The following is a 72,089-nucleotide window of genomic DNA, read 5'->3' on the forward strand; positions in this document are numbered from 1 at the left end:
TCCATTCAGAAAGGGATATGCCTCCATGGACTTGAACAAAAAAATGCAGTGTTTTACGTCAATGATATTACTTCTGGTTACAAACATTTAACTATTTAATTAAATTTAATTTAATTAAAATCTAAGGGTCTTTCTTTGAATGTGCAGCCCTGGCTAGCCTGGATCTCACTATGTAAACCAGCTTGGCCTTGAATTTGCTGCTATCTTCCTTCCTCTCCCCCGAACTATGCTGCTGTCTCGGGTGTACACCACCATCCCACCCCTGCTTTTTTGAAAAATGTTCCTTACTACAAGTAGAACTTGTTTGGAAGCTAATGGCTCCCAAGGAAAAGAAAGGCAGGTTAAAACACAGGGGGAATGTTTAAATTCAGAGAGCATGCATCTATAAAGATTATTTTTAAAAATCTGCCTGCATGTTCTGGTCTTGTTTGTACAGACAGTTCTAGGAGATACTGTTTACAAAGTGAGCATCCCTGAAACCATATACACATAAACAACAAAAACAAACTCAGTGGGTTATAATTATGTACTTGTGCATCCTTATAAATTCATATATATGTAACACTAAAAATCAAAAAAAAAGAGACTGTCATCAATTTGAGAGGGGAGGGACATGGCAGGAGTTGGAGGGAGGGGACTTGGGCAGCGCTATAGGTAGGAAAGGGAATGGATAATGTGATGTAATTATACTTTAATTACAATGTATAAAAGTAAAATAAAAATAAATCTATCCAGGCAACAAACTCTACTAAACCAGTGATGGCTCTTGCCCACACAATCCCTACTATCTAACTCAGACAAAACGCATAAGGAAGATTATTCCCCAACATGGGTATTCCACTGCTGTAAAGAAGAGAGAATCATGATATATGTTTTGTTCCTCTCCATTTTGACTGAGCTGGTTCCTTCCTTAAAGCAGGCTTAAGAGTCTGGCCTTCCTAAGAAAGGAAGAGCATCATGGCCACCATTACTAGGTTGCCGTCTCATTTCCTTCAAGCCTCTTAGGTGGAGGTTTGTCAGCTGAGGATTTTTTTTTTGCAGTGCTTTACATGGACCCCAGGGTGTCACACTTGCCAGGGAAGTACCTTGCAGCTGAGCCACCCTGACCCGCTTCATAAGTGAATATAGTAGAAGGATGTTTGCTCCGGGAGGGCACAAATGCATGGTGCACATAATTTCTGGTTAGTTCCTAAACCCACGAACATCACTCTTGCTCATAACAAAGGTCTCTTGTTGCGGGTTGTGTGCAGACACACGAGTTTGTCCGACATGGCGTCAGCATTACGCTGGGTTTTTATAATGCGAGAGCTCCAGTCAACACGTTGCTGTGCCCTTCACGATATTAAAGAGCAGGGACATGAGGAAATACCCTTCCTCCTTCCCTTTCTCATTTCCACAGCAGTATTTTTTTCGATGAATGTGTTTCTGTTAAGCAAAATATTCTACCAATTCAATTGAATTTCTTATATCCTCATTTCTTACAGCACAGTTAGAGGTGGACTTGAGCGGGAAGGCTCTAGGGCCAATAATCACCCTAGTGATGCTCCAGCTCCATTTCCTCCTGCTTAGAGTCAAGCCACCTAAAGAGTTGTAAAAAAGCTTTGATACTGCTTCTCATTTAAGGCTCTCTCTCCAGTCCCTCTTAGCTGTGATCAATTTTGAAAATGTCAGTCTCTTGCAACTTTTACAGGGCAAGTTGGAAGTAGAAGCTCAGATTGCTTTCACCGACCAGGCTTATATGTCATCTATCAAAGGCTATGGCAGACTTCCAGAGAGCATGCTGTCACTAAGATAGCTCGCTGCGTGCTCAGCTTGAGAACTACGTTTACGGTAATAGCAAAAAAAAAAAAAGTTGGCAAAACTCCCTTCACTACTCACCTTCTCAACCTGAGTTGGCGCAGAGCTATAAGTACTAAACAACAGCAATAACACGGTAGAGGCTCTTTATTATTCAAAAATAAATAATGACATAATCATTAGGTTCACTACAGAAACAATGGAGACTGCAGGGAGCTACAACAGATTCCTTTAAATACAGTCGTCCCACGAGGAGGAATAGCCAGGCCAGGAGCTGCTGTCTACACTGCCCTGACGGTGCTGGAGACAGGGACAGGGTAGAGAATAAGAGAACCAGTCAGTAAGAGCATGGCTCTATGTGGGGTGTGTGTGTGTGTGTGTGCATGTGTGAGTGTGGAGAGAGAGAGGGAGAGAGAGAGAGACAGAGAGAGAGACAGAGAGAGAGAGAGAGACAGAGAGAGAAAGATTGGAGAGATGTAAAGACTGAGTGTTGGGTATTGGGGGGGGGGAGGTAGAGGCAGACTTTCTCAGTTCTCCCTGGGAGACCTTAGAAACTGGCCTCTTGGGGCCACAGGGAACCCCAAGCCAACCATAACAGATGGTGAGCTAAGGCTCAGAGCGGCCCTTGTGCATCTTTCCTGGTAAGCCAAGTGCACTGTCCACTGAAAGACACGCTCCTGAAGCAACACAGCCGAGCTCGCTCCGCTATCTGCTCTTTCATCTGCGCTCTGCCCTCTGTGCTTCATGCCTTTGCCTTTCCTTAGGGCTCTCTGGCTGCAGGCATCAGTAGAGGTTCAGCTTCAGGTTACAAGCTCTTAGGGAGCAGGGTCCATTAGGATTTGTGCCTGCCCTGTAATTCTCTTATCTCAGCTCTATGTGCCTTGGGGTACATAATAAATAGTTCTCTGTGAGGAGGGTCCAAGGGTTATAAATAGGCAGTCAACAGGGGGCGAGTCCTAACTGATTTGCTGTGTGGGGAAGACTGCCAGCATCAGCCCTGCTGCAGCCTGGGACAGCACACTGTTCAGATTTTGAGCAAGCCGAAAGATGTGAAGCCGACTCCATGCATCACTTGGCTTGCATCAGTCACGTTGACGAACAAAGAAGAGTCTTCTTGCAACTCAAACACTCCTCCCAAGTGAACAGACTGTTGGCCGCAGGGCTTGGAGGAACTGTGCGTGTTTGCCGCCCTGAGTAGGATTCTCTCAGATCCGCTGGTGGACTTCAGACAGAGGCTGACTAAAAATGGGTCTTTACTCAAAGGCTGCTGATTAGAACAGAAGGTGACTTGGGTGTACACATAGTAGAGTCCTTGTCTTTTAACGGTCAGCTGTTTCCCACTTTCGAGTGTTACCAAGTTGTTTTTCATGGTATAATATCCTTTCTTGGCCCACTGTAGAACTGTAACAAAGAGAAGGAAATCCCTGGTGAGCAGAAGCCTAGCATGGCATATATTCTAACAGGAAATACAGTGGGAGGTTGGAGGCCCACTTTATGTGAGAACTAATTCTCAAGGCCTCTTGTGGCCATCAGAGGCACGGTGAACATAGATACCAATTCTCCATGGGCTTCAGAGGCATTGTCAGCTTTCAGCCTGGCTTTTCTTCAAACTTGGGCGAGTCACTTGATCAACCCAAGCCTAAGTCCCTTGGCAACAGAACAGGGACAGTATGAAAGTATATTTCAGAGACTTGGAAAAGTTAAAGTAGCAGATGACAGCAAGGTTTCTCGCTTTAGAGTTCTTTGAACCAGTGTATCCTTGAATTTAAGATAGCCAGGCAAGGGATGTGCACCTAGAATTCTCACACGGAGGCAGGGAATGTCAAGCTCAAGGTCAGTGTTATCTTTGGCCACTTTTAGACTCACCTGAGTTAAGTGAGACCTTGTCTCAAAACGACAACACAAAGGGGACTGAAGAGGTGGACTCTAAAGAAGATCCCTGGGACATGCTGGCATTCACCCTACAGAAAACATGAGTCCCAGGCTCAAGGAACACCCCTGCTTCAGGGGAACAGATGAAGGGTGATGAGAGAGGGTAGCTTCTTCTGGTCTTTGTATACCCCCATTGCCCCCCACTTATGTGTACATTCATACAGGCATACATATGGAAACATAAATAAATGAATGGTTTAAAATGAAGTGCAAATGATTTCAGAATTATGCATAGCATATAAATCTTACTCATGTGAGTGTGAATACTTAGCTTATCATGAATTCTACAAAAAGTTGTCTGTCTACCGAGTTTAGCAACAACTCAGAGACAAGACCCCATTTCTTCCTCCTGCCTTACGCTCTTGCAAAACTGACTTGCCTCCCACGACCAAGTCTAAATTAGGCGAGGAAGTATGAAAATAAACCATGTGCTCACTTAACTGGGTTTTCATCTCTCATTGGAGTGGGTGCCACCAACTTGAAAGTACCCATAGTCTTGTGGCTACGGCAGAGTCCCCACCAACAGTATGCCATTTTCTCTGCTGAGATGTTGAGTGGGTTCAAAGCCGTGTGTGTACCCAATTTCAAATCTCAGCTTCCACAGAAAGCTCAGTTTGATGGGGTAAGGGGTGGGAGGTGGGGAGAAGTAAAAGTATTGGTATATTTGCTTTCTTGAGATTTTCCAAATATTTTATTTGATGGCCTTACATTAACTAGGGCATAAGATACTTCTTTTTCCAGACTTCTCTTTTTGTATAAGAAGGCATCTCACCATGCCTGATATTTCTGGGTACTCCAAATTCTCCATAAAGGGCGTTTGTTTATGATGTTTTCACATTTGGGCAATTTGATTCTGTTTAATGAATTAGGTCTCCCCTTTACATTTTTTTTTCTTTTTTGAGACAGGGTCTCAGTACAAATCCTTTGCGGGCCTGCAACTTGTTTTGTAGGCCAGGCAAGCCTAGAACTCAGGGAGATCTACTTGCCTCTGTCTCCTGAGGTTCCTACCCTTTGGGGGGCACAGGATTTCATGTATGCCCGGTTAGCTTAGAATTTGCTTTGTAGACTAGGATGATCTTAACCATCTAATCTTTGTGCTTCCATCCCTAGCGCTGAGATTACAGATGTGTGCCACTAGGCTCTGTTTGTTCACTTAATTTCTTCATTGTAGTTCTTGCTAGGGCATGTTGGTCAAGTTTGTAGCGTCACGTCTAGAAAAGACAAAAATGCGCAGCTGCGGTGTACTGGACTATATCTTTCCTACTCTGTCCTGTGTAGATCTACTGTGATATAGACTTGTGAGATATTTCACAAGCAGTAGCCATTCTAGGCCTTTCAAAGAAGTCAGAATTCCATAGGTACCACTTGACCAAGACCAGTAGGAAGTGATTCTAAAGGGTTTCTCTGTTGTAATTTAATGCAAAAGTGAATAGATCGTGTGAATGGCTTCCCTGCCACAGAAATAATTGTGATGTTATCCCATAAGCATGTTTTAAGAGAATAATCTATGAGAAAATTTAATAAATGTTATAGGAACAACTGGTCTCTATGAAGAACTTTATGTCTCTCTGGATAGCTCAGTGAAGTAAGCTAAGTACTGGCATCTTATTCTGGAATAGCGTAGCTTGACAGTGTGTAACTCGTCTCCCACATTAGCTGATTGATATTCAAAGCTACCCTGTGGAGTATGTGAGAAACAAAACCACCTCAGACTGAATGGCATGTGTCTAAAGTCAGTTTTAAGTGGCTTGTGGCTCTCGAACCTAGTGTTCCCAAATTCCCTAACCAGAATGCTTACGTCTGTACCATGAACCACAATACAATGCATGTGCTTCTGTGGTATAGCCACTGAGGGGCTCAAGTCACCTCAGAGACATGATTGTGTCTTCCTTTGTGTTTCTGTCTTCGTCTCTTACACACACACACACACACACACACACACACACGTACAAATGCACACACATAATTTAGAATGCAGTCGTCCATGCCTTTATATACATGGGGAATTTTATGCTAGCATACATGTTTACATTCATCTACAGATGTGATCCACTCTACAGCATCGGCTATCACAAGCTAGAGATTTGAGGAAGAATAGGACCTGGAATGATGTTAGCAGATATATGGAAATAAAATAGGGGCTAGGATGAGAATAGGATATGTATGGAAATAAAGGCATTCCTTGCTGAAAAGATCACTGTATGCCATCTGTTGTTACTTCATTGAAAAATCTAACATCTTGGCGCCTATTGATCGTTACAAAATGATTTTGCCTTTAATTTCCCTAAGGTCAGCCCCACTGAGGCTGGGGTTAATCATACAGGGACTGACAGATGACACAAAAAGACCTCCTGGGACCCATTTATACACAGTGAGGAGGGCTTAGGAGGAGAGATGTCCCCAGTAAGGAGGTCACTACCTGCCATCTCTTTTTATGCTTGCGAAATAATGGTTCCCCCACCCAGTCATTCGTCATTTAGAATCAGCTACTGAGCAAAAACATAATGAGAACATCGGGACTCTTTCCCACCTCCTTTTGTCGCTCTAAGTCCCATCTGTGCATTTGAGCTGACTTTGATGACAAAGGACAGCGTGTGAGAGTTATATGGGTAGGTTTGTAAATTGGTCCCTGGAGGAAGAGAAGTGCCTAATGATTAGGCCGCATAGCTTCGGGGTACCCACACACACACATGCCCACATACTCACACACCTAGGTGGCTTTCACTCAGATGCTATGGGACTTACCAGATGTTGTTTTACTGTTGGCCTCACTGACAACATGTACTGCAATTTGAGGGTCCTCATCACCTGAAATGAAACCAAAAACATACTGTCAGGCCAAGGAAACCTACAACTGCGTGTGGAACTAATGGGTCCAGTTTTACAACAGCGGAATAGTGACTGAGTTTACCTTAAAGGATGGAAAACTGGTCCAGCAATCCTTCCCATTGAAGGGAAGGGTGGCTTCTAATACCTTAAAAACTGTATTGGCTGTTTCCATCGATCCCTTTTCCTGATATTCAATGCTCAATTCTGCTTACCTCAGATGGACAGAGGCTACAATATTTGCTTTCATTAAATCTGCCTTGAATTGTGCTTTTAAGAACACCTGCCATACACTGAAGTGGTAGTGGGCACCACTGCTGTGCCTGGGCACTGAGTTAGTAATATGATTATCATGTCTGATTTGGTCAAATGACTTTCACACTACGACACTGAGCTCTCTTTGTCTTGCAAGAGCCTTGCTTCCCAAATAAAAGTACTCATTTCCTAAGTATAGAAACTGTGGGTGCTTTCTTTCCAGTTATGAGCCTGATTCTGAGAATGTTGTAGGTATATTATGGAGGATGTTTTGATGACAAAACCATGCATAATCTGAAAGACCAATTTGGTCAAATTTATGATTTGTCTAAAGACAAGCATCCACAGGGGCTTTTCCTTAAAATCTCACTGTAATTAGCAGATAATACAGCATCATGGAACATGTCTTGCAGTCACTGTGAGGAGGAAAGCTTCAAGGAAATCAGATGAGCCTTTGGCAACAGACCAGTGCTTAAAACAGGTTCTGAGCACTCTCTTCACCTAAGAAAATTGTGTATATACCATTATATGTATGCATGTCTTCATGTGCATTAGATTTGTGTAGCTACAACATTGTGTTCAATAACTTTGTAATGTCATAGTTTCTGCAGCAGCACCCCCTTTCCCTTTTGCTGCTACTCAAGTCACTCCACACATCACTGGTTTGGGGGTATGATATTCTAAAGGGACCTGGAGAGAGCTGTGTTCAGAAAAGAACATGACTGGGAGAGGAAAGAACCTGGGAAGGATCATGGAGGGAACAGTGGAAAGTACTGGGCATATTCAGCATAGATAGAAAAGTTCACTGGGAACGCAGGGTCGTGGTTGCTGTCTTCATCATATAGGGAAGTAATTATTCTTTGCATAATATAGACTCAAAGAACAGAAAGGTATCCAGTAAGTAGACAATCAAGGAACAAAATTTGGGGCAAGATGTTTTTGGGTAGATGTTGACTTCAATATAATTCTTAGAGCTGTTCAAAGATAGAGCAGGTTGTCTCACTAAGTATAAGGTATTCTATCTCTAGCTATGTCTGAGAAGGGGTCATCTGTTTAGTTCTGCTTCAAAGGGGATTCATATTCTCAGAGGTGTACTGGATTTGAGGGCCATTAAGGTCCCTTCATGACCCCTAGCTATCTAGGACACACTCACTTCAAGAACAGGCAAAGATGAGAATGGAGCATCGCATTCATTGATCCAGGAGACCCTCTGGGTACTGTCCTCCCACAAAATAGTTGTCATTGAATGATGAATGCCATTTTTTGCCAAATGATTACTTTCTTGTAATCTGGTGCTCTGAAGGTGGAGCCAGATTGTGTGATTGTTTGGATTAGGGTATTGGAGGTGGGGTTCCTTCATATTATATTATCAATATTACAGGAAAATATCCTCATCAAGGTGGACATGAAAGCCTTTCTGTGTCACTAAGGCCTGAGAAGGTACCAATTCGACCAATATCTTTTATTTTATTTCCAGGGCTAAGTATTCCCTAGTTCATGTGGTCAACCTAAAGCTTCTGTGTGCCCTTTAAGCATTTATAGAAATTGGTAAATAGCAACATACCTTTTTGCATTTCATAGCTGGTTTCTTTTTTCTCTTCTGTGTTTAAACTTACATCCTAAAAGGAGAAGCATTGCAAAAGATTAGTTGACAGAAGCTCTGCTTTAGGGGTTTTCAAGGGCTCATTCATTTGGCAACTGTCAGTACCATGTTGTCTGCGCTTGGTGAGGATTATAATATAGACGAAGATGCTGTCGTTAATTCCATCATAGCAATTGAGAGTCCCTGTCTCTGACAGATGAGCTGACAGCCCAGAAAACTCAGGGGAGACCCTGGAAGCAAAATCCAGGCCTTATTATCTCCATTACAGTGCTTTCCCCAGACCAGAGGTTGTGATTTTGACCCTTGCTATGACCCTGGCCTCCCTGCCTTTTGACGGATATTGATAAATAATGCTGAATGGGGCAATAGCTCAACACTGGGAGCTGGCACACAGAATATTATCAGACATGATGCAGGGTATGGGTCTGTTCCAATGAGATTGCTTGGAAACCTCGCAGGGATAGATTTGAATATGATCACGGGAGAGAAATCCAGATTTTTACTTTGATTGTGCTTTTGTGGTAGCTGTCCTGTATGGCCTGGACTTATTTAGAGTAATCAACATTCAGAAAATATAGGCCATCTTCTTCTAATGCTGGTGATGGTCTTCAAAACACGTAGTTTCTTGTTTTTCTTTTAAGATTTTTATTTCGTTTTTGACAATCCCATGCATATGGTTTTGTGTTTTTAAGACAGGTTCTCATGCAGCCTAGGCTAATCTTGGACTTGTTTCAAAGCTGACAGTGATCTTGACTTCCTGGTCCTCATGAGCCTACCTCCCAGATGCTGATTTTAGCCATGTATCACAATGACTAGCTAGTGCAACACTTAAAGATTTCTTCTACTTAGGAGGCGACAGAATGCTAGTCACGCTTAAGGAAGCTAACACAGACTTCCTTCTATGTAGACTGAGAGATGATAAAGGCTATCGCCGCCATTTTAAGGAGGGGGAATGAAAGGTCTGGCAAGAATGAGGTTACCTAAAGGGTCTGAGAATTAAATGAAGTACAGAACACAGGACCGCATTTCCAGACCTGGCTCAGTCTGTTTCACCGCTCGATTCTGAACAAGAGGGGAAAGAAAACAGTAGTGTTTCCACACCTAATAGTCCTGTGCTCCTTAACATTCCCGGAACCTAATGTCTGCAGGGCCCTTCCCCCGCTTTCCTCACTCCAAGAAGGCATTTGTGATGTTAGTCTTGACTAACACAGCTGTGCGCTCAGCTCGGTTGCCAGATGTGAGGGCATAAGGTGCAGAGACCCAAAGGGGAATCTGAGCCTTAAAACGTTCACATGGGCTCCACAGATGTTCACATGGGCTCCACAGACCAACTTTCCATTTGAGCTGCTGTGGGGCACCACGGCAGTGCGGCAACAGGAAAATGTTTGTGAGCTAACAAGTAAACAAATGACTGTTTGGTGTCTTTCAACCACTGGTGTGTGATGATGGAAGTTAAGATACTACTTCAGGCTAGATGGTTGCAGCGATCTTGGGGCCTGGCTCAGATGAAAACGTGAAGTCAGCAAAGTTTGTCTTTTATGCACCCAGTTTTGCCTTTTTGTGAACTTTCCCCAAGCCACACTCTTCAGAGCCTTTTTTTTTCTTCACTTTTCACTTAAACTGATAGACTTTTAAAAGTCAAACTTCAGAGAAATCTTGGATTAATGATTTCTCTTTCAATGGAAACCTACGTGGCAGGTATGGATATAGCACCCTTTATGGAAATGATTTGATGCCATCAAAGGCACCTCGGGCATTGGTAGACAGATAACCTAGAAACTGACCCCTCTAGACACGGAGTGAAGTAGATTTCAATGTGTAACTATGCTGTTCAAAGTGGTGCTTCCACCTGCCCTATCATGAGCCCCGACTCCCATCTCTGTGATATTTGTCTCTGAAGTTAGTGAGCTTTTAGTCATGAGAAGTATTTAAATAAAAATTGGGTGACCACTTTTTTAGAGATAGTGGAGAGAAGATAGAAATTCTAAGAACTAAGAATTGCATCTGGTTAGTTCTAGGATCCCATCAGACCCTGTGACTTCAAGGTTACTCCGAGCCAGCCAGATCATGTTCCCAAATCCACTAATATTAGCTGAGGAAACACAGATCTAATCTGGATTTAGTCTATACTTGACGTGCTGGCCTAAGCAGTTCCAGATACTGTTTCGGAGTCCAATCTCTAGGGAAATGGTGATCTATACGGGGACCAAGATAGAAGATCTTAGCCTAGGGTAGAGAAAAGCTGTGATGCTTTGCCTGGGGCTCTATAGCTGCTGCAGTAGATGCAAGGGGCATCCCAGACAGGCATAGCACGTTACTAGGGCCTTGCCTGATGTGCCTAAAACCGTTCTACTTTCTTTTTCATATAAACAGGACTGACTCTTCCTTACTCCTATCCTGGGTAGATGATTCTGGAAACTTTCCACATCAGACCTAAATGAAGGCAAAGGGAATTGGCAGGTCACCTGTGAAACCTCGCTGTAAGAAAGAAAAATGGGGGGAAGGGGACCAAGCCACTTTCACTGCCATTCAAGGAAATTGAGGATTGTTCACATAGTAACAGAAGACCAGAGCTGGTAGTGTTCTTACAAAGTCTCATCCCCTTATGCAATACAAGAGTAACTGCGGCTCAGAGGATGAAATCATTTACCCAAGGCTGTTCAGCAAAACATAATCATTAGGCTATTTGGGATTATCAACCATCATCTTTGACACAACTTTATGCACATTAAAATTAGAGATACCTCACAATACCTTATATTACATCCACAACTCTATAAGCCCCGCAGAAACCTAAGATGTTTTCTGAATTTACCAATCTTGCGAATAAAAGTGATGGAGGTTTTATCTAAATCATAGATTCTGCAATACAGGTGTTTATACAAGGTGTATTATAACCTTGCATAATAAAAAGTTAACTTGAAAAACAATTAGGCCTTGTAGAGAGAATGGAAACAACAAAACCTGGATTAATCTGGACATGGTGGTACATGCCAAAAGTTAGAAGCAGGAGAATCAAGAGTGCAAATGTTCAGCTACATAGCAAGTTCAAGGCCAGCCTAGGCTATACAAAATTGTCTCCAAAATCTAAATAAATAAATTCTAGTTTAGTATAAAGAACTTAAAAGACAGTGGCAGATTTGAGCTGTATTCTGATCCCAGTAAGCGGCCCAGGAATAAGCTTTTAAAATCTTCTTCACTGGATTAAATTACATCTTGTTGACAGCACAGGAAAATACGTATTAAATTCACAAGTAAGATCTAAAGAGGACGATGAGGTGGCTCAGCGGGCAAAGACCAGCTGCCGAGCATGAGGAACTGAATTTGATCCGCAGGACCCATGTGGTCAAAGGAGAGAATCAAGTTTTGCAAGTTGTCCTCTGACTTCCACGTGTGTCTCAAATTTACAAATGAAGTAAGATCTTACTCTCTTTGCTCCATTATTTGATTACACATTATCTTTATATAAGAATGAATTCTGGAACTGGACAGTGGTGGCTCACACCTTTAAACCCAGCACTCGGGAGGCAGAGGTAGGCAAATCTCCATGGAGTTTGAGGCCAGCCTGGTCTACAAGAACTAGTTCCAGGACAGCTAGGGCTGTTACACAGAGAAACCCTGTCTCGAAAACTCTAAAACAACAACAAAAAGAGTGAATTTCTGTCGGTTTGTTCAGATGACCGCCCAGTGGACTCAGAGCTGCCCTCAACAGGAAGTGGGTGCTGTCTCTTAGAGCAGCTCCTAAACTACCAATGGATGACCAAAGGTCATCAGCACTCTGAAGGGAAGCAGCAGGAGAGTTTTTGATGTTCTGTTTCAGGGGGGAAAAAAGAACACCTTAAGCTCATGTTTGTAGTGAACAAATAAATGGAAAAATTCTGGAAATTCATGTATTTGATACTCAGTTAGTAGTAAGCTGGGTTGTTTAGAAAGCTTCGAACCTTTAGATTGAACCCGCTCCATAAGCGAGCAGTGTTGCACGGGCTCTACTGTGAGTGGCACGGAGAATGGGCATCCACCTCTTCCCATGCAACAGAAGGGAAGACCTCACTCTCACAGAATCACCATAAGCACTGAAGACAGGACAGAAAAGACCTTCCCTTATGGCCTGCCAAGTTATGACTTTCACTACCAGCTGGAGCTGGGAGCCTGGTCTCACGATGGGAAGATATCAATGGATGAATGATAAATGCAGAAATACAAAACTCTAACTGGATGCACTGCATAACTACTGTGTGGGAGTCACATGTGTGTGTCACTGTGCATGCAGGGATGCATTTTCTCCAGAGAACCCCTTTTCTATTGCAGTGATGTGAACAGGTCCAACTTTTAGCTTCATTTTACCCGAAGGCACTGTCTTCGTTTTGTGCTTTTCGTATGTGCGCATTTCCACACCCACCTATGTGTGTATGCATACATGGATTTATGAGCACGTGTGCTCACATAGAACCCAGTTTAAGAATGTCTCACTTTGTGGAACAAACTGGCCTAGAACGTGGGTCAGTTTGTCATCCTACTGTGTCCTCTAGGGCATTGCCCTTGAAGGTGTGACCACCACCCCTGATTACAGTTTGGAACATTTCTAGTGTCAGAATTCAGTTCGCAGAGCTGGGAAACGTGCTGAAAGTTTGCAGTGGAATGAATCCTCCAGGAGCTGAGCACCTTACCTTGACGAGGTCTTCATATCTCCTTTTTACCTCCTTGCAGTTCAGCAAGGATAAGGATCCTTCTCCTTTGATGCATTTCTGTAGCTGTTTTATGAATACAAAATCTTCATGAAAGCTTACTTCCTCTTCTACCTGTTGTGAAATAGCAGGCTTATGAGAAATGTCATCGTGAGGAAGAATACGGCTAATGATGTCTGCCTCTACATTCTCTTCACAGCCCCGAAGAGAGGACGGCTTGGAGAGCATAAATGGGGGATATTAGAAGTTATTATGTTGGATTATTGCTGTTTGATGCTTGCCATTTAGCAACCTTAAAAAGCCAGTGATTCAGATGTCATGTTATCTAACGTCTCTGGATAGAAATCATGACCACTCTAGCAACCTTTCATCATAAGGTGTCTATGTTTTTAATGTACCACAACAGCAATATCCTATAATTGTCCTATTTCCCATCAGCCATAACACAGTTTGCTGCTCAGCTAGTTTGCCTCCTTCATGGCAGTGCTCACAACATGGGGCTTTCTAAAGAAGTTCATCTCTAACGTGGATTTATAATTATATCTCTCATTTTTGTAATACTTGTAGAAAGCATTTGCATGCTTAAGAAATTCTCTCTCAGCCCCGAAGTGAATGAGATATTTACTTTTCCAATATTGGAGTAATTAAATGTATGCTATTAACTTGTGTTGTCAACTAATTCCATACCACGCTTTTGTCTTTAAGTGGAGATTATCCGCTTTCAAAACAAGAACTGATACAGTCATGAAAGAACATGCCTACAACCCCTGCACTTGCTAGGCCGAGGCGGGAGTGTTGCTGGGAGTTAAAGGTCAGTCTGGTTTATCTATGGTCAGTTCCTGACTATTCTGGGCTACATTTTGAGACTCTGTCTCAAAAATGAAAAGAAAAATCCAAAATCAACCGAACAAATAGCACATTTGAGTCTATATGGGTTATAGTTTCCCCATTATCCTCCAGGCCTATAGACAGCCATTTGACAGAGCCCACCAAATAGGTAAACAATCAGACCCAGAACCTGTCTCTTTGCCCAGCAGTGAAGTCCAGTTTGAGTAGGCAAGCAGATTGTCTCTGCTCTCAAAACCCGTCACTGCCTCTCCTTATACTGATAGGAACTTCATGACCTTCATTTAGGCCCCCATTTCAAGAAAGGCTAGCCAATGATCCCAGAAAAAAATCCAGCCATCCAGGTGATGCCTAGCCATTGTCCTTACTTCCAGACTTTAGGGACAGCTAGATACTCGAGACTTTTCTCCTAGTCTTGTGATTGTCATTTTGTGACACAACCCGCATGCTCCTCACTGGAAGTGAACCAATACATTGGATATAAGGTAAGCCCTGAAGTTATCTTTTTCTACACAGTCTATTCTCTCCCTGTCCTCTCTTTTCCCTGTATACCCAATCATTTAAGTGTGGAAGACACCTCAGAGGACAACAGAGCCGCTTACAATGGCAGTTGACATTGAAGAATTGTACATTCTGATTTTTTTAAAAATCTGTAAATGGAGGTGATGGTACATATCTGTACTAATCCAAAACACAATGGAATTTCAGACCAAATCAATGTTCTTTTTGTCTCGGTCAAATTTTTAAAGAAAAATGTTGTCTTCGTGGGGGAAAAAAAGAGTTTACTTTATGAAGCAAATTATAGAAAATCACCATAACTGCTGCTGGTCTGGCACTTACTATGTACCAGGCACTATTCCAAGTGATTTACGGGGCTAGATTCATCTGATCTCTGGCAGGAGACCCATTTTCATCTCTATTTTCTTGGTGTAGAAAGAGCAATAGAAATACAAATTGGCATGCCCAGAATCTCAGAGCAGTTAAGAGCCAAGCTAAGATTTGAAGCCAGGCTGTCTGGCTTCAGATCCCTTAGTCAGAGGCAAAACTGTGAGACCCCCACTGTCTAGGCAACAAGACTATTAATCCACTTAAAGTTTCTACTGTCCTCCACCATCTGGGTAGAACTTGAATCAACCAGTGTCCAGATTAGTTAATGCAGACTTGTAGGTCCCCTTACCTTATCCAGTCTTCGATGAAGATACACAGTATAAAGTGTCGAGCCAATCATCTGGGTGATGAGAAAGGCTGTAAGTATATACAGAAGAATTTTCATGCTGACTGGCAGTCCGGGAGCCACGGATCGGGGAGAAGGTTGACTGTATGTTTCTATCATGCTGGCTTAGAGTCGAAATGGTGTCTCCTGACCAAGAAGGTGACAGAGGCAGCATGAGAAGACTGTCAAAGTGGCTGCCTTACTCAGGATTAGTTAAGAGCGCACAGTCGTCGCAGCCCACACTTCCTGGAAAATGTGCTTCGTAGTCTTCTGTCCCAGCTACCAAAAAAAAGTTACATAAAGGTTTTTTCTTTTCTTTTCTTTCCTTTTTTTTTACAAAAAATTGCACCCATATCATTTACTTCCAGGCTTTCCCTTTTGTTAGTAAAGAAGAAACAAGTTTCGTCTTCCATACATTCATTCTTGCCTTGAAATGTCACAGACTTCTTAAGAGACAATGACAGTATTTTCCTATCAGTGTCTAAAGTTTGGGGCTCACCAGTTTCAAGGAAAGTGACAGAAGAGTCCACTAGTAATAAAATCATTTCAATTTCAATCTTACTAATATATCAGGAACATGGCATAAGGGGAAAGGAACAGATGTTAGAAAAAATATGGATTGATTTGGTGCTCTGTGTTTCAAGACTTTGTTTCTTTAATATCTAAGCTCAATGACACCTTGGTAGCTTTGCTAGTCAAAAACTGTATGTCATAAAGCAAAAGAGGGCTCCCTGTTTGTTGAATAAATTGTAACTGGAAAGAGAATTCGAGGAGAATCCCTTTTTTGAAAGGCAAGGCTAACTACAGAGTTTAAGGGACTAAGTGAGAGTGGGGAAACTGATTTGGCCACACTGCCTGTCTCCGTGGTCTCAGTTGTGCTGCTGTGTGTCTAAGGATAAGGAAAATGAACTTCAACTGAGAAACCTGGCTTCTAGTCCTTTCTGTACCAATAAATTCTTACAGAACCCCAGTCAATCACTTTGCCCCTGTAGGTCTCAGTACCCCCGACACAAAGGGCAATTACCTGCTTTCCTTAGCCCATAGGTTTGGGCAAAGATGGAAATGAAAGACTTTTGAGGCATCTTATACAATATATAGTTATCCCTACTGTTTCCGTTTGGTTGGTTTTGTTTTTTTTTTTTTTTTCAAGACAGGTTTTCTCTGTATAATAGCCCCAGCTGTCCTGGAGCTTGTAGACCAGGCTGGCCTCGAACTCACAGCGATTCACCTGCATCTGCCTCCTGAGTGCTGAAATTAAAGGTGTGCCTCACACCTTTAACCTGGCTCAGTTATCCCTATTTTTAATGATTTTGTTAGCCTAAGAAATGAGTTTTTGAAATGATTGCTATCTCTTTTTATAATGAAAAACAAAAACCAATAACCATGGCCAAGTGATCTCAGGCTGTGACCCTATTGCAGGATTACACGTGTGTGAACAGCTTGTGTGATGTCATATCAGATAGCATTCAAACCAAACTCGGCTGTGGAAACCCCTCTCTCACATCCCGACCTCATGTAGAAACTGTGATAAAATTGCTTTGGTGATTCCTACAAAATTGTTTTAGAAGACAAATAGGAAATAGTCACATTGCTCTGTGAGGCACGCTGTCTGTCTGTGTAGTTAGCACCTGCTGGCTTCCCCTCCCACGCCTCTGCATCCTGTCCTGGGCCCAGACTTGAGCAGCTTTTCACTACATCTGCTAAGGAGGTGGCTTCAAAGCAAATGATAAACTTTGATCAGTTAAGTCAGAGGCTTTGGTTCTTAGACAAGTGATCATACTTGGGCTCTCAAGACTGTGTCCCAGGCCAGCTTCACACAATTAGAGAGTGTTCAGTTCACAAAAGCCCTAGGAAGATCAGTTTGACCCAGCCACACTCAAGGGAGAGATTGCTGCAGGGACCTCGAAGAGACAGTCAGGGTTTGTTTGTGTGATCAACTTCAAGAAAGAGTTGTTCAGCCTTCCTGCTCCCCCTTTGTCATCTCCAGCACCCTGAAGGCTGACTCTTGCCCACACGTTAACACTGAAACTGCCACTTCTTCTATTAGCTCAGTCACAGTTTTGACTGGACGCTCTTCAGCGTTCATTTTAAGTACCTTCTCTGTTAGTCTCCTGACCTATTTTTCTAGCATTCTCCTTCTGAATAGTCCCCACCCTTGAATTCTATACCACCATAACCTTTAGTCCATCTTATTTCCCAGATTTACCAAGTGTAATTGGCTAATACAAACTGTATAGATTTCAGGTATACATGATGCTATATGCATTGTGAAATGATTGATCTTGTTTGTAACCAGTCATTTTACAGGCTACCAATGACATGTCCTGCTCACACTCCCAGTTTGAGGGCTTCCCCTGTGTCTACCAAATATAACTGTATTTCACTATAGGGGATTTGTATGGCTCAGCTAATACTACATAATGCTCTTGCTCAAGCCATAGGCCATTCATCTATCTAAAGGGTTGCTTCCTCTTAGAATCCTTTTCTACTCTTCATTTGATCTTCTTTTTTGTTCTCCTTACTTGCCTTTAATCCCAGCACTTGGGAGGCAGAGGCAGGTGGATCTCTGTGAGTCTGATGCCAGTCTGGTCTTCAGAGTGAGTTCCAGGACAGCCAGGGTTACACAGAAAGACCTCGTTTTGGGAAAACAAATAAACAGATAAGCAAGACCTAGATTTTTCTTTTTCTGTTGTTTGTCTTTCCTTTCCATTTGCTTTCCTCCTCTTCTTTGGAAAGGGAGTCTAACTTGGAAATGGTCCTTTTCTATCATGGTCACTGGCCTCACCTAGCTGTAGTGGTTAGTGAGCCGAGAGGCCTTCGGGAGTCCTTCTTATCTTAGTCTAGCTGGTTGTTCAGCTCCAGTGCTCTTCTTTCTCTCCAAAGCCTCTTGCCTAAGCTTTTCCTCATGCCACCTGTCAACAACTGAACCCAGGCCTCCACTTCCTCCTTTTCTTGGTTTACTAAACTGTAGCACCCCAAATTGTCCCCTGGCTCCCTCTTCTGCCCCAATCATCCACCTTCCACACTGATGGAGTAAATATGGTAACTTAAAAGTGACCATATTAGCCAATCTGATCGGACCTAAGACTCAGTTCCAGACTCGGGGAAGTATGATGCCCTGCGCTGGCATGTTTGAATTGTTCTAGCAAGCCAGACTTGTGTTTCAATTCATTCAATGAGTCTCTCTCTCTCTCTATCTCTCTATCTCTCTCTCTCTCTCTCTCTCTCTCTCTCTCTCTCTCTCTCCTTTTCTTCCCCCATTTTCCTTTCTTTTTTCTTCCCTCCTTCCTTCCCTACTCTAGCCCCAGGTCCTTTTTTTTTGTTGTGTAAATGCTTCCCACTGAGCTGCACTACCCAAACCTCCTTTTCCTGTCCTCTTCAGAATACTCATTTTGCACAATGCAGCAGTGGCTAGCTCTCCAGTTTCTAAGCTTCAGCTCTTTGATGCTGACGTCTGATTCTGAGGCAGAAGTCCTTCCTGTTGGAACTTTCTATGCTTATTTCTCTCTAATACTGCAAGGGCTAGGTTGTGGTAGGCCCCACAGAAACATCCTCAGCTAAGCCTGGGATGGTGAAGCATTGCTGCAATCCTAGCACTTGGGAGCCTGTGGCAAGAGATTAGTGAGTGTGACAGCATCCTGGTCCACATAGACCCTTTCTAAACAACAAACAAAAATGATAATACTAAAACAAAAATAAAACCTTCAACTTCCTGCATCTGGAAGTGACTCTCAAACTTTCTTCCCAGGAACTGTGTGCATTTATGGCGCATGCACATACGGCAGGAAAGAACCTGGACTGCTTTCTTTTTTTTTCCATTTTATTGATTTTTCTTGAGCTCTACATTTTTCTCTGCTCCCCTCCCTGCCTCTCCCCTCCCCTTCAGTACTCCCCCAAGGTCCTCCCCATGCTCCCAATTTACTCAGGAGATCTTGTCTTTTTCTACTTTCCATGTAGATTAGGTCCATGTATCTCTTAGGGTCCTCATTGTTGTCTAAGAACCTGAAGTTATAATTAAATGTTGATAACTGCTGTTTTAGTTTATAAAAAGAGTTAAACCAATGATGTGAGTGGTCTCATTTTTCAGTTGTTCTGATGCAGATTTTTAAGTCTCCTTCATCTTATTCTGCTACTCCTTTTCTCGCAAGGTAGTAACTGTTCTGTAATCAGCAACTATAAAGGGGAAATTTCTTTCTGTATATTCTACTTCAGCAACTTGTTTTGGGTGTGAATACACTTGTGGTTGTGATTTTATATTGATAATCTAGAATACAGTCATAATTTCTGCAAGGAAATTTATTTCCAGTATATATGAAAGCGTTTAACTATATCTGTATTTTGTTTGCTCTATGAAGGTCATCACAGAGACTGGTTTTTTCCTAAATATGTCTGGAGGGATTATCCATTAGAGGATACATTTTTGCTTTTCAGCACAAGAAATGAGCAAATCCCTGCCCATGTATCTTTGGCTGTCTTTCACAACCCATTTATGCGCATCCCTGCTTATCATGCATATTGAGCTATTTTTGTTTTCTTTAACATGCTGTGCTTATTTATACTCTTCCTGTGTGCGGGCTGCTTCCCTTGTCCCTCACCATTAATTTGAAGTGAAATCCCCTCCCACAAAGTATTCTCATCTGTCTTTAAACTATCATAATATTTGTCACCTCACATCATAATTGATTTATCTGACATCTCGGCCATTAGCTGCTAGAACAGAATGTATGCTTTTGTAATTTCAGAGTATTTGACATCTGAAAAACTGTAGGGAATTAGTAAATACAACTAAACTGTTTTTTTTAATGGGATCAAAAGGGAAAGAGTAAAACATTTTTAGCTGGAAGAATAGTGCTAAGATGGGTTCGGGCTGGAGAGATGGCTCAACAATTAAGAGCCTTGTGGACCTGGGTTTGATCCCCAGCACCATGGTGGCTAACAAGCATCTGTAACTCCAGCTTCAAGGAATCCAATTCCCTTTTCTGACCTTCTTTGACAGCAAGCACACGTGTAGTACATATACATGCAGGCAAAAACCAAAATACTCAAACACATTTTTTTTTTTAAAAAAAAAGGAAGAATAGGAGGAAAGGGCTGAGGAGGAAGAAAAGGAGGAAGAGGAGGACTGGCTAGCCCTGCTAGTGATGCAAGTCAGAATATATTTGTTTTGAAACTTATTCCACTCCTTTAATAATCTCTCTTTCCTCTGGAGTCAGTTCCACTTGCTTGTTTTGTCCCTTCTTTTTCACACTGTCTGCTTTCTTGAAATGGCTAGTGATCTTTAGCTGTCTATCTATAGCCTTTGTTTTAAAGCCAGGTTTCATTAGGGAGCCATGGCAGGCCTGAATCCATGTAGACCTGCCTCATGAGTGCTGGGACTTGTAGGTGTGTGTGTACAGCCATACCCTGTTAGTATTCTGGTCTTATTTATGAGTGAAAAACTGTGTTGGTTTTTATGGGTAGGTGGCAGGAGTTTTCTCCATAATTGTGTTTCCCCTACAAATGGCTCTCTGCAATCGGAGGGCTAGCTGAAGCATCTGTTTAAGGGTGTAGGGCCGGCCTGTCAATAAACAGGCTTCCCTTTAGTCTATGTGAGTAGAGAGACGGGAAAACCAGGAATTCTCTCCAACTGATAAAAGAAGGGGGGTTTTATTCCCCCGCCCCTGGAGGTTGAGTTTGGATACGAGTAGTTTTGACTCATTGATGCTGTTTTCTTCCCATCTTCAGAATTCCACCTAGATTCCCTCCTTTCAGACAACTATAGCCCAAGGGCAAATACTAAAAGCTGATGCTAACAAAAATATCCCTAGGGGACATACAGTCATGTTCTAGAGTGTAACCAAAAGCAGTGGCAATAGCTTGTCATACCATGGGCGGGGCAGTCTGTGGGACCTCATTGACCAACAAGTCTAAAGTGGGTAACTCATTTTTGTCATGGGGATTTTTGTTAGTTCTGTGGTTTCTAGTAGAAGGGGCATTATTGTTTCCTTATACAGCAGCCCCATTTAAAAACTCAGAAACAGCTGACCTGAGCTAGTGGGAGCTCACCACCTGACAGAGGGGGACCCTGCATGGGACTGAACTAGGCCCTCCGAATGTGGGTGACAGTTGTGTGGCTTGGGCAGTGTGTGTGGCTTTTTGGAGCCTATTTCCTATGGAGGGATACCTTGCTCAACCTAGACACAAGGAGGAGGGCCTTGGTCCTGCCTCAAGTGACAGACTTTGTTGACTCTCCATGGAAGGTTTCACCTTCTCTGAGGAATGGATGGGGGTGGGGTGGGGTGAAGGTAGGGGGAGCGGAAGGAGGGAAAAGGGAACTGGGATTGGTATGTAAAATAAAAATAAAAGATTGTTTAAAAAATACTCTGTGTGTGTGTATGTGTGTGTGTGTGTATGTATGTGTGTTTATTGTAAGTTTCTACAGTAGTGACTTTTAACAGGATTTTTCAGAAGGTCTTAGTTTTAGTGATCCCCATACTCCCTCCTCTATCCCTGCTTCCCATCCTCCATACCATCTAACCCTTCCTGTTCTAGTATTCTCCTTCCTCTCTTTATGTCTCTCTATTCTACATTTCCTCCCTCCTGCATAGCCTCTTATTCATCCCCTGACCCTTTTGAGTACTCTGAGTGAAACACACACATCTAACAATTCAAAACTCATATTCACAAATGAGAAAAAATGGGACATTTGTCTTTCTGAGTTAACATGCCTGGGATAATTGTTTCTGGTTACATCCATTAACCTGTGAATTTCAAACTTTCATTTTTATTAACAGCTTCATAACATTTAATTGCAAAATGTAACTCATTTTCTTTATCCACTCATCAGCTGATGTTTCAACTGCTTCCATTTCCAGGCTATTGTGAATAGACCAGCAATGAGCATGGGTGAGCAAGTGCTGCTATAGTAAGACATAGAAAACTTTGGGAATATCTCTGAGAGTGGTATAGCCAGATTACATGGTAGATCTATTTCTAGTTTTTTTGGCGAACCTCTACACTGATTTCCATGGTGGCTACAACACCTTGCTCTCTTACCAGCAGTGAATAGGTATTCTCCTTTTCCCACATCCACACCAACATTTGCTCAAGCCAGATCAAATCCAGGCATGTAGAGGGAGGTGGGTAGAAAGTTCCACCCCTAGCTGAAGAACTACTGGAAACTGATAGCCACTGGGAAATAAACAGTTTCTTTAATAGTGTGACTTGTGATAAGTCAACTACCCTTCCATGGAAAGTCACACATTTAAGACAATATAAACAAAACAAATTGGATTTGGTGAGTAAAAGGAGGCCACAATGCTGGTCGGGGAGTGAAGAAAGGTGGATCTAGGAGATGAGAGAGGAGGGGCGAATATGATTAAAATGAACTTTGTGGAATTCTCAAAGAACTAATTCAAAACCATAAAACAAAATTCTAGATATTATGTTTGTGGATTATGCCAATACAATATTCTGAATGCCTTTCTCATGTGAGGTCTTGTCACACGACTTAGTTACTGCAAGACTGGGTTCATAAAGTAAGACTACTCTTCACTTTATGTTCTCTCTCTCTCTCTCTCTCTCTCTCTCTCTCTCTTTCTCTCTCTCCTACTTATCCCTCTCCCCACCATGACTTAAGCAGTACAGGGTCTTTCTATCATCTGGATTTTTTTTAAAAAAAACTGTTTTAATTGGAACACAAAGTAAAAGGTTTCTTTATGGCATTTCTTACATATTTTGTGTTGATTGATCCTTCTTCTTCACTCTGTTCCCCATATCCCTCATTCAGGTGTCTTATCATGCCAATGACAGGAGCCCCCATGCTACTTCATATTCTGTGTAATCCAAATGTCACTCAAAGGCTATTTTCTTAAGGCTTCCTCCCCAGCAGATAGTGCTGTTAAAATGCCACAAAAACTTGAGGTGGCAGACATCCTTGGAGGAAGTAATGCACGGGAGAATGCTTTGGGAAATTATTATTGTGTCCTCAGGTCCTGCTATATCTCCTTTTGCTCCCTATCATGAGTAATCTTTGCTGAACCGCATGCTTCCTGATAGGATGATTTCCTTCATCAGAGGTCTGTAGCAATACAGCCAATCAACAGTGAACTGAAACCTCCGAAACCATGAGCCCAAATCAACTTTTCTTCCTTTAATGTGTTTGCCTCAGTTGCTTTTTCAAAGCAGCAGAAAGTTAAGTAGCACAATTCCTTACCTTCTGTGGCTATTTAATCTTGGATTTCTCGACATTCAAAACTAAGAGCCAAAATGTCCCTGTCCCCTTTTCTGATAAATTACTCAGTTTCAAATATTCTGCTGTAGCATCAGACAAAACTGTTGGAAGCATGCACTGGGAAGGCTACAACTGTCCCCTTTGTATGAGTGGTGTACCATAATGTATTTATCTGCTATTCTATTGATGAGACTTTATAGATATATGTATATATATATACATATATGTGTGTATTTTTAAATGGAAAAAACATTTAATTAAAAATATATTTTTACTCACTTCATAGGGATTGTCACATGCACCAACCAAACATAAGAAGGCCAAATTTCAGAGGGCCCTTGACAGAAAGTGTATTATCTTTACTTTTATGTCTTTTTTTCTAATAGTATATTTGTTTTTTATTAATTAATTAAATATACTATTAGCATTAAATTATTTAATTAAATTATTTATTTAAATAATTTAATTAAATAATTAAATTATTTAATTAAATTATTTATTTAAATAATTTAATTAAATAATTAAATTATTTAATATTATATTAAATATACTAATAGTATATTTGTGCCATAATAAATACACCGTACTTAAGTACTCATTTAAATATTTTTCAGGTATTTTTCATAGGGCCCAGAAGGCCAAAATTCATATGTATCTTAACCATGGGCAATCAACCTGTAACCTCAAAAACATACCACACTCTATTTTTTTCATAGGGCCCAGAAGGCCAAAATTCATATGTATCTTAACAATGGGCAATCAAACTATAACCTCAAAAACACACCACACTTTCCATTATTTAGATCAAGTCATAACAAATAATTTGTTTTATATATGCACTTTATTCAAAGCCCTATATCACATTGTTAAGCCCCCAATGAAAAGTTCCTTATGGCCTTAAGAATTTGGGTTGTACCATGGGAGATTCTCCATGTGGCTCCAAAGCACAAAGTTACAACTGTGTGATCTCTGGTTGTTTCCATCCAAGATGCTGTATTTTCTGACTACATCAGCAAGAAGCAATTTCTCAAGTCAATTCCCCTGAATCTGTTCAATTGGTTAAATCAATGTCAACTGAGTGCACACCGTGGGCTAAGAGACGAGCTCAACCTGGGGATACAAAAACAAGATGAACTTGAGAATGGAACTATATGTGACAGACACAAACCCCGGCAATGTCAGATACAGAAGCCACACCAAAGCTAAGGATAAGAACCTACTCAGGAGCATGGAACTGGAGGACTATTAGGAAAGGCTTCCTTGGGGAAAGGATACCTGGCATAAGTTTGCAACAAAATCTCAGAGCTGAGTGTTCTTCTGTTTCCCTTGGCTTTTATGACATGGGACATGTCCTCATTTCCAGTCTTAAGAATATTCTAGTTGCTTCTATTTACTCTGACATTCCAATGGCCCAGAAGAAGGAATGTAGGAAAGGACTGGGGATACCCCCTCCAGCATAGTCAAAGGAAGTTGGGAATGCGAGAGCTTAGAGTGTTGGGGTGGCTTTAGTTTCCACTCATTTTCCTTAACGGGACCAGAATCCTCAATATCCATATCCACCAGCAATACACATCTCCATAGCCTTCATTCAAGGTATCCAAGGTGAACTTTCATTCATTTTGGGGGTTGGTTTAGACAGGGGCTCACTATGCAGTCCAGGCTGGCCTCGATCTCACAATCACCTTTGCCTCATCCTGAATGCTGAGATTATATTCATATGACATGACACCCAGCTAAGAATAACTTTCTTCTTGGTTCTATTGTAAATTTTAAAATAACATTTGTTTATTTGTGTGTGTGTGTGTGTGTGTGTGTGTGTGTGTACATGCACGACCAGAGTATGAATGTCAAAGGACAGTTTTTAGGAATTGATCTGTCCTCCTACCATGGAGATTCTGGTGGATAACACTTAGGTCTTCAGGCTTGGTAGCAAGGACCTTTAACTTGTGAGCTGACTTGCTTGTCAGATCTCTCCAGGATGTGCATTTTGTAAGAAAATGGGCTCTATGTACTGGTGTGCTTAGACACGAAACCATGGCTACTACTGAGAAGTAAAGTAGAAGCTTGAAGGGGACAAATTGTACCTTTTTGTTCTATATTCACTATGATCTTTCAGTTATTGTAATAGCAAGCAATTTTACCTTCATGACAAGTCATTTCTGGCAACCTATACATTGAAGTGAACCTTCATGTACAGAAAAGGACACAAATAATAAACCAAAAGAATTTTCATAAAGTAGACACCCTCATTGTAGTCATTATTCAGATTTTAGTCCTATTACTATTTCAGAAGCATTTTTCATCTCACAGTGCCAACTGCCTTTATGTCTTCTACAACCGAAGAATACTGTTGGCAGACAGGCTTTTCCCAGCTTCTTGTCCTTCTAGCATTTGGGATCATTTACATTATTTATCTTAGTCATTCTTATAGGTAATATATATAGTATTGTCTTATTTTAGTTCTCATTTGTATTTTCTGTTTCTTGGCTTCATGGGGTTTTATGTATTTTATTTAAATATTTTAAAACTGATTTATAACTTTTATTTTAAAAATATGTGTGTTTACATGTAGATATGTGCACACGTGGGCACAGTACCCACGGAGACCAGAGAGAGATTTGGAGTTAGAGGTGGCTGGGAGCCACCCAACATAGACACTGGAATACAGTCTTTTGGAAGAGCAATAAAGCTCTTAACCGCTGAGCCATCTCTCCAGCCCTGTCTAGTACCAAATGAGAAGACTACCCAAGGCCCATATTGTGTGCAAGGTATAGTGTACGGTCATCAGTGTTCTCTCCCTGCCCTGTTTAGAAATCATGAAAACAGCATCAGTGGGAGACGGTGTCCTTAGGACAGTCAGTCAATGGCTTATAGCTGAAGGAGAATGTGCCTTCTCTCCCTCTGTCTTTGTGAGGGGGAACTTTCATAGGTGTGTATTAAAGGTAAACGTCTATCTTCTAAACAACTGCAACACACACTTCTCCCCTTAAATACAAGGAGAACATCTTCCTCCAAGGGAAACTTGGAAGAAATTTCTAGCCATAACAGGGCTTTTAGAAATCATCACACCTTCTATAGGGCTATAACAGTGTATCTAGCAGAAAGACACTGTCGTCATGACATTTTCCTAATGATTCCAAAAGGTTCTTCCATTGATATTCCCCATGAAAGGACCACCCAGGGAACCTAGCTATAATGGATAGGCTGTCATTGAATCATTGCCGAGCCTTCGGCAAGTACTGGGCTCTCTGATAGTTCTGTAGATCCATAGTGAAGGAAGAAAAAACTGTTAGCCCCAGAGCTAGGAAAAGCAACACATTAGACAGCTACTGATGAGGGTATGTGTGTCAGGAACATGAAAGAAGGGGTGGCGGGGGGGGGGGGAGAAGGGAGAGAGCCAGGCAAGGTTCCTGAGAAGAATTAACACCAGAGCTTCTGGGGAGTTTTCGGGGCTAGGGAGGAATGCAGTGGGAGTATGGGGTATAGGGATGGGCAGCATTTGGAAGGACCCAGAGGCTGGAGGTCAGGAAATCTATCTCCACTTGGTCCAGTATTCTTGGGATCAAAGCTTTACTCTGGGATCTTCACAGCAAGAATATGGATAATCAGGTCTAACGGCTGCCTTTACTTTTCTTTTCTTTTCTTTTTTTAGTAATCTTTTTGTTCCGTGGTTAAGTGTGTCAGGGACTGAGTACCCTGCAGACAGGGGTACATTATTGGTACCTATTTTCTTGACAGGTAAGCCCGACATGAACATTTCAGACTTGCCTGGGTGTTTTAGCCCGCCTTTAAAGTTTTAAATCCCCACTGGATCAGGATCAGCCTGCCTGTTGCAAATTCCTCTGGGGCTCAAAAATGCCCTTAAGCTATAACTTCCGTATCCAGACATCTTCCCATATAGCTTTTCTCTGCCCACCCTCAGATTCCACTACCCTAAGCTTCCTTCTTGATTTAACTTGTGAGAGAGACCCCCTTTCCTGTTCTCTCTTCTTCTCTCTCAATTTCCACTACCATATATGAGGTTGCCCTCTTAGCTCTGGTTTCTCCCATGATCCCTTCCTGACAACTTCTGGTGGGGGCATTGCTTCTGAAATGTGTTCTCTGCTCCCAACCCAGCCTCAAGTTGTCCTTGTCCTAGAAGCCCATCTTCCAGTGAGATCCTGACTTAGGAGACCTCTGGTTCTGCCACCAGTGTCCCCTATGGTCGTCCTTATGTTTTCTTTATAAATGGGGAAACTGAGGTTCAGAGAAAGGGAATGACTTACCAAGTCAGGCAGCAAAGGAGTCACATGGCTGAAAGGAGCCTGAGTCTTCTGGTTTCCAGCCTCGTGTTGTTTTCCAGAAAGCAGACTGCCTGTTTCGAGGCTCAGGGCTTCAGTGCAGAGGCAGCAGCTCCCACCCACTGCTGGTACTGTGTGCCCATCTCTCAGCACTCCCTGCATGAGCTACTTCATTACTACCGACCAGAGCTGGTCCATCTGTGTTTCTGACTCAGCAGTCTAAGCAAAGGACATCTAGTCATGTCTTTAGATGATTAAGGAAACATGGGGACAGGAAACATTTTTTTTCTAGTTGGGTAGGAGGTGGTGGTGGTGCAAAAGAAGGTGGAGACATTCAACTGAATAGTAAGATTATAATGGCAAGTGATCTCTCAACATAAGATATACCAGGGTGGGGAGCATTATATTAAAAGATGTAAGGATATCCATTTGATGTATTAAGTCAACAAAGTACTTTTACTAACCAGCGTAGAGGTGCTCATGATAGTGGAAATATCATGGCAAAAATAGGGTGTTCCTATAAATCCTCTTTTGTAAAAATATGAGAAGTAGTTATGAGTAGTAGTTAGAAAGTATCTAAGTTTTCCTTCTATTTTCATCTTTGCATCCACGCCAATTTTTGTCCACAAGCCAATGGTTGGAAAGTGCCACTTAACAGGGGCTTTCCGAGATGTAGTGCGACAGGTGCTCCTTTGTATTGAGAGCTTCTCTCCTCCGCTGCACTGTGCCGCAGTCCACCATGCCGTATGGGTTAAGTGGCAGCTTTTGAAGGTTCCCACTGGAGTGGACATTCACGTCCAACCTAATGGCCCTGGTTCTGAATATCAAAATATCGTCTGACTGAGGAGAGCAGGAATTTCCAGTGATCCTTATAGCTGCTAGGTCGCTCTTGGGGTGGGGTAACCAACCCCACGAAAGCATGGCTCAAAAAGTAGTGGGGGTGACACTTTCATGGGGTTGAAGACGGTCCTCTAACATTCAAATCCACGCAGGACCTGTTTATGCCATCTTATTGAGAAGTATTCTTGGCAGATGTTGCTAGTTAAATTGAGATGATGTCATACTAGGGGAGGGTGGGCTCCAATTCAATAGCTGTTATCCTGATTACAGAGGCAAATTTGTACTTGCTCTTAGCTAAAAGGCCAATAAGCAATAGAGGGGACAAGTTAGACCCGGGTGCACGTGCGTTCGTGCACATGCATGCACATACACAATCACATTAGACACATGCAGAGGTAGCTGTAGTTTAGAGACAAGTTGCTAAGAGCCAGAGATCTTCAGGAAACCAGAAAGAGGAAGCTAGGAAGCCCCCTTAGAGTCTTCAGAGATAGGGTAACCTTGCAGACACCCTGGGTTTAGACTTTTGGTTCCCTAGGCTACACTGTTGTTTTAGGGACCCTAGTTAATGGTAACTTGTTCTGCTAACCCTTGAAAGCAGACAAAATACTTCCATAGAACAAACTGGCCCGTCTTCTGAAAAATGCTCCTGGAATGGCAGAGGTGGAAGATGCTTAATGGGGGCCCACTCTCTGCAGAAGCACCGTGTGTTTCCTTAGATGATTCTGTATACTGGGGTGTGCCTGAGCAGGGCAACAAGTGGAAAAGGCCCTCCAGACTTCATAGTGATAAGTTTGAAGTATCTTTGTCCTTTTGCTTTAACTCAAATTGCTAAAATTTCCCCAGATGAATATATATTATTTGCACAAAATTATCTATCTATAGCTGTAATACATATCCGTAGCTGTATCAACTTAACCCATTTATGTTATCAACGACTCCTATTCTTGTGAATTTGGACAGCACTTCCAAGTGAGACAGTCCTAGAGTAACTTCACTAGGCTAGGAACTACTTTATAGATGGTGAGTGTGGGCAATCAAATTGTACCTTTATGTAATATGTGGTACTCCTCAAAAAGCTCACATCTATATCCATTTATCTGTTTAAGCCGAAAGCTCTCTGACAGATAAGGAATCCGGGATCCTAACAGCTGTTAAGCAAACGTCTCATAGGTCTTAATGCTTGCTCCAGAACTAACTTCTAGAACAACAGTTCTCAAACTATGGGTTGCATATCCTGCATATCAGATAGATACATTATGATTCATAACAATAGCAAAACTACAGTTATCAAGTAGCAATGGAATAATTTTATGGCTGGGGGAGTCACCACTGCACGAGGAAATGTATTAAAGGGTCCTGGCATTAGGAAGGTTGAGAATCACGGGTCTAGAATGTAAGCTATGGAAAAGCAGGACTTTCGCCTGTCTTGTTCATAAATTTGTCTTCCTTGCTTGGAGTAATTCCCGGAATATAGTAAGTTCAGCACCTTTTCCTTTGAGAAAATCTATAATTGCATTGCAATGAAAGTAGGCTTCTCCTGGGTTGGTTTAAACCAGGCTCCGGCATTCTGCTAAAGATGAGCAGGGCTGCTGAGGGGATCTGCTAGTACTTTCCCATTTCCGTCCTTCCAGTCCGTGACCTTTGCCCCAGACTAGAGAGAGCTCAGTTCATTGTTCCGGCTCATATAACCTGCAGGGAGGCTTCTGTGTCGGCAATGCGTGATGGAGGGAAGCACTGGCAAGGCCCCAGGAGGATTTACACTCGGAAGCGCCCTAGAGGCCGCCTGGGCAGGAGAGGCAATACTTCTAAATCCTCCTGGGAAACTAGCCAGTGAGAAAGTCCAGGAAGCTTGTAGCTCCTCCCCCTCCTCTGGAAGGGGTGGGGTGTGACTACTGTCTGCTCTGACTCCACAAGGTAGAAAGAGAGGGCGGAGCCCGGGAAAATCCTCAAGGCGGCCTATAGGATACTTTTGTGGACAGCAGGGAATTCTGGAGACCCCTTAGCATTTCACAGTCGCCCTCTTCTGCGCTTTTCTACATGTGACGCAGAGAGGAAAAGTTTAAGGAGGAAAAAGGGTGAAGCGATTTTAAGAAAGGTGCCTTTCAAAAACACCGTTGTATTAATGAGGGACAATTTGTCGGTGATAGCCAAAGATTTTTGGGAGTTCACACATTTCTGAACCCAGGTAAGGTCGTACACATTTTGATAAAGGATATCTTCTAGAACCTTCGAGATGCCCTAAGGTGAGAGGAGTCTCCAGAGTGTTTTCCTGCTTCGCCCGCATTGCTTATTTTTGCTACCCGACTTCTAGGCTCACTGTGCCGGTTAATATTTGTCACAGATTAAAGTTCATGCTCCTTGCTGCTCCACCGAAGCCTCAGACAGGACAGAATGAGCATTGGGGAAGATAGAGGTGCTCTTTTTTTTTTAACCACACATCTCATGTTAGGAACTGGGGATCCTGAAGGGCTTTCATAAGATAAAAAGAAAGGAGAACAGTCAGGGAGCCCACAGGAAATCCCTAACCCAGAGCCTTTCTCTCCTACCAAAGATCTGGGCCTAGATTCCTGGGGCATCATCTGCATTTCTTTTGAGATACTTAACTATATAAGCTGAGGCAAAGAAATATTCTTGTAGAGGTCTCTTTCCCGCTTTTAGAGTACTGTATAAAAGGGGCAGTTTCTTCTTTTTTCTTTCTTTCCGTTTGTTTGTTTGTTTCTTTTTGAATTGAGACAAAGTCTCACTCTGTAGCCCAGTATGGCTGTGTACACGAGACTGGCCCTGAACTTGTGATTTTCTTCCCATGCCCACACTGCCGAGATTACAGCCACGTACCGTCACCTATGGCAAGGAATGAGCTCTGAAAAACGAGGAACATACTAGGGAGGGGGAGATGAAAGGAATTAATTCTGTTAAAGATATGTTCCCTAGGAACTTGGTGCTCTGCCACATAACCATTGTGTATGAGATATGAGTCCCAGCCAGATGTGGTGGTACATACCAGAAATCCCAATACTCTGGAGGCTGAGGCAGGAGGGCAGCAAATTCAAGGTCATTCTGAGGTACACAGAGAATTTGACTCAGTAGAATAAAACATAAAGAAACCCAAAGTGCCAATCTAGACTGTCACTAATGTGCCTGGACCTAAAAAACTACTTCACGTTGTCACTTAACGTTTAGTGCTCCTGTTATCCAGGTCCTTCACATCTTCCTTCTCCTTCCACTTCCCTTTTCTGAGATAGCAGCTTACTATGCAGTCTAAGCGAGCCTGGGATTCACAGGAATTCTCCCACAGCCTCCAAAGAGCTGGAATTACAAGCACAGGCCGCTAACTTCTTAAGCAAAATGCCTCTCTCAAAATCTGCTCTCAAATGTCTGGGTTTGTTCAGCTTGGGGACTGTAAGAATTTTTCCAGTGATGTGAAACTTGGACATGTCCCTCACAGAGCTGGGGAACAATGGTACTGACTGCATCTTCAGAGCCAGCTCCTCTGAAACCGGAAATGTGAACAAAGCTGACTTAGTGCTAATACTTTCTCTTACTCCTGTAAGAAAGAGGAAAGACTGCATTCGTTAGCTGTGATGTGAGAAACCACAGTAGAGGTTTTGTAAAGAGGAGCATTTGTGGCTTTTGCACAAGTTATTCCTAAACGAAGGCTGGGGACAGCATATGCCACTTTTCAAAGTCGCATCTGGATTGGTGTTTCACTGAAATGGAGACCTTTGAGCAAGACCGGAAAAACGAAATCTATGTTTCATGACCTTGGCAGGAAAGAAAGAGTTGCACGGTGGAACATTCTAGAGCAGCAGACTCAAACCATGGCCCGGAAGAACAGTAGGCCTTTTGGGATAGGAGGGGGCCAGACAGGGAAAATCTAATGCCCAATAAGGTTTCTGATAGTTTTCCACTCTCCCCCCTCCCTACCTGCTCACCCACTTCTGCAGACCTCAGATACCACCTCTAGCCTAGCGTGAGGGCTCGGATCAAATAGCCAGGAAAGGAGAGGCAGAGGAAAGAAAGAATTTAAAAGATGCCAATTTGAGGAAGTCCAGAGCTTTTTGAACCATAAAGTTACCTGCAAAAACACTGATTCTATATTGAGTGTCCAGCTGTCCTGACAGTTCCCCTAGTTGAGCCAGGCATAGAGACATAGTCCTAGAAGTCAATGCTGGTTCAGAAACTATCCAGACTGAGCTAAGAAAGACATGAGAACTTTGCTACAGACACATACAAATACATGGCTCTTTGACAGACTAACTTAACCCCTTTATGAGAAGCTGCCTTACAACCAAGAACCCCCTGACTGTCCCTCTTCCCACCTTCCCTCACATGCACAGAAAGGGGGTTTCCCTGAAATTTTCTTACCCCTCATAGAAGGCCTCCAGTGGAAGGGAACACAATTGCCTTCTAGTCTCCTCTCTGAAATTCCATTTACTCTAACAGGCTGAAATCAGCACGGGAATGCCTAGAGAAAGTCACCAAGTCTAGGTAGACTTTATGTTGCCTCTTGTTTGGTTGAAATCATTTCCAAAGAGGATTATTTTCAAACTGTAGTCTGTGCCCTGGACACACCCACTCCCCTTGAAAGCCAGCCATTGTCTACGATCCCATTTCCTTCTCTTCCTATGAAGGCATTTGAGCCTCAACTGTCCTACCTGCTCCTGTTGGGCCCTTTTGAGTTTGAAATTCTGTGTGACTCTGGAAGACATGTGCAGACGAATGCATCTGTCCACCCAGTTTTCTGTATTGGGGTGGCGTCAGTCTGCTGCAGCAAACCTTCAGCGATGGAGGGACAAGTCCCTTGCTGACTGCGGCTGTCACTAGTGAATAAGTGACCGAGAGGAGCAAAGAATGAAGTTATGCCATTTACGGAAAAGAGGGCGTCAGTGAAAGTACTCATATGAAGCCAGTTAAGCCAATCCAAGGAAGAGAACTATGTGTTTCCCCCATTTGAAGTTCCTGGGTCTTATATAGCTGAATAAAAGTTTCTATGGTACTCAGCATTGGGTACATATGATATGAAAGCAGAAGTAGGGGACAAAAAGGCCCATCACAAGGGATGAGGGATAAAAACCAGGAGGGTAGGGGATTCAGGAGAAAGTATACTCTATATGCAACATGTGCATGTATGCAAGCTTGAAATATTCTACCATAAGAGAAAAGAAGCTGTAGATGGAGGTGATCACAACGCCCTTTGCTGTGTTTCTTGAGCTACTTTAGGCTCCATGGACTACATTAGGAATGTTTTTAAGTAGCCAGGTCTCCTAAACAGCATCAGGCTCAAGGAATTTCATGAATAAGTTATTTTCTTTTGGGCCACAAAGAAGCGATACACAGAAATTCTCGGTTGTTTCTGTTTAATTTCCCTGTAAAATAACTTAGCTTTTAAAGAATAAACTCTAATGAACAAGCAGGTAAGTTGTCATACCAGGATACCTCTGTGCAAAAAATAAAACCTCGCATAAAATGTCTCCTGCAGAATGCTATCATTTGCACAAGGCATGCCAAAATAGCTGGGCATGCTGGTGCATGCTGGCTTTTCTAAACTCATTTACTCTTTCATACATACATATACACAAACATGGACATAGACATACTTAGGTAGGTTGTCCTGGGCAGAAGAAAATAGGCTGAGAAAGTCATGCGGAGCAAGCCAGTAAGCGACATCTCTGTTTCAGTTCCTGCCTCCGGGTTCCTGACTTGAGTTAATGTCCTGACTTCCCTCAGTGATGGACTGTGACTTGGGAGTTGTAAGGCCAAGTAAACCCCTTCCTCCCCTATGTTGCTTTGAGTCAGTGTTTAATCACAGCAATAAAAATAAAGTTATGCAGATTCAATAATAATCTACAGAGAGTGCTACTCAAAGCATTCAGCTGTCCGTCCACCTTATTTTCTTGCCTATGTAACATACATTAATATTGCTGAGAACACTAAGATGTTGTAATAGGAGCAGCGGGGCTGCATCCCCAGCACCCCGGCCGCCTGGCTACCTTATGCCCGAAATAACAACACACAAACTGTATTCATTTCAACACTGCTTGGCCCATTTCTACCTAGCCTCTTCTAGGCTAATTCTCATACCTGGACTAGCCCATTTCTAATTATGTGTGTAGCCCACAAGGTGGCTTACCAGGGAGATTCTAGCCTACTTCCATCCTGGGTCGGAGCTTCATCACGTGTGCCCGGGAGAGGGTAGCATGGCATCTGCTCCAGAGAGCAGAGCTGTCGAGTCAGAGCTCACTTCCTCTTCCTCCCAGCATTCTGTTCTGTTTACTCCTCCCACCTATGTTTTAACCTATGAGGCCAAGTAGTTTCTTTATTACTTAACCAATGACCTTCCTCCATCACTAAGATGGGTGATACAATACAGTTTCATCGAGTCCCGATTTGCTTTCCATTTCGCCAGTGGCGAGAGAGTAATGGAACTGCTGCTCTGGCTTGTTTATTCATATATGGTCTTATCAGCCAAGTAACACTCTTCCTAATGACTAAGACATTGGCATCTCTCGATGCTAACTCCTGGATCCCCTTAAAGTGTGATTACACTAAATGACTTCATTGGCTGTAGTGACTTAACCGTAATTAGCTTCTTTGGCTGTATTAACTTAATGGTTCCTGTGCCAATTTTCACACTAGAATCACTTTAGAAGTTTCCTCAGATTTTCTTAATGGGCACAATAGAATTATGAACTCATGTAGTAGTAGTTTGGCTCCGGTTAGAAAACTTCTGCTAGCTGCTGCAGTTTGAATAGCATACCATAACTCTTGTTGACAGTCTTCATCGTTAGGTCCTGAGAGGGTAGAACTTTCATCTCACTATGGTATTTGGAGGTAGGGCATTTGAGAGGTAATTAACGTTCAGTGAGGCCATAAGTGCGAAGGCCCAGTTTAACAGAACTGTGGCAGTATAAGAAACGGAGACTCATGGGTTTTCTGTTCACCTATATGATGCCCTTATGCTCCTCAGGAGACAGTAGAGTCCAGCAAGAAGGCTCTCTCCAGGAGTTATTCCATAGTTACTCTGAGGCCTAACCAAGGCTCTGAGGACAGCACTGGAGAACATTATGAATCACGGAGCCAGCTATTATTTCTTCCAATGCCCCCACTGTGGGCCTCCCTGCCACCAGGCTTTCTCCTTTAGCATTTGTCTGTTTTTAGCTTACCATTACCTTGGGTGATTGCATTTGACCCAACCAGGTTGACTGTCCTGTTGAATCATTTAAAGCTATTTGCAGCCTTAATTACATTGCCAACATTTATTCATATTTGCCTTATAATATAACTGATTCATAAGAGTGTTATCCTATTACTAGTTACTTCCCATAGACAGGCAACCACATGTAAGTATAGGAGTCATGAGTGCAGATGTGTGTGTGCAGGAATTTTATGAGTCATCATAAAACTGTACTTATCATAATAGCTGTGTGAATAATCTCTCACTCCCTCGACAGATCATAAACTTTCCAAGGGCAGATCCATGCCTGCTTTGTAAAATGAGTAAAGAGAGAAATGGATGAAAATAAGACATTGTGTGTGCATATACCCATCTATATTGTATGCAATTCTAGGTAAACAAAATAACATGATTCCCTATGTTTTTTCAAACATCCTTGGTGTTATTTGTTCCCTCCTTCTCTCTCTCTCTCCCTTCCACATTTAAAGCCTCCCAGTTTTTCCATTTCCCTTCCGTATACCTGGGTTCTGCCATTAACCACTTTAGAAATCCACCTAAGAGCTCTAAACAATTTTGTTGCCTGAACAAAGTCAATATGAGTCAACGCCAATTGTCATGCCAATATAGACAAGGGAAATTTCACACGGTCCCACCCTCAATGAAGAGCTGCAGATGGTCAGTGGCTACCGACAGAGGGAGACTCAGTTTCCTCCACAGAAAACTCCCACGTAGATTGTACAGTCCTAATCAGTCAGCATTGTATGTGTGCACATATGAACGAATCTAAATAGACTCAGTAGGTTATATATCCATGTCTGTGTGCAGGCACACACACAAATATATATACACACATGTATAGTCATGAATTTTGGAGGAGGACCTGGGAGGAGTTGGAGATGGAGGGGTGGAGGTGATGTAGATTCAGCGCTCAAGCATGAGAGTCTTAAAAACTATTATTTTACTATTATTTTTTAAAGAGAGAGAATAAGAACAAAATCTCTTTGCGTATGTCTGTTTTGATCCACAGAAGGCTTAACATTATGCTAAAAACATTCCCAAGAATCCAGAAAGTTTATGTTTGCATGAGAATCCAGGCTGATAGCCCGCTGTGGTGCTTGTCACATTACTGGGGGCAATTAAGGGGTTGCCTGGCACCTCTGTTGACTTGGGCATTCTTACCACAGGGTCTCCACACACCCATCTATAGCTCCTTGCAAACACTCAGAACCCAACACCTGGGCGCCATGTGATCTCGACTGTTTATGACAAGATCAAGGGCATCCTGGGTGAGGTGAGTGGCGGGGGTGAAGAAATGGTATCTAACGCCAAGGGTAAGGACTTAAAAAGATGAATATATTATACCTCATTTCAAAGGCGCTGTTGCTAGTTTTTGAGTTTTTTTTCGGCTTTGATGTATGAAATACCAAAGTTACTATATATTCTTTAACAAATATCACTCTGTTGTTTGACCATTCACTAATCCCATTCCCCTTCCAGTGACCAGGCCCCTGTTCTGAGACACGACTCAGAATGGATTCAGTGCATACTTTTGTGGCAACTCTATTGACATATAATGCTCATATCATAAGATTCACCAATTTAAGGTAGAGAGTTCGCTAATCCTTGCTGTGTGCACAGCTGCGCAGCCATGGTTAACCCCTAATTCCAGAACATTTTCACCCCTCCCCAGAGAAACCTTATCTCCTTTTATCAGACTCATCTCATTTCCTCCCCATCCCCCATTCAGTGTGGATTGCAGCAAGATCACTGTCCCCAAATTTTCCCAGCCTAGTGGCACATCTCTACGGGGAGGAGCTCTGAAGACTAGTGTGAAGACCCGTGTGCATCCTTGGCCAGCTGTTTGATGGTACAAACCCCTCTTTCTGTGTCTCCATTTGTTAGACATAATATGAAGGCTTTTGGATAACAAGAAGAGAATTTCTTCTTTTTTACTCCACCCACAAACCACTCTGTAAACAGGGTATAAACTTAATTCAAAAGTCCAGCAGTGTCCATGTGTGTGTGTGTGTACGTGTGTGTGTGTGCGTGAGAAAGAGAGAGAGAGAAGAGCATGCCAGTGCTCACACACACAAGCCTATGCCCACTCCACACACATGCCTGTGCTCACACACATAAGCCTGTGCTCACACACACACGCCTGTGCTCACACACACACGCCTGTGCTCACATACATACACGCCTTTGCTCAATCCACTCGTGCCTGTGTTCACTCCACATGTGCTTGTGTGGATGCCAGAAGTTGATGTTGGGTGCAATCCTCAATCTATTTGCAAGTCTGGACCTTGCTAGGTTAGTTGTCCAGCAAGCTCCACAGCTCTGCCTGCCTCTCTCCACCCCTTCCTCACCTACCTAGTTCTCAACATGGGGTTAGAGATGCACGCCGCCAAGTGAGACTTTTATGTGAGTGCCTAGGACCCGAACTCTGCTCCTTATGCTTGCACACCAAGCACTTTACCTACTTAGTCATCTCTCAAGTTCTCAGCTCCCACCCAGCCCAGCATTCTCATCACTCCCATAATGCCTGGACTTGTTCACTGCATCTGCAATGCCTCCCACACCTTAAGAACCACCCTCAGCTATACCTCCTCCATGAAGCCTCTTATGGCTCCCTATTTTATCTAAATTCTTCTGGAAATTCAGTGTTCTGTCTACCATGCAACAGGGACCTTCCTTTTATATAGGAAATCTGTGGTCTTTACGCCCGATTTCAGAGCCACGCCCTGCAATGCTATTCTCTTTTTATACCCAATGCCTCATCTTTACTGTTTCAGTACTCTTTCCTGTTTGAGCTCTGGCGAAATAGCACAGTACTTCCCAACGTGGATTGGAGGTGGTGAGGAGACAGTGTGGAACTCACATGGGTTCTAGCACTTGCATTATTCCCAGACCAGGCTTATGACCTAAGACGCTTTACCTCATTGCAGCACCAAGCAGCGACTTGTAGACTGGGAAGAGTCAAGTTATTTAGTCAAACTTGAAAGTAACACAAAGGTGTCTGATCCCGGGTTATGCCTTTAGCCTTCACTCTGAATGATCTTTCTACAGGAGAAAGTTACAGAGCTGTGATGAGCCCAGATTTCTCCTGTAATAGGTGAGTGTTGGGCCCAAGAGAGAACTCCACCCTATAATCTTATCAAACCCCATATCACAAAGAACACCCCAAAAGCACCAAGCTCTTGATTGCTCCAACATTGGGTGACATGTCAAGGTGAGAGCAAATGTGGAAGAAAGTGAGGCTGCCTCCCCGAGTCTCAGTCATTTACCTCAATGAGGCCAAATTTTAGAACTAATTTTCAATTAGCCAGAAATTTTTTTCTCACAAATTGTTCTTAAAGTTATCCAGTTATTTTCAGAAAGAGCTCTACATTTGAGCATGCTTCACCAACCCATGCTTGATGGAGCTCTGCTTTTCTGATGTGAAAAATGATAAACGTTCATTGTGGGAAGCTTTAAAATGAAGAGAAATATAGAGAAGGAAGCAAAAGCACCACAACCCAGAGATAAGCACTGATAACAGTTTGGAGTATTTCCTCCTAGACTCACGAGCTTGCACGCTCCCGCCCTCTCAATAAAGAAATAAATATATTCATTATGCACCACCGAAATCAAAGTCAGAATAGAACTGTGTAGCCCCCTTATCCTGTCTAACGTTAATATTTTAGATTGGCATGCAAAATAATGGGTTTTACTGTAGCATCTTTATATGTTCATGTCAATATACATTCCTCCTGTATGCTTGAACCTGGTTTATCTTTGAATAGCCCTGTATTCGCTTCTGAATTTATTCCTATCATGACCTGATTTTTGAAAATAACTAAGTCAATTTTAACACTGGTTTTTCAGAAACACTTTCTAGAATCCTCAAAGAGAAAGCCTAATAAATAAAAGAAAATGGCTCCAAAAGCCCAAAGCAACAGAGTGCTATGCAAAATTGTTCTGATAGCCAAGGAATTCTCTTGCATTCATGGAGCACTTAATTATGTAGTAGCAGGCACTGAACTTAATTGTCTTTTATATTCATATACAGTTTATGAATTGCAAAATCAGCAGGAGGTAGTAAGCTCCTGTAGTGCTCTGTACATGTATTTCCCATTTTTCAACACCTACTACATTTGAGAGATTTTTTTTTGTCAATGAGCTGAGATCCCCTTCTCCCCCTGCCCCATAAAAACATCTCAGTGAATCTGCCAATGCATTTGGTGGCCTCTGGGCAGCAGGAGATATCAGAGGAGAAGATTTCAGTTGTGAATGTCATTCTTTGCCCAGGAAATGCGTGCATCATCAGGTACCTAACACATTCTCTACCCCGTCTCCCCTGAGCGGAAGGTTTTGTTCCTTCTCTTTGGTGCTCAGCTCTCTGAGAAGTCTCACGCAACAATGGTTGCACTGGACTCATCACTGAAAGGAAGAGAAAGGAATGAGACCGATAGCTCATGTTGTGGGGGTGACTCGGAGTTTCTCGGGTCATAGTCACTAAGAGGCCAGGGCCCAGGAAAGCCCTTCTCCTAGGCAACCATTTTAAGATGAAAAATTGCTCACTGCACTGAGAATCTCAATTTCTTGGAAGATTGGGTTAAGCTAGAGGAAAAATCAACTCATGCTTTCAACTTTAATTTTGCTGTAACTGCTCATAGAAAACCCTCTTTTACATAAAATTGTGACGAGACTAGAAAGAAATTAATGCTATTGCTAAAAAGAAGAGAAAGGGAATATAATAACTCAGAACAATTTGAAACACAGCTATTGTCTCATTTCCTTTTCTGCTTCATATAAGCTTTTGATGGTTATAATTACAGACTTATATAAAGTTTGTACCCTGCTTTATTCGTGTAGATTTTCCTAGTAAGAATCTTATTAGAAATGAAAAAATAATGTTCCATGTTTTAAATTTTTTAATTTATTATTATTTTAGATGTATATGTGTGTACATGTGCAAGTGTATGTGTGATTGTGTGTGTACATACATGTGTATGCAAGCATGCACACACCATAGCACAAATATAGAGGTCAGGAGACAACTTTTGGGGGTCAATTTCTTCTTTCCTCCATGGACTAATGAGGGTTTAAACACAAGTTACCAAGATAGTGTGGCAAGCACTTCTATCCACTGAAAGTCTCCCTGGACCAAGTAATGTTTCTTTCTTTAATGATATTGCATCACTTGTGATATTTTTCCTCTTTGCATTGGGTACAGAGTTAGGACATTTAAGACATGGTTGCTCCCTCAAAGAGGATTCATTACTTCTGAAAAGAAAAGAGCCAGTTCTTGTGGATGATTTCAGAGACACGCCCTGCAATGCTATTCTCTTTCTATACCCAATGCCTCATCTTTACTGTTTCAGTACTCTTTCCTGTTTGAGCTCTGGCGAAACAGCACAGTACTTCCCAACGTGGATTGGAGGTGGTGAGGAGACAGTGTGGAACTCACATGGGTTCTAGTACTTGCATTATTCCCAGACCAGGCTTATGACCTAAGACGCTTTACCTCATTGCAGCACCAAGCAGCGACTTGTAGACTGGGAAGAGTCAAGTTATTTAGTCAAACTTGAAAGTAACACAAAGGTGTCTGATCCCTGTGGTTATGCCTTTAGCCTTCACTCTGAATGATCTTTCTACAGGAGAAAGTTACAGAGCTGTGATGAGTTCAGATTTCTCCTGTAATAGATGAGTGTGAGGCTCAAGATAGAGCTACACAGTGAGCCCTCTAATCCTTCAGTTAAGTTTGAATCCATGAGCAACATCAAGATGAGGTCTATCTGAACAGTTCTGAAGCAATGAAGTACGTATGGGTGCAATGAGTGAGCCTCCAGTGATTGGAGTCTATCACCTTCGAACTCAGATGTTTGTGTTGGAACCTATGAACTACTCCTAACTAAAGTGCTATCTCAGTGTCCTTGATGTGTGGAACCCTCTCTCGCACCCCTTTAATCTAGTTGGTTGCTTCACTGGAGAGAGTGCTCTGGTGGGTTAACACCTCACCCCAATGGTAACCAAGTGAGAAGATTCTAGCATCTTGGAGGGCACCAAATATTAAGGTGAGAAAAAAAATCTTCCAACATGAGAGACCCTCTCCTAGTGGACTGGGGATAGGATCTCAGAATGGGATCATCGTTTGTATAATTCATTAATATGTTTGGAAACCTAGAATTCCCATTGCTTAGCTTGCATAAGAATCACCTCTCCAAATCATTTGTATCATAAGCCTCTTTTACTTCTCAGGGTCCTCTTTAGTATCCCAAATTCTAGGAGAAAAGTGTGTCCTTATACAAGAAAATGTTTAGAACTAGTGAAGTTCATGAAAGAAACTAGCACCAATATATTCTCAAGTGCAAACATCCATTTGAACACCATTTGGTAGCTTTAGGTCTGCTGATTTCTGTCCCGACTTCCAAGCAGGGTATCAGCTCTTAAATCAACACTCCCCTTTATGTTTTTTTTTTATTTCAAAATGTGTTTTACATGTATATATGTGTGGTGTATGTGTTTATGGTATATGTGCATGCATGCATATGTATGTGTGTGTCCAGATGTTTGAGAGTGCACATGTGTGCTATTAGCTCTCCTCCTTATTCATTGAGTCCGGGCCTCTCAATTGAGCTCAAAGCATGCTAATTGGGTAGTCTAGCTAGCCAGCTTGTTCCAGCGATTTCCTGTTTCTCTCTCCTAAGTCCCATGGTTACAAATGATTACCACACACACACAATGTTTTTGTGTTATTCCAAAGATCTAAACTCTGATCTTTAGGCTTGCAAGGTCTCATAAGGGACACTAAAGATGACCATAGAAGAAAAGTGGATCATGATGCAAGTGAGTTGGAATGGTGATTCTTGACATCAGTAAGTCATTTCCAAACCCCACAAAATGACTTTTTTTTTTCTTGGCTTTTCTAACTAACACTGCAGTATATTTTTAGACTGAGTCCAAGAATACTTGTACATAAATGTATTATTGACTTTGTTCAATACTGTCTTTGATTTGTTGAAATAAACACTACACTGAGGTTGCAACTGAGACACTAGAAGATGGGCATTGGCATATCCTCTGAAAATCAAAATGAACACTTTGACTTGTAAAAGGATTATAAAAAAAACATGGTAGAGAATAGATCAGGGACGTCTCCTTCAGTGCTGTTTCCTACCATTTGTGAGAGGGAATTTTGCATACCCTCATAGTCTCCTGTCCTGTAAGAATAGTTGCTGGGCATTTCCCTACAAAATGATGCAAACTGCAAAAGAGACACGTTCCCGTTTTCTTGCTCTACCTCGCATCCTCAGTGAGCTACCTCAGTTCCTTTGTCCACACAACCATCAGACTTCCTCTAATTGCTCTGACTCAAATGGAGACTAAGTTTGTGGTTGGAAATGTGACATTACCAAGAAAGTTCAGTTAGTACAAGGACTATTCTCAGACTCCTGTTTGCAAGCCCAAGGAAATAACTTTAGGCCATATACTGATATGCAAAGCTATTATGCGAGTCTTGTTAGGACTTGAGACTCAAAAGCTTACCCCCACTACCAGCTTTGTCAAAGGAAGCAGTTCAAGGAAATTTTTAATGAGACTACCTACTGATCATTTTTGTTCAGGAAGGACAAACAAATTCTGGAAAATCAAAAGCCAGGAAACATCAAGAATGTTTTAAGCTAGCAGTTTCAAAATTATTCCCCGCCTCACCATTGTTTTTTATGTTCTCTTTGCTCTGTATCATCTTTTTGCTGGAAGTAGAAATACGGCTTTGTGTAGCTAGAAGTCACTGAGGACATCACCAACCGCACCAGGAATCAAACTAGAAGCTAAGAGTGGCAAGAAGTCAGGTTTGAAAGTGATGTTATGTGTAAATAGAAGATGAGAATACGGTTAATGGGATGGTAGAACAAAGATTCATGTGGGTTCTAGAATGAGTTCTTTTTTTAATCTTTATCTAAACCAATGGTCAAGCCCTGTTTTGTCAAATGGGGCCAGAGCCAGAGGTCTCAGACTGAATTGGCTATGCTGGTAGGATGGGCCATCCCACAACATATATATGACCCTTCTTTGTTACTGACAAACTAGCTGAACTGCAACACAGACTTTCCCAGATCAGAGTGTGAAGATGTGAGGATAAATTATCACTACTGTTGGCTACAACAGGTAGCCATTTTGCATCTGGTGACGAGGCCCCCAGGGCCCTGAAATTGAGGGATCTAGTTGAGAACTTTCTCTAGGACTCTTAGTTCCTTAACCTACACAGGACATTAAACATTTGAGTATGTAATCAAAATGAATGTTAACTGACCATATTATTAGTCTGTTAATCACAAACTTGAAGCTCAAACAAATAGAAATATATTGTCCCAGGACTGTAAGACCCTAGAAATCAAAACTTAAGATGCCTGCTTGATTGATTACTTTTAGCAACTCTGGTGATGGATCTGTTCCTTGCCTCTGTCTTAGGTTCTGCAGGTTTGTTGGCAGTTTTTGGTGCTCCTTATTTATTGCCATGCAATCACAATTTCCAGCCACCCATCTTAACAAGGAATTCTATATGTTTGTGTTTCTGCCAATTCCCCCATTTTGATCAAAATAATAGGCATATTGTATTAAGGGCCCATCCCATCTCAGTAAATCTCCTCTTTAACTGTATAGCAGCAACCCTATTCCCAAACACTGTCATATACTGAAGCATTGGGAGTTAGGAATTCAACACCTGCATTTTTGGAAGACACAATTCCACCCACCACACATGATCTTTATTTCTGTAGTGCATGGGGATGAGTACTTGAAGGTAGAAGGCAGTGGAGTTAGGGGCAGAAGACTAGGAACAAACTTAAGCGTACAACTGCCCAGGTGAAGAGAGAAAAGTGTGTAAGGGAATTCAGATGCTAGGGAGAAAAACCCAGGGATTCCACAGTAAAATCAAGGGTCATATATCTTATTTAGACTATATATAACATTTCATAAGAATAGATGAAGGTGCAAAAAATCATTCACAAGCATGAATTAGTATTACATTTTACTTATAAATATGCTCTTCTGAATCAAGAAGAAAAGACAATTACGATTTTTTCTTCTCTGGAACTTTCTAATGTAAAGTTTCCCAAAATGCTTAACTCTGAAGGGAAAATAGCAATAGATTACCTTGGAGAGAATAAAAGGGTATTCATCATCTAACCTTTCCCCACTGAGAAAAGAAAGCAGGGGCATTACAGGCTTCTTATTCAGATGCCCCTTAAGTGAAATGTAGTTTGCTGTGGCTTACTTGAAAAAAAAAGTGGAGGCCATAGCTACAAGGTAGTCTGCTGCAAAGAGGAAAGATCGTGGAGGGGAATGGAAAAAGCCAAAAGTGGTGGTGACATTTTCTTGAATGGGTTCGACATTTCACTAACAGAGATTAGGAAGCTATTTTAAGTCAGGGGTGATTTGGTTTCCAAATGTGAGCTTTGGTTGCTAGAACAGCCTTTGCTTAATCAGAACCTCAGTGACCACAGGCAAACAATCTGAGGGATGATGCCTCTTTGCAAGACAGGCTGCACCTTCAGGGACACCGTAAAGATCCAGATATCTTGAAGAAAGGAAGAGGGGCGCACAGAGGGAAGAAGTGGGAGAATCCACATAAGAGGCTCTGGCACCTGCTGTGATGCAGACTGTCAGGGCTTCAGAGTACTTTGGGGGAATTAGAAAGTGGGTGCTGAGTCACTTACCCAGACTTTCTAGAAGGCAAAGGTGGGCAATTCTGGGTTTTGGTGGTCACAGAATGTGGCTTCTGGTGGGCCACAGTCTAGCTACTCTGGAGCGCAAAACAGAGCAGAAAGAGGGAGGAGAAATGCTATAGCCTAGTTTTTCATCTGGAAGGTTCGCTTTCAATATGCTGCCTTTAGGTAGTCTTGTTGATGGCCTATCCGTGGCACAGGCTTCTGAGACAGGATCATTCCTTACTCAGGCAGCATGATGCCTTATGTAGGGTTTACTGCATGCCGAGTTCCACCGTAAGGGCTGTGCAAGCGTCTTATTCATTCTATACTCTAGATGAAGAAACGGAGCTGCCCATATGTGAGACAGCTTGCCCGAGTTTATACTGGGAGCAGGATGCAGAGCTGTGATTAGACCTCCAGAATGACGCATACACACTGTCACCATCACTGAATACTTCCTGGTCAGGACACATGAAGGAAGGACAGCAGAGGAGAGCAAAGCCACCGCCTGGAGCCAACGGAGAATTACTTTTCTTTTTTTTTAATTTTTTAATTCATTTATTTATTAAAGATTTCTGTCTCTTCCCCGCCACCGCCTCCCATTTCCCTCCCCTCCCCCCAATTAAGTCCCCCCCCCAGCCCGAAAAGCAATCAGGGTTCCCTGTCCTGTGGGAAGTCCAAGGAACCCCTACCTCCATCCAGGTCTAGTAAGGTGAGCATCCAAACTGCCTAGGCTCCCACAAAGCCAGTGCGTGCAGTAGGATCAGAAACCCGTTGCCATTGTTCTTGAGTTCTCAGTAGTCCTCATTGTCTGCTATGTTCAGAGAGTCCGGTTTTATCCCAGGCTTTTCCAGACCCAGGCCAGCTGGTCTTGGTAAGTTCCCAGTAGAACATCCCCATTGTCTCAGTGTGTGGGTGCACCCCTCACAGTCCTGAGTTCCTTGCTCGTGCTCTCTCTCCTTCTGCTCCTGATTTGGACCTTGAGATTTCAGTCCTGTGCTCCAATGTGGGTCTCTGTCTCTGTCTCCTTTCATCGCTTGCTGAAGGTTAATATTCAGGAGGATGCCTATATGTTTTTCTTTGGGTTCTCCTTATTTAGCTTCTCTAGGATCACTAATTATAGGCTCAATGTCCTTGGTTTATGGCTAGAAACCAAATATGAGTGAGTACATCCCATGTTCCTCTTTTTGGGTCTGGCTTACCTCACTCAGGATAGTGTTTTCTATTTCCATCCATTTGTATGCAAAATTCAAGAAGGGGGAATTACTTTTCTAGAGACGCTTCTTTCCAGAGGCTAGCCTGTGCATGAGACTGTCGGAAAAGCGGCTATTGTTGAATAGAAATCCTCGTGCAATGGCACTTCACAACAGAAAACGCCCAGTGTGTGGTCACACGTTCTTAAAGATTCCATGGCTTCTGTACATGCATCATTCATAGACTCACCCTAAATTCCTTGCAAATGTGTACTGTTAAAGTTCTTCCTGACACCCATGAGTCTCTAGCTAAATAGACTTCGTAGTCTGTGTAGCAGAGCTGCAACCCAGGGTCCACTGAAGGCTGCAGCTCCCAGGTGGCCTGGCTGCCCCTGGAACCACGGAGTCAGACAGACCTAGGGACCTTCTGTCATGATCAAGCGGATTCATGGGCATGAAGAAGTCAGTGAACTTTACTTTCCTCATATATAGATGGGAGTTTAAGATATCTGCGACCTCAGGGGTAATGAAGACCTCGTAAGAAAATGCGGGAAAAGCACAATGCTTGCCACCTCGGGAGTGTCGTGATCCTAAACCATCAAGAGATTCCGTTTCTACAGGGAACCCACCCCTCTCAGGGATGAGCTTTGCTCCTTTGCAATGGCACGAGCAAGTAACGCCGCTCCTGTGCAAAGTAGGCGCCGAATGAGGGACAGCCGACTACAGTGTATAGTAAGGCATGTTGTTGATTCATTTCGTGCCTCCTTGGTTGTGCCTCACTTTCTCCACCTGCACACGGGTCTAATAATACTTGCCACCTACAGATCTTGCTGCTGGAGCAAGGCTTCTTATAGGCAAAGGCAAGGGGAGCAGGGGCTCATTAGAAGATGTACATCTAACAAAGTGGAAACCTTTGAACTTTCAGAGCTCTGGGGTTGTCATGCTATCTTTATCTTTTAAACTCCATTTCGGCACTTCAATTGCATGAGCAGTGAATTGCTCTCTTCTGTTCTCAAGCCAGGGTGTTCAAATGCAGGTGTGGACTCTGACCTCTCTCGGTGTCTCGTGGTCCAACTTACCTCTCACGGAGAGGCCAGTGAGTGACGGTGACCCAGCAACTCGACGTCCCTGTCATTTCAGCAGCTTCATCCTATTTTGCCTACGGGGAGAACGCAGGGTAGCTGTGTACCAGGAGTGAGGTCTGAACTGTCAAAGGCAATAGGCAGGGGATAGTTGTTTTATTTTCAGGAGAACTTGCTTGAAAGTATCTTTTCATTCATTTCACCTATACTCAGTGAGCACCTACTACGTGCCAGACACTGTTCTAGTAAACAAACCAAAGTCCCTGGCCTTGCACACATTAGACCTTGGAGAGAACAGAGAACTGGTGATCACATGGGAGACATTCAAGAGATAGCTTGAAGTAATAATAAAGGTCCTGAAGGAAATGAAATGGGGTTAATCGATTTAAAAACTGGCCAGGATCCAAAGCTGGTTTAATTGAGACAATTAAGAAAGGTCCCTTTTAAAATAACTCATCTCTTCCTGGGACCTGGGGACTAGAGGCTACCTCTAGAAATGTCTGAACCTATCTGAGATTCCCTTTAAATTTAAAGTCTGAGCGAAAGCGGGTCACTCTCACACTGTTGGGGCTCAAGTGTGAATTCTATGTCAAATCCTCTCCATCTCATCCAAAATGAAGAAACACAGGTGTACCAAAGGTCTTAGTGAGCAGATGGCCATGTGACACAGAAGTGGATCTCTTGGCCACCTCTCAGTCATCCTTTCCGCCTTCTCCTCAAGGTGCTTTACCCTCACAGGGACAATCTTGAGATAATGCCTGACTAGAAATGGGTTTCCAAAGCCATCGATCTTGCAATCGCAGTTGCCATACCTGCATTCTTCCTTCCTATCAACAAACACTGGAAAAGCTCTGATTCATGGCCTCGTAGCTCTTCCACACTGTGCGCGCCTCTTGTTCTGACTCAGAGTGGAAGAGCTCGGAGCCTTTGGTTGGCAGGGCTTAGTAATGCGGAAGGAAACGGTTACTAGGAAATGAAGAGGTACACGCATCAAAGTGATCAGCAACCAAAGGACGGTGACTTGGTTCTTTCTTACATGGTGGAATAGAGAAGAGTAGGTGTGTGACAGACGGGGACCCAGATGACCCCCGCACTACTCAAAGGGCCAAGGCCAGCTTCCAATGAAGCTGCCTAGGAAGTAGGCGGGGACGGTTCCTGTCGGGCCTCCATGTTGTTTATTTGTGCGTTCCTGAAATAAGCAATCTCAATCTTTAATTTCCATGTGGAAACATGCCCCACTCTCCCCTACCCTCAAACTGTGGGTGTGTAGATGAACAAGAGCATAAAATCACTCAACAATTGGGTTTGGAGATAGTACTCAGAGACCTGCGCTGGGAAATTTTACTCACAGGCGCTCTGCTCTTATCTACCTTCCCTTTGTTTTGTCACTAAGCTGTGAGCATAGTCAAGGTCAGCTGAACATTCTGGAAACATTTAGAATCCAACAATAGTACATAGCACTTTGCATGAGCTTTAACTCTGTTTCAGTCACTTTCTAAGAACACATTCAATCTTTAAAGTAACTATCAGATTATTATTATTACTATTATTATGATGATGATGATTCCCATTTTAAAAATAGAAAACCGAGGCCCAAGAACATTTGTGTTACTTGTCTTGCTCTAAAAGGTGAGGACAGGATATGTGCAGACATTTTTCCAAATCTGTACACACGTGCATGTGTGCGTGCACACACACACACACACATACGCACAAGCACACATGAGAATTGTGTGATGTATACACTGTATTTTAATCCTACTCAGCCTTACCCTTTCCTGCACACACTCCTGGATCCCCATGTGCTTACATTTCCCCTCCCAAATAAAGGTCCCACTTTTAAAAAATAACCCATTGAGTCTATTTAGTGCCTTTCCTGTGACCACTGGAGTTTGGTCAACCCACTTGGAGCCGAACACTTCAAGAAAACCAAGACTCCTTTTTCCAGAAGCCATCAACTGTCAATAGTTCATCAGGAGTTGGAATTTATGAACCCCTCCGCCTCCGTGTTAGAATGTTGACTGGCTTGGTCTTGTGCCGGCAACCACAGTTGTTATGCCCTTGTAAGTGCAAAGGTCCTGTGGTATTCAGGAGACACTATTTTGCAGTTACTCTTACCCTTCCAGCCCCATTTTCTGTGATGTTCCTAGGCTTGCAGGGGGAAGGGTGTGCCATAGATGACCCACTTATGGCTGTCACTTGTTCTCTGCCCTCTGACTGGTTGTGAGTCTAGTAACTACTAGCATCCACCACATAATGATGCTTTGCTGATGAGGATCAAGAGCTGCATTAATCTCCATGTCTAGAGTCCAGGCCTGTCCCTTAACCATCACACTAGCCTGCTGTTCCCGGTACCTAGGGCGGGCACTACAGAAGCTCCTAGGGCTTCCGTCTACTCATGCAAGTTTGTTTAAACTCCGCCTCTGCCCCTGACTTCATGTATGACTTAATGTACTATTTATCGTCCTCACAACCACTTCCAGAAAAGATAGGAGGCGGTGACTTATAATTCACTAAACACCTACCTTATAATTATTTGTTACAAACCCATGCATTTCCCCCAAGTGTTTTTTTCATACCTTCTCTTTCCTCAGAGAATCAGGACTGTGAACATCTAAAGCCCAAATGAGCACCATAGTATTTTCTGGAAAGTATGAGTCGGGCAGGCACAATGCCCAGAGATAGCCCTGACACGCACCTTTGATTTTATTTTTAGAAACTTGGAGCCAAAGCAAAAATAAGACTAAATAGTTAAGACAAGAAACTAGAGTTTGGTTATTACATACAACAAGCCCCCCTGCCTGAGGCTCACGGGAGAAATGAACTGGCTGGCTTAGCTGTGCCTGCTAGCCGCACAGAGTGCTGTGCTTCCAATAACAGTCAAGGGCTTGATGGGAGGGGAGTGGATGATGACTAGCTACATACCTTGTGTTTCGTCCCAGAGGCTCTTGATTGGAGAGAAAAGGGTCTGAACATTTCTGAGCAGTGATCCATCCACATTCCTGGAGGAAGAGGTCAAACTGGTTACGGAAACAAACAGTTAACATTTGTAGCACAATGGAATGAAATAAAACCCGGGAAGAGCCTATAATCCATGACCCTAGAGAAGCTAAGTAACAAGGTGAACTCTAAGAAACACATATAAAGATCAACCTGGAAAGGGGAAATAGACAAAATCACCTGAGAAAATTGGGAGGGGGGAGAGAAGGAAGGACAGAAGGGGAGGAGGAAGGGAGAAGGGTAGAGGCAAGGAGAACTTGAAGGAGCAGGATATTCGAGATGGAGAAAGGAGAGAGATGAGAGCAAGGAAAGAGATATTTTGATTGAGGGAGACATTAATGGGCTAGCAAGAAACCTGGCACTAGAGAAATTTCCAGGAATCCACAAAGATGATCCCAGCTAAGACCCTAAGCAATAGAGGAGAGCGTGCCCAATCTGGCCTTGCCCTGTAGTCAGACTGATGAATAGATTAAAATATCATCACAGAACCTTCATCCAGCAACTGATGGAAGCAGATGCAGAGACCTGCATCGGAACACTGGACTGAGGTCCCAAGCTCCAGTTGAAGAGTGGGAGAAGTGAGAATATGAGCAAAGAGGTCAAAACCATGAAGGGTTCATCCACTGAAACAGTTTACCTCAGCTAATGGGAGCTCACCAACTCCAGCTGGACTAGGAAGGAACCAGCATAGGACCAAACTAGGCCCTTTGAATGAGAGTGACAGTTGTGTGGCTGGAACAGACTGTGGGCGCTGGCAGTGGCACCAGGATTTATCCCTACTGCTTGTACTGGCAATGACCCTTACCCTCTCTGAGGAGTAGATTGGGGTGGGGAGAGGGGATGTTGGAGGGGATGGGAGGAAGGGAGGAAGTGGGAGCTGGGATTGAAAGGTAAAACGTAAAAAAGATAGTTTGTTTTCTTTGTTTAAAAAAAAAGAAAAGAAAAAAAAAGAATCCCAGGAAGCTAGTTGCTAAACTTGTGTTTCTACCATAATTTGCAGGTAATTTTCAAGATGTCAGCCAGTAGAACTGTGGTTATCAACCTGAGGGTCGAGACCCCTTTGGGGTCAAACCAACCTTTCACTGGAGTCACATACCTGATACCTTGCATATTAGATATTTGCATTGTCATTCGTAATAGTAGCAAATTTACAGTTATGAAGTAGCAATGAAAATGATGTCACGGTTGGGGGTCGGCACAGCATGAGGAGCTGTGTTAAAGGGTCACAGCATCAGGAAGGCTGAGAACCGCTGCAGTAGAGAAAGTCCCTACCAGTGCAGTTTCAATTCTGTTTCATGCTCGTCCATGGAACTTTCTGTCACTTAGGTCATCTGGCCGTGTTTTCTCTCCCTTTATGGCAACCCTTCTCTGTTAAAACTTAAAACTCATTTCTATGACAGTAATGTATCAGGATTTCTTTTTAGATTAGGGGCTCATAGACTCCAGGCCGGCCTCTAACTCTATGTAGGTGAGGATGATTTCAAACCTCAGATCCTCCTGCCTCTGTATCTAAGTGCTGGGATTACAGATGTGTACCACCATAATTGGTTTTAATTTGGTTGGTGCCAGAGATGGAACGCAGGCTTCATGCATTCTAGGCAAGTGCTCCACCAACTGAGCTGCATCCCCAGCCTTCATCAAAAACGAAGTACTCAAGATTGTCATGGTTTCTAGAGAGGGACACATAGAAGGAAACATCTCGTATTTTGAGACAAGTGGATTTGCCTAATGTCTAGAGACGCACTCCCAAAATCTCTTGCCTGCTTAACCAGGGCTCACTTCATCACCTTCCAATTTATTAGTGTTTTTTTTCCTTTGCTTGAGTAAATGGTGCTTTTCATAAACCCAACCTAGGCTTGCAATGTGCAGACCTAGAGGGCTTCTTTCCTGAGTTTAGGTGAGGCAATGTCTCCTGTTCCCAATGAGAGACAGTAGCACTTTCCAGCAAAGGGACAGTCACTCACTGACCAGCTCGTGCTCCTGTGGAGCTGCTAGAGCGCGCACATGCCTGCGATGTCTTATGGCCGCTGTGTTAGCACCACCAGGCTTTACATCAGACTGCATCTTTGGCTGAGCATGAGTGAATGGATAAAAGATGGAAACTTTTTTTTTTCTTTTCTGAGCATGTTGCGGTGTTCAAGGATCTTTATAAGGATTAGTTCTTCTTATCATTGCAGCAGCTCTTGGAGGCAGGGCCAACCAGGATCATCCCCATATTACGGGCAACTGACATTGAGAAGGAATGGGGGACTCCCCAGTATTCTGTGCCTTCAAGTAGCATAGGCAGGACTCACATAATGCTAGCGAGAGGTCCCTGCCTGTGCAATTTCTCACCAAGCATACTGTCTCTCAGGGTGCCCTAATGCATGGAGGTGGAGCTGGGATTAACTGTAGGTATTCTTTAGTCATTCCTTGGATTCTCTAGGTTCAGTATCTTAATTAGACATCATTGATTTAAAAAAAAACTTGTGGGGTGGTCTTGTGAAATTGTGTGGCCACACAATTCTTTGAGTCATAGATTTTATTAGAGAGATGGAGTGTGGATGTGGATGTCTGCTTATGGGGCAGGGGAGATAAGCCAGAGAGCTGAACTTTCCTGGGCCTTGCTTTCTTTAAAAGTCAAATGAGAGGATTTTATCTATTGCATAGGCATATAGGTGAGTTAGTTAAAGTAGCATGGGGCAGGATAGATGCTTCAGTTGGTAAAGTGCTTCTCATGCAAGAATGAGAACTTTAGTTTGGGTCCCCAGTAACCAAATGAGAATCCAGGTGCAGTGACGTGCCTGTAATTCCAGCACTGAGAGGTAGAAACAGGAGGACGATGGGGATTAGCTAGGCATCCAGAATAGCTGAACCAATGAGCTCCAAGTTCAATTGAAGATTCTCTAACAAAAAATAAGAAGGCTGAAGAAATACTTCCATGGGTAAGAGCATTTTCAATGCAAACATGAGAACCTGAGTTCAAATCCTGTGCACTCACATAAGCAAAAACAAAGCTACAAGTGGTAATGTGTTCCTTACCACTTCCATAAACATACCCACGTGCATAACCACACACAAATGATTGCACTTAGCATGTACTGTTTTAAAATTATATGCATATATGGGGTGGGAGAGTGTATGTCCACAGGAGTTTAGGTGTCCTCAAAGGCCAGAAGAGGGTGCTAGATCCTTGGAAGCTAGACTTGTGAGTAATTTACATGGGTACTGGAACCTCAGGTCCTCTGTAAAAGCAGTAAGTGCTTTTAATTTTCAAGACCAAGGTCTCACTATGTATCTTAGACTGTCCTAGGACCCACTATGTAGACCAGGCTGGCCTCAAACTCACAGAGATTCACCTGCCTCTGCCTCCCAAGTGCTGGGATTAAAGGCATGCACCACCACCATGTGGCATATTCTGATATTTTTCAAACGATAAAATGTGATGAGCTTAAGTAAAAAGGAGGACCCTAAGAGGGACAGACACGGAGGGCCCCAAGAAGGGGAAATAGTTAAGATCTCCTGGGTAAACTGGGAGGGGACCAGAAGGGAGGGGATAAGGATGGGAGCATGAGGAATCAAGATGGCTGAGTTGGGGGAGAACAGGAGAACAATGAAAGCGGTATCTTGATAGAGGGAGCCATTTTGAAGGTAGGGAGAAAACTGCCACTAAGGAAATTCTCAAGAATCCACAAGGATGACTCCAGCTAAGACTCCTAGCAATAGTGGAGAGGACGCCTGACCTGGCCTTCCCCAGTAATCAGATTGATGACTACCTTAATTGTCATCATAGAACCTTCATCCACTAACTGATGGAAACAGAGGCAGAGATTCACAGCCAAGCACTGCGTTCAGCTCATGGAGTTCAGTTGAAGAGAGGAAGAAGGGATCATATGAGCAAGGGGGTCAAGATCATAATGGAGAAAACTATGAAGACAGCTGACTGAGCTAGTGTGAGCTCATGGACACTGGACTGACAGCTGGGGAGCCTGCATGGGACAAAACTAGACCCTCTGACAGTTGTGTGGCTTGATCTGTTTGTGGGGCCCCTGACAGTGGGACCAGGACTTATCCAGCGTGCATGACCTGGCTTTTTGGAATTTATTTCCTATGGTGAGATACCTTGCTCAGGGTTGATGCAGGGGGTAGGGACCTGGTTCTGCCTTAACTTGGTATGCCAACCTTTGTTGATGCCCCAAAGGAGGCCTTGTGCCCTCTAAGGAGTGGATAGGGAGTGGGATAGGTGGAGATGGGGTGCAGGAGAAGGGGAGAGATGGCGAACTGTGGTTGCTATGTAAAATAAAAAAATGAAAAAAATGAAGAAACGTGACAAATTTACTTTCTGAGAGGTTGAATAAGATATTGCCCTAATTCATTGACTTCTCGTCTATATTATGAATGCTTGTCTTATGATTTTATAATTCATAATGTGACCTCAGATTTCCCACATCTGCCAATCCAAGGATTTTTTTTCTAAAATACCAAGGAAAGAAGTATGCTCCATCACAGTCCTCAGATAGACATGCATTGTGTAGCTGTGTCTCTGGCCACTGTTCATCTCTGTGCTCCTCTCTACAAGGATCCAGAATACGCTAGAATAAGGATGGTTCACTCCAGCCCCATTTCTAAACAGTAAAGAGAAATGGCCATAGTATACATAATTCATAAGTTTTGGAGTAATCTTTCCTAAGACTTTGTCAATAGGTAAATTGTGCAATTTCTATCCTTTTTTTTTTGCTATACATACCCTTGTGAAACAGAAGTTACATAGCACCAGACAAGAAAAAGCAAATCAAGGAATAAATGATACTAAACTTGGAATGGGTGTCCTGGGACTTTATTTCTAATATTGACTATCATGGGAAAGTTTTAAAAAGAACACTAAGATGTTCTCATTGTTAAATTCTTATACCTCATATAAAATGTAAATATATATTACCTTATTGTATTCTGTTTTGTGCTTTTTAGTGTCAATTAAAGTGATTTAACTTAAAAAACCTGATACTATAGGAAGTTATTTTCCCAGTGTGACTATTCAGGATTTATTACCTTTTATTAAATATATTTAAGGTGTGTAACATAATGTTTTATATTTTATATACTTAACTTGATATAATTTCCTTGAAAAAAAGAAAATTTTGTAATACAGTCTTAGTCGGCATGGTGCGGGACAATTCTGTATTCTGTCAATTATATTTTAAATAAACGCTGATTGGCCGATAGCCAGGCAGGAAGTATAGGCAGAAAAACCAGACAGGAAGTAGAGGTGGGGCAATGAGAACAAGAGTATTCTGGGAAGAAAGAAGCTCTTTCCCCAGTCCTACCCAGGCCACGGAAGAAGCAGGATGTGACCTGCCCCACTGAAAAACGTACTGAGCCATGTGGCTAACATAGATAAGAATAATGGATTAATATAAGTTATAAGAGCTAATTCAAAGCCTGAGCTAATAGGCCAGTTTATAATTAATATACATCTCTGTGTAATTTCTTTGGGGGTTACCAGCTATGGGAACTGGGCAGGACAGAAACCCCCAACTAGCAGGCTCTCATGTTACATCAGCATGTGAAGCAGATTTTAGTCATTTTGGTAACAGAACTAATTGCAAAAATCACCTCTGACTTTATTACTTGAATGGGCCTCTGTGGGCTTCTGTTGGTATGCTAGCAATATATTGTAATTTTGAAAGTATTCAATGGTTAAAATATTTTTTTAAAAAAACTTTTCACTTTGTATTTTCCAGAAGTTTTTGCTTTGTGGACAGACTGGCCTTGAACTCGTGATCCCCCTGCCTGAGCTTTCTGAATGTTAGACTTATAGGTATGTACAACAGCACCTGATTTTTCTAACACAAAACCAGGCATGGCGTCTTGTGTCTATAATCCTAGGATTTGGGAGGCTGAGGTGGGAAAACTGACGTGAGTTAGAAGCCGGCATGGGCTACCAAGTAAGATACTGTATCAAATCAACAAAGCAAAACTGAAAACTTTTAACAGAAACACAGGGCTTTCCCACTGAGATCTGAGCTATTCATCATAGTCATGATGTGAAATCCATAGAGGTGGCCATCAATGCAAGAACAGATGAAGAAAATATGGGACATATACACAATGAAATATTTCTCAGTCTTAGAAAAGAAGGACATCGCCGGGTGATGGTGGCGCACGCCTTTAATCCCAGCACTCGGGACGCAGAGGCAGGCGGATCTCTGTGAGTTCGATACCAGCCTGGTCTACAGAGCTAGTTCCAGGACAGGCTCCAAAGCCACAGAGAACCCCTGTCTCGAAAAACCAAAAAAAAAAAAAAAAAGAAAAGAAAAGAAAAGAAAAGAAAAGAAGGACATCTTGCTATATGTGACAATACAGATGGAGTTAAAGGACATTTTAAAATGAAATAAGCCAGACACAGAAAAACAAATGGTGTGTATGGTTTTTTTTGCCTTTTCATGCATGTTTTTTGAGATTATAATATAATTACAACATTTCCTCCTTCCCTTTACTCCCTCCAAACTCCCTCACAGACCCCTCCACCTTGCCTTCAAATTCACAGCCTCTTTTTTACTTATAGATGGAAGCTTAAAAAGTTAATTTACTAGAAGTAGAGAACAAAAGAATGACCACTGGGGGCCAGAAAGGGGAGAAATTGGAGAGGGATAGAACCCAGCGATATGGAAGATGCAGCTGGGCAAGAGAAGGATGGTCTAGTGACTCCGACACCGTGGAGTGACAAGAGGTTACAGCACAATTACATTTTACATATAGCTAGAGGACAAGGATTAGAGAGCTAGCTAAAAGGTAAAGAGTACATTCTTCTCCCACAGAGGACCTGATTTCTGCTCCCAGGACCCACATTATGTGACTTGCAATTGCCTATAAGTCCAGCCCCAGGAGATCCAATGCTATTTTCTGGCTTATGTGGGTGCGACACGCACATGGTGTGCACACTCACACAGACATACGCAAATACATACATATAAAAACAGATCATTTAGAAAAGATGCAGAGGGGAAGAGTTTGGGGAGCCAAAACACAAAGAAATGTCACACTATCAGGAAAATAAAGATACTAAACACCCCAATGTATCATTACACACACACACACACACAGACACACATATACTTTACCCTATAATACATATGATGATTATGTCAATTAAAGTATTTTTTCTTATTATAATGCTTATTTTATGTGCATTAATTTACAATGAGTTGTTGGGCCTCCCAGCGGCCCTGGGTCTTCCTGATTAGAATTGTATTTTTTTTATTGAGACTTTTTTTCCCTTTCTCAATTAAAGTATTTTTAATTTAAAAATCTAAAACTAAAAATCCTAAACCTTAAGAGATGAGTAATATAAAACCAACCCCTGGCAAAGTCAAACTTCAAAAAAAATTTCCCTCCAGTGTTTCCTGCTTGCATGGCATTATCTCTGAGTGCAGGACTTTTGTCTGCATTCTTCTGTGCTATGAGTTTTGGAAAGGTGGCACTGCTTTGATTTCTTTGAGATACTATCCCATCTTCAAATTCTGAGGATTTGACTGTGATGTGGAAAGTCATCTGTTGGTTAGCAAAAGAAGTTGATCCATGGTTTATTTTCCAGAATAATAGATCACATTGTCCTTGACGTCCTGTGCCCATACCTTGTGATCGGACCTTAGTTTAATACTTCCTGCAGGCAAAAACACCCTCTGAGTGAAGTTCTAACAAGTCCTGGGCCATCTAATGCCATTATGCACATATGTATCCACTTACATTTTCATCCTTAAAGCTATGGGGAAGAACCATGAGCCCTGGCGTAGTATTTCAGTAGCTTGACCAGCTTCTCCTGGACTTTGTGCCTCTGTGTAGTTCATGACCCATCTGATGAGGAGACAGAGTGCACTGCAATCTAAAGCATGTAAAATTTTTCTTTCCCTTGAGTAACTTTTATTACTTCAAAGAAAAAGCCAGTTGCTAATTTCTATGCCATCTCTTTCAAAAAATCTAAGGACAGGAATCTTAGTGTAGCTACAGATGTGTGCAACCATCTCCGTTAAATTTCAAAACATGTTCGTGAAACCACAGACCTATCACCTTGCTCTAATCCTTGCACTTTTAATAAACCACTAGTCTTATGCTCTATAGATTTCTCTAACCTTGATTTTTCATATGAAAAAATAATATAGATGGTGTGTCTGGCTGTTTTGCTTTCTAACATAACACTCCAAGGCCCACCCATGCTATAATATGTATCAGCATTCCATTCCTTGTTATGGGTGGGTGGTATAACATTATATTGAAATACCATATATAATTTCAATAAAGGGGTTTGGTTAGAGTCTATGAGGCATAGTGAACAGGGAATAAGGTAGGTCTTGGTGGGTGGCGATAGAATTTAGGACCCACCTTTCAATTCTGGAAGCCCTGAAGATAAGTTACAGAAATATCATGTAGGGCTACTATGACTTTGTAGGTAAGAAAGACAGGCTTTTGGCATGCTGTTTTTGGTGTTTTCTGTGGTAATTTCATAATCTATTAAATGTACTTAAATCCACCTCCTCCCGGAACTTCGCCCACATCCTCCTCCCAACTTCTTTTCCCTGAAAAGAAAACTACTAAGTACAACTAGTACTATCCATACACTCATGGGTATTGGTCCATCCACTGAAGCTTGGCCAACCTACCTGGGGAACCCCCGCCCCCCGAGAAACCTCCCTATCCTTCCTCCAGGATCCATCAACTGCACAGCTCCCTATCTAGGGGTGGAGCCAATTGAGCCCCTCCCCTATTTGCCCTGGAAGATCAACTGGCTTAAGCTTGCCCTTGTCTTGTGTAGGCAGCCACTGTTAATGTAGGTTCTTGTGTACAGAGATCCTGCCATGTCCATAAGACACCATTATGCAGTAGTCCTCTTTAGCCTCTAGCTCATACACTCTTTCTGTCCCCTCCTCTGGGATGTTACTTGAGCCTTGGCAGGGAAGAGCTGTGACACAGTTGTCCCCTTTAGAGCTGCGCATTCTAGTCACTTATTGTCTGTACTTTGACCCATTATGTCTCTAATTCACCACTGTCCCCTGCAAAAAGAAGCTTCCCTAATAAGGGGAAAGGGTGTTTACCAGACCAGTTCCCAGGCTTAGATGTACTAGAGATGGTGATCATTTGCCTGCCTGTTGCCCTTGGGCCTCTAAATATCTCCAAGATACCAACTCTTCAGTTCTTTCTGGTGGTTGCAGAATTGGCAGGCACTGTATGCAATTGTGCCCCCTTTCTTACATAGATCATTGCCCTATGTAGAATTCCTGGAGCCTGATTTTAAAATAAATGGTGCTCTTGAATGATTAGATTCATCTCCTGATGATATTGGAAAATGTCAGAGTCTGAATCCCCAGATTCACCAGACATGACCAAACTGTTATAAGGCATACTTGACTTACAGCAGGTGTATGAGAGGCCACATAAGTAAAGGCAAAAGTTCTGAGGCAGCCGGGCAGTGGTGGCGCACGCCTTTAATCCCAGCACTCGGGAGGCAGAGGCAGGCGGATCTCTGTGAATTCGAGACCAGCCAGGTCTACAAGAGCTAGTTCCAGGACAGGAACCAAAAGCTACGGAGAAACCTTGTCTCGAAAAGTCAAAAAAAAAAAAGTTCTGAGGCATCTAGTCAGGAGAAAAGGAAAAATAGAGTAAATATCAGAAAGAAGATGAGATGCAGGGCAAGATCTGGGCATCTGGAAGGAGAGCTGGGAATGATAACCCTCTCTTCTGGATGCTATCTTAGAAATGCCATGGGTTCATCATCTCTTCACAGTTATCTGTGACTCCCTGATGCACTGACACACTTTATCAAACCAGTTTTGATGGATCTCTGTTGTTTGCATCCCAAGAGACCCTGATAGAGGAAAGAGCATAATGGACACCAAGTTGAGTGTTTGCAGTGGAATGGAGGAGGTGAGCTGGGATAGCAGATGTTTGGTCCGATATTAAGCACTGGCTTTTCAGCACTAGGATAATCTTTCACCATGGGGTGGTGGAAGACGATTGTGCCTTGTATCTGGCAGGGTAAAGTACAGAGGGACAAAGTCTTTATGTGAGCTACTGCCCTGGGCCAGGTGTGTGTTCGCACTGATGCATGTCTCTCTACGGCACATGTACAAGGCAGGATGGGGTGGCAAGAAAGAATCTTTCACTAAAATCTCAATCTTCAGAAGGATATGCAGTAAATTCTGAAGCCAGAGGAATGGAAGGGACGGTGAGGTTTGATCGTCATTGAGTTCACCCCAGCCACTTAAAGCTACATCTTTCAAAACCATCACAGGACAGGAACAGTCATGAACATGTCTTTCATGACAACAGATGTAATCAAGTTGCAATAGGGTATCATATCATGAGAATATAGTTCCATATTTTTCTTCTTCAGATATGTATCTCTAGAGCTTTATAGACTGGAGTCATGAAAATAGCAAGGCATCAAACACATTACTCCCAAACTTGTCAGTGAATGCCTGGAAAATGGTTAGTGTCCCGCAGTAAAGTGCCCCTGGCAGACCACTGACATTGGGGATAACACTGTTATCCCCAGATTGGCACTCTCTTGAGCAAGTAGTGTGATATAAACGCTGTAATCTACCCTATGTGTGGGATCCTACCTGGGGGATCTGCACATGACATCCTTTTAGGATGTGGTGCAGATATCATGAGTGTGGACCTTTGTATAAATTTACACATGAAATAGATACAAATTTTTGTGAATCAGTGACACTTCAATAAAGCTATAAAAAAACTTTATTGAATTATAATTTTTGATTTGGTTTGGATAATGAGACAGAGTCTTACTGGATAGCCCAAGTTAAACTTAAATTTACATATTTAATACTTCATCCTCCTACTTCCGCATCCCCAGTTTGGGGATTATAGTTGTACACTTTTCTTTTTCTTGTATCTCATCACTTATATTTGCTCACTATGGAGAAACTTAAAGTTCGTGTGTGTGCATACGCACATACCACACACCACAGTACTTTAAAAAACCAATAGTAACCCTATACCCAGAGAGCCATAGATAGTCACTAGTCACATGGCACTGTTAATTGGAGTCCTTTCTATGTAATAGATTCATCTTAGTCTTCCTGGCCTCTATCCATGCCAGCCTAGCATGCCTGTAGGCTCCTGTGCATCACTCTGGCAGAGAGAAGCAGACATTGAAACAGTCCTGCCACCTGCTGCCCAACATGCTTTACTAAGCACTTTTTTGTCTTTTCAAGCTCTTTCATTTTAAAATGCTCTGTTGGTCTTCTTTTATAATTAAAAAACTAATGTGTCTTACTATAAAAGCAGGAATGATGAACCAAGCATTGTGGTGTATGCTTGTAATTCTAGCACTTGGAAGGTAGAGACCTAAGGGTCAGTCTCAGCTCCAAAGAGAGTTTGGGGCCAACTTGAGTTACATGAGATTCAGTCTCAGTAAAACAAAAACAGCAACAAAACATGAAAGAAAATGAAAAAAGCATGGGCGGAATAGATGGCTCAAAGAGGAGGACCTGAGTTCAGCCCTTCGCATACACATGACAAAATCAGAGGTGCTGGCATACATGCCTGATGTCCAATTGCCAGGGCAGCAGAGACCCTGGGGTTAACAGGCATGCAGGCCAGTCAATGTTCCTTGATGAGCCAATGGGAGGTCCTGTCTCAAAGGAAGCAGACAGAATTTTTGAGGAGACGCACAGATTTGTCCTCTGCTTTTCACGTATCTGTTCATTGGCACCCATATGCATGCAAACATGTATGCACATGCGCACACATGCATAGAATATTTTTATTGATTTTATTGAGCTATACAATTTTCTTTGCTTCCCTCCCTTCCCCTCCCCTTCTACCCTCTCCCATGGTCCCCATGCTCCCAATTTACTCAGGTGATCTTGTCTTTTTCTACTTCCCATGTAGATTAGATCCATGTATGTCTCTCAGGGTCCTCATTGTTGTCTAAGTTCTCTGGGATTGTGATTTGTGGGTTGCTTTTCATTGCTTTATGTCTAAAATCCACTTATAAGTGAGTACATGTGATGTTTGTCTTTCTGGGTCAGGTTACCTCACTCAGTATGTTGTTTTCTAGCTCCATCCATGTGCCTGCAAATTTCAAGATGTTATTGTTTTTTTCTGCTGTGTAGTACTCCATTGTGTAAATGTACCACATTTTCCTTATCCATTCTTTGGTGGAGGGGCATTTATGTTGTATCCAGGTTCTGGCTATGACAAACAATGCTGCTATGAACATAGCTGAACACATGTCCTTGTGGTACGATTGAGCATCCTTTGGGTAAATGCCCAAAAGTGGTAATGCTGGGTCTTGAGGAAGGTTGTTTCCTACTTCTTTTTAGAAATCACCATACTGATATCCAAAGGGGCTGTACCAGCTTGCACTCCCACCAGCAATGCAGGAGTGTTCCCTTTTCCTCACATCCTCTCCAGCATAAGTTGTCATCAGTGTTTTTTATCTTGGCCATTCTTACAGGTATAAGATGGAATCTCAGAATTTTGATTTGCATTTCTCTGATGGCTGGCGATGTTGAGAATTTCCTTAAATGTTTTTCAACCATTTTAGATTCCTCTGTTGGGAGTTCACTGTTTAAGTCTGTACCCCATTATTTTATTGGATTGTTTGTTCTTTTGATGACCAATTTCTTGAGTTCTTTGTATATTTTGGAGATCAGACCTCTGTCCGATGTGGGGTTGATAAAGCTATTTTCCCATTATGTAGGCTGCTGTTTTGCCTTTTTGAATGTGTCCTTTGCTTTACAGAAGCTTTTCAGTTTCAGGAGGTCTCATTTATTAATTGTTTCTCTCAGTGTCTGTGCTGCTGGGGTTATATATAGGAAGTGGTCTCCTGTGCCAATGCGTTCAAGTGTACTTCCAACGTTCTCTTCTATAAGGTTCAGTGGCTGGCTTTATGTTGAGGTCTTTGATCCATTTGGACTTGAGTTTTGTGCATATTAATATATATGGATCTATTTCATTCTTCTACATGTTGATATCTAGTTATGCTAGCACCATTTGTTAAATATGTTTTCTTTCTTCCATTTATGTTTTTTGCTTTTTTATTCTTTCTCAAACCAGGTGTTCATAGGTGAATTGATTAATATCTGGGTCTTCAATTTGGTTCCATTGGTCCTCCTGTCTGTTTTTTTATGCCAATACCAGGCTGTTTTCAGTACTGTAGCTCTATAGTAGAGTTTCAAGTCAGGGATTGTGATTCCTCCAGAATTTACTTTATTTTACAGGATTGTTTTGGCTATCCTGTTTGTTTGTTTTTTTTTTTTTTTTGCTTTTCCATATGAATACTGTTCTTTTGAGGTCTGTAAATAATTTTGCTGGAATGTTGATAAGCATTGCATTGAATATGTAGATTGCTTTTAGTAAGATTGCCATTTTTACTATGTTAATTCTACCTACCCAAGAGCATGGGTGATCTTTTTATTTTCTGGTGTCTTCTTCAATTTCTTTCTTCAATGATTTAAAGTTCTTATTATACAGGTTGTCCACTTGTTTTGTTAGAGTTACTCTGAGATATTTTATGCTATTTGTGGCTATTGTGAATGGTGATGTTTCTCTGATTTCTTTCTCAGCCCATTTGTCCTCTGTGCAAAGGAGGCCTACCATTTTTTTTAAGTCAATCTTGTATCCTGCTACATTACTGAAAGTGTTTATGAGTTGTAGAAGTTCCTTGGTAGAATTTTTGGGATTGCTAATGTAAACTATCATATCATCAACAAACAGTGAGAGTTTGACTTCTTCTTTTACAATTTGTATCCCCTTGATGTCCTTTTGGTATCTTATTGCTCTAGCTAAGACCCCAAGGACTATATTGAATAGATATGGAGAGAGTGAATAACCTTGTCTTGATCCTGATTTCAATGGAATCGCTGGAAGTTGCTCTCCATTTAGTTTGACCTTGGCTGTTGGCTTGCTGTATATTGCCTTTATTAAGTTTAGATATGTTCCTTGTATCCCTGCACTCTCCAAAACTTTTATTATGAAGGGATGTTGTATTTTGTTAAAGGCTTTTTCAGCATCTAATGAGACGATTGTGTGGTTTTTATTTTTCAGTTTGTTTATATGGTGGATTACATTGACAGATTTTCATATGTTGAACCATCCCTGCATCTCTGGGATGATGCCTATTTCATCATGGTGGATGATTTTTCTGATGTGTTCTTGGATTCAGTTTGCCAATATTTTATTGAGTATTTTTGCATCAATGTTCATGAGTAAGATTGGTCTGTTATTCTCTTTCTTAATAATGTCTTTGTGTGGTTTGGGTATCAGGGTAATTGTAGCCTCATAAAAAAGAGTTTGCAGTGTTCCTTCTGTTTCTATTGTGTGGAACAATTTGAGGAGTATTGGTATTAGCTCTTCTTTGAAAGTCTTGTAGAATTCTGAGTTGAAACCATCTGGTTCTGGCTTTTTATTTTGGTTGGGAGACTTATGATGACTGTTTCTAGTTCTTTAGCAGTTATAGGTCTATTTAATTTGCTTATCTGGTCTCGATTTAATTTTTGTAAATGATATTTATTCAAAAAGTTGTCCAATTCCTTTAAGTTTTCCAATTTTGTGGAGTACAGAGTTTTGAAATATGATCTCCTCATTTTCTGGATTTCCTCCGTGTCTGTTGTTATGTCCCCCTTTTCATTTCTGATTTTGTTAATTTGGATATTCTCTCTATGCCTTTTGGTTAGTTTGGATAAAGGTTTGTCTATTTTGTTGATTTTCTCAAAGAACTAACTGTCTTGTGGATTCTTTGTATTATTTTCTTTGTTTCTATTTTGTTGATTTCAGCTCTCAATTTGATTATTTCCTGACAACCTGCTATGGCGGAGGTCACTGGTTCATGCCTTCTACCTCAGAGGTCCCTGATTCACATCCTGTCAGGCAGAAGTCTCTGGTTCTGGCCTGCTCACTCAGCTGTGGTTCCCTTGGACCTGTTCCTGTGGAGGTTGTTGCCTCAAGCCTGCTCCAGAGGGGTTCACTGGCTGAAGCCTGCTTCTGTGGAAGTCGCTGCTTTGGGCCTGTTCCAGCTGAGGTAGCTGGCTCAGGCCTTTTCCTATAGATATCCCTGGCTTGGGCCTGTTCCCTAAGAGGTCCCTGACTTGCTCCTGGAGAGGTCTCTGACTCAGGCCTACTACTCCCTTTGAGGTCCCAGACTCTTGCCTGTACCCACAGAGGTCTCTGGCTCTGGCCTACTCCCTCAGTGGTAGCTCCCTTGTACCTGCTTACATAGAACTTTTTAATAAAAACAATAGAAAAGCCAATGAATTCCAATATCAAACTTCTTTTCCTGAAATCTCAATCTCATACTCACTGTGACAAGTTTAGGGCATATGCATATAAATCTACTTGTTTTCATAAGTACAGAGGATTCCCGATTCTTTCATTTTGAAATATTTACTGGGGGCGGGGTAGATGAGCTACTGGGACTACAGCTATGAAGGAAATACCATTCCTTCCCTTTCCAAGTTTACATCATAGTGTAAGGAAATAGGGTCCTTAAGAAATGATGACCATCAGGAAAAGACAAAGAATGTAGAAGGATGAGGAAGCACAGGAAGAAATCCTGCCATAGAAAAGTTCTTCCAAAAGTACTGTCCTTAAAGGGCCAGGGGTAGGGTGTGGTGGAGAATAATCATTTTAGAAGACAAAAAAAAGAGAGACGTCACAGCTAACTGCAATGCGTGTATGAAAGTACCATAATTAAATGCATTATTTTATGTGCTAAAGAAAATTTGATTTTTAAAAAAGTATCATGAGATATATTGACAAATGTGAACTTTTGCTATTAACTTACTACATCAATGTTAAATTTCTTGGGAGTGATAATGACTTTATGCTTTTGCCAGAAAATATCTATGTTTTAGGAAACATAGAATGAGAGGGTGAGTGAGCTAAGATTTCTGCAACTTACTCGGGAATGCCAAAATTAACTGCTAGAGAGAGGAGGGCATACAGAGAGAGAGAGAGAGAGAGAGAGAGAGAGAGAGAGAGAGAGAGAGAGGAAGAAGAAGGAGGAGGAGGAGGAGGGAGGAGGAGGAGGAGGAGGAGGAGGAGGAAGAAGAAGAAGAAGAAGAAGAAGAAGAAGAAGAAGAAGAAGAAGAAGAAGAAGAAGAAGAAGAAGAAATGTGTCAAAATATTACTCTTCTTGGATACAGGCTATCACTGTGTAGCTCTAACTGCTCTGGAACTCACTAAGTAGGCCAGGCTTGCCTCAAAGTCTCAGAGATCTGTCTGCCTCTGCCTCCAGAGCACTGAAATTAAAGACAAATGTTACCACGCCCAGAAAAATAGTACAAATTTTAAGTGCAATGTAAATAAAAATAAGTAACCGGTTTTGTTGTATCACCTGCATCAAGTTTATCTGGGGTGCTTCTTTAGAATATAGATTTCTAGACCACGTATTTGTTCACTTTTTCCTGCCTTCATATGATTACAAGCTTGTACTTGAAATGTCATTTGGGGTATTTTTACAGGGTCTCACATTATAATTTAGGGTAATTTTTTTGAACAATAAATATTAGAAGTTTATTCTATAAAGGAAACTATGTTGTTTATAGCATGCTGACAATTGATTTTTAAAGATTTTTTTAAAGACAAACTTTTCTTATTTTACATCACTATCCCCATTCCCACTCCTTGCCCTCCCCTCACCTCACTCTTCCCCCACCCCACCCCCATCCACTCCCCAGAAAGGATAAGGCTTCCCATGGAGAGTCCACAAAGTCTGACACTTCACTTTGCAGCAAGATCAAGCCCCCCCCCCCCCTATATCTAGGCTGAACAAGGTATCCCTCCAAAGAAAATGTGCTCCAAGATTCCAGTTCAAGCAGCAGAAATAAATCCTGGTTCCACTGCCAGTGTCCCTCCAGACTGTCCCCCATATTCAGAGGCCTAGTTTGGTCCTATGCTGGTTCCCCACTATCAGTCCTGGGTCAGTGAGCTCCCACTAACTCAGTTCAGCTGTTTCTGTGGGTATCACCATCATGGTCTTGACCCCTTTGCTCATACTATAGCTTCTCCCTCTCTTGGACTGGACCATGGCAGCTCGGCCCTGTGTTTCGCTATAGATCTCTGTATCTGCTTCTATCAGTTGCTGGTTGAAGGTTCTATGATGACAATGTGATTACAGGGGAAGGCCAGTTCAGGCATCATCTCTACTGTTGTTCAGAGTTTTAGCTGGGGTCATCCTTGTTGATTCCTGGGAATTTCCCTAGTACCGTCTTTCTAGCTATCCCTTTAATGGCTCCCTCAATCAAGAAATGTTTCTTTTCTCTCCCTCACTGTCCTTCCCCCTTCTTGAGCATCTCCTTTCCTGATGTTATCCTCCTCCCTTCTCTTCTTCCCTCCCCCTCATTTTCCACCCTCCCTTCTCCCCCTTCCAACTCACACCCAATTATCTCAGATCTTGTCTGTTTTCCTTTCCCAGGGGGATCCACGTGTATCTCCCTTAGGGTTCTTCTTGTTACCTAACTTTTCTGGGATTGTGAACTATAGGCTCGTTATCCTTTGCTTTACATCTAATATCAACTTATGAGTGAGTACATACTGTGTTTGTCTTTCTGGATCTGGGTTACCTCACTCAGATTGATTTTTTTTCTAGTTCCAACCATTTTCCTGCAAATTTTAAGATTATCATTGTTTTCTACCATTGAGTAATACTCCATTGTGTAAATGTACCACATTTTCTTTATCCATTTTTCAGATACCTAGGGTACCTTGTTTGTTTCCAGGTTCTGGTTCTTATGACTAATGCTGCTATGAACACAGTTGAGGATGTCCTTGAGGTATGACTGTGCATCCTTTGGATATATGCCCAAGAGGGGTATTGCTGGGTTTTGAGGTAGATTGATTCCCAATTTTCTGAGACACCACCATACTTATTTCCAGAGTGGTTGTGCAAGTTTGTACTCCCACCAGCAATGCAGGAGTGTTCCCCTCACTCCACATACTCTCCAGCATAAGCTAACAATGATGTTTTTGATCATAGCCATTCTGATTGATATCTCAGAATCATTTTGATTTGCATTTTCCTGATGACGAAGGATGCTGAGCAATTTCTTAAATGTCTTTCAGCCATTTGCAATTCTTCTGTTGAGAGTACCCCCATTTTTATTAGATTATTTGTTCTTTTGATGTCCAATTTCTTGAGTTCTTTGTATATTTTGGAGATAATTCCTATGTCAGATATGGGGTAAAGGTCTTTTCCCATTCTATAGGCTGCCGTTTTGTCTTAGTGACTGTGTCCTTTGCCTTACAGAAGCTTCTTCGTGTCAGGAGGTTCCATTTGTTAATTGTTGATCTCAGTGTCTGTGCTACTGGTGTTATGTTTAGGAAGTGGTCTCCTGTGTCAATGCATTCAAGGCTACTTCCCATTTTCTCTTCAATGAGGTTCAGTGTGGCTGGATTTATATTGAGATCTTTAATCCATTTGGACTTGTGCATGGTGACAGATATGGATCTACTTTCATTCTTCTATGTGTTGATATCCACTTATGCCAGCACCATTTGTTAAATACACTTTCTTTTTTTCCATTTGATATTTTTTGCTACTTTGTCAAAAATCAGGTGTTCATAGGTGGGTGCATTAATATCAGGTTCTTCAATTTGATCCCATTGGTCTACCTGTCTGTTCTTATGCCAGTATCAACCTGTTTTTATTACTGTGGCTCTATAATAGAGTTTGATGTCAGGGATAGTGATGCCTCCAGAAGTTCCTTTATTGTAAAGGATTGTTTTGGCTTTTCTGGGTTTTTTTTGTTTGTTTTTCCATATGAAGTCGAATATTGTTTTTTCAAGATCTGTGATGAAGTATGCTGGGATTTTGATGGGCATTGCATATAATCTGTCATTGCTTTTGGTAGGATTGTTATTTTTACTATGTTGATCCATGCCAAGAGCACAGGAGATCTTTCCATTTTCTGATATCTTCCTCAATTTCTTTCTTCAAAGACTTAAAGTTCTTGTCATATAGGTCTTTCACTTCGTTGGTTGGTGTTACCCCAAGATGTTTTATGTTATTGTTATTTATGGCTATTGTAAATGGTGGTATTTCAATTATCTCTTTCTCAGCCCCTTTATCATTTGTATATAGGAGAGCTACTGATTTTTTTTAGTTGATCTTGTATCCTGCCACATTACCAAAGGCGCTAGCGAAAAACATAGCACTATAGAAATTCCCAGGAATCCTCAAGGATGACCCCAGCTAAGACTCCTGGCAATAGTGGAGAGGGTATCTGAACTGACCTTCCCCTGTAATTGATGACTACCTTAATTGTCATCATAGAACCTTCATCCAGTAACTGATAGAAACAGATACAGAGAACCACAGTGAGGCACTGGGCTGAGCTGCTGAAGACCAGTCCAAGGGAGGGGGTGTGCAGAAGGGTCAGGACCATGATGGCGATACTCACAGAAAGAGCTGACCTGAGCTAGTGTGATCTCACTGACTCTGGACTGATAGTGGATGAACCTGCATAGGACCAAGCTAGGCCCACTGATTGTGGAGGACAGTTGTGTTTCTAGGGCAGTCAGTAGGGCCACTGGCAGTGAAACCAGAATTTATTCCTAGTGCTTCAACTGGCATCTTGGAGCACATTCTCTTTGGAGGGATACCTTGCTCAGCCTAGATATGTGGGGCGGGGGTGGGGGGGCTTGGTCCTGCTTTGAAGCGAAGTGTCAGACTTTGTTGCCCCCCATGGAAAACCTTACCCTTTCTGAGCAGTGGATGGGTGGGGGAAGGGTGGGGTGGGAGGAGGATAGGGAGTGGGAACAGGGATAGCTATTTAAAATGAGAAAAGATTGTATAAAAATAAAAAACAAAAATAAGATAACATAAAAAAGACAGATGGAAATAGAAAACACTTTACTGAGTGAGATAACCCAGATCCATAAAGATGAATATGGTATGTACTCACTCATTAGTGGATTCTAGCCATAAACAAAGGACATTGAGCCTATAGTTCGTGATCCTAGAGAAGCTAAATAAGAAGGTGAACCAAAAGAAAAATATATAGTTATCCTTCTGGATATTGGAAGTAGACAAGATCGCTGGGCAAAAGTTGGGAACACAGGGGTGGGGGGTGTAGGTAAGGGGAGATGGGGAGAGAGAAGTGAGAGGGGAGAATGGGGAGAGCTAGGGGGAATGGGATGGTTGGGATGGAGGAAGAGTGGATATGGGAGCAGGGGAGTATATATCTTAATTAACAGAGACATTTTAGGGTTGGCAAGAGATTGGACTCTAGAGGGGTCCCCAGATGTCCAAGAAGATGTTTCCAGCTTGTTCCTTGAGCAGCTGAGGAGAGGGCACCTGAACTGGCCCTATACTTTAGCCACACTGATAAATATCTTGCACATCACCATAGAACCTTCATCTGGCGATGGATGGAGATAGAGACAGAGACCCACATTGGAGCACTGGACTGAGTTCCCAAAGCCCAGATGAAGAACAGAAGGAGGGAGAACATCAGAAAGGAAGTCAGGACAGTGAGGGGTGCGTCCATCCACTGAGACAGTGTGACTGATGTAATGGGAGCTCACCAAGGCCAGCTGGACTGGGACTGATAGAGCATGTGATCAAACTGGACTCTCTGGATGTGGCTGACAATGAGGGCTGACTGAGAAGCCAATGATAATGGCACTGGGTTTTGATTCTACTCCATGTACTGCTTTTTGGAAGACTAGTCTGTTTGGATGCTCACCTTCCTAGACCAGGATGGAGGGGGAAGGGCCTGGAATTCCCACAGGGCAGGGTACCCTGACTGCTCTTAGGACATGAGAGGGAGGGGGAATGGGGAGGAGGAGGCAAATGGGAGGAGAGGAGGAGGTCAAAAATTTTAATGAATAAATTAATTAATTTTAAAAAAAGACAGAAAAAAAAGTCAACCAGAAATATGGCACATACTTACTTCCCTCAAATAAGAATTTTGTTTTGAGGTATGTTGTTTCCTAATTTTCTGAGAAATTGTCATACTGATTTCCACAAGGGCTGTACCAGCTTGCACTCCCATCAGCAATGGAGGAGTGTTCCCTTTACCCCACATTCTATCCAGTATAAGCTGTTAAGGCCCAACAATACCACTTTTGGTGGTATACTGAAAGGACATGTGCTCAACTATGTTCATAGCAGCATTATTTGTCTTAGCCATAACCTGGAAACAACCTAAATGTCCCTTGCCAAAGAATGGATTAAGGTGTGGTACATTTACACAATGGAGTACTACACGGTGAGAAAAAATAATGGCATCTTGAAATTTGCAGACAAATGGATGAATGTAAAAACATATTAAGTGAGGTAATCCAGACCCAGAAAGACAAATATCATATGTACTCACTCGTTAGTGGCTTTTAGACATAAAGCAAAGAGAACCAGCCTATAATTCACAATCCCAGAGAACCTAGACAACAATGAGGACTCTAAGAGAGATATACATGGATCTAATCCACATAGGACATAGAAAAAGATGAGATCTCCTA

At 42.3% G+C, this 72,089-nt stretch overlaps 1 protein-coding gene across 1 annotated transcript; it reads right to left on the minus strand.

Moving 5' to 3' along the window:
• Positions 1-2,821: 2,821 nt before the first annotated feature.
• LOC121437564 (CD40 ligand-like) lies at positions 2,822-15,277 on the minus strand. The gene is made up of 5 exons (XM_041637429.1): positions 15,122-15,277; positions 13,081-13,212; positions 8,375-8,429; positions 6,475-6,537; positions 2,822-3,198 (listed from the first exon to the last, which is right to left on the minus strand). The coding sequence occupies exons 1-5, from the start codon at positions 15,275-15,277 to the stop codon at positions 2,822-2,824; spliced, it is 783 nt and encodes a 260-aa protein (XP_041493363.1).
• Between the last annotated feature and the right edge of the window lie 56,812 nt (positions 15,278-72,089).

The sequence above is a fragment of the Microtus oregoni genome, unplaced genomic scaffold (assembly GCF_018167655.1).
Source record: "Microtus oregoni isolate MIOR12 unplaced genomic scaffold, Mior012 000052F_ref0000163, whole genome shotgun sequence".
Classification (NCBI taxonomy): Eukaryota; Metazoa; Chordata; class Mammalia; order Rodentia; family Cricetidae; genus Microtus; species Microtus oregoni.

What these genes read in the sequence shown, in the direction of transcription:
- LOC121437564 (XM_041637429.1), bottom strand. Translation starts at nt 15,277, where the DNA reads ATGATAGAAACATACAGTCAACCTTCTCCCCGATCCGTGGCTCCCGGA. An exon ending in CAGCTATGAAATGCAAAAAG is followed by an intron (nt 6,538 to 8,374) that starts GTATGTTGCTAT and finishes GTTTCATTTCAG; the next exon opens with GTGATGAGGACCCTCAAATT. An exon ending in CAACAGTAAAACAACATCTG is followed by an intron (nt 3,199 to 6,474) that starts GTAAGTCCCATA and finishes TCTTTGTTACAG; the next exon opens with TTCTACAGTGGGCCAAGAAA.